The sequence below is a fragment of the Notamacropus eugenii genome, chromosome 2 (genome assembly GCF_028372415.1).
Source record: "Notamacropus eugenii isolate mMacEug1 chromosome 2, mMacEug1.pri_v2, whole genome shotgun sequence".
NCBI classification, from domain to species: domain Eukaryota; kingdom Metazoa; phylum Chordata; class Mammalia; order Diprotodontia; family Macropodidae; genus Notamacropus; species Notamacropus eugenii.
Window position 1 is genome coordinate 24039370 of NC_092873.1, and position 72089 is coordinate 24111458.

The 72089-nt window shown below is 40.5% G+C and overlaps 3 protein-coding genes and 2 pseudogenes across 3 annotated transcripts; all 5 read left to right on the forward strand.

Annotated features, from left to right (window-relative positions):
• Positions 1 to 25387: 25387 nt before the first annotated feature.
• On the forward strand, positions 25388 to 26336 carry LOC140522534 (mas-related G-protein coupled receptor member A6-like; annotated as a pseudogene).
• Positions 26337 to 36730: 10394 nt separating this feature from the next.
• LOC140522535 (mas-related G-protein coupled receptor member A6-like) lies at positions 36731 to 37696 on the forward strand. The gene has a single exon (XM_072637944.1). The coding sequence runs from the start codon at positions 36731 to 36733 to the stop codon at positions 37694 to 37696; it is 966 nt and encodes a 321-aa protein (XP_072494045.1).
• Positions 37697 to 46682: 8986 nt separating this feature from the next.
• On the forward strand, positions 46683 to 48599 carry LOC140523429 (polyadenylate-binding protein 1 pseudogene; annotated as a pseudogene).
• A 1080-nt stretch (positions 48600 to 49679) lies between these two features.
• LOC140522536 (mas-related G-protein coupled receptor member X1-like) lies at positions 49680 to 50633 on the forward strand. The gene has a single exon (XM_072637945.1). It carries the CDS (start codon positions 49680 to 49682, stop codon positions 50631 to 50633), a length of 954 nt encoding a protein of 317 aa, XP_072494046.1.
• A 16233-nt stretch (positions 50634 to 66866) lies between these two features.
• LOC140522537 (mas-related G-protein coupled receptor member X4-like) lies at positions 66867 to 67871 on the forward strand. The gene has a single exon (XM_072637946.1). It carries the CDS (start codon positions 66867 to 66869, stop codon positions 67869 to 67871), a length of 1005 nt encoding a protein of 334 aa, XP_072494047.1.
• The last annotated feature ends 4218 nt before the right edge of the window (positions 67872 to 72089 follow it).

A 72089-nucleotide genomic window follows, 5' to 3' on the forward strand; every position in this document is an offset into this window, starting at 1 on the left:
AGCCTCAACTTCCCTGCATTATCTAGTTTGGCCTGTTTAATCCTACTCATGGAAGATCCATAAGGTGTGATGGGGACCAGTTCTGCTTCCTGCCTAAGGAAACATATAAAATAGGTTTATAATGCTTGAAGGCAAGCTGGACATAAGGATGATGACCTGCCTTAAGCTGAATGTTTGACACTGAAGTTGATTAAAAACAAAAGGAGAGCAATGTGCTCTGATAGTCTCCAAAAGCATCTCAGATTGAGCACACAATGAGATTCCTTCAAGGGTTTTGAGGGGAGTCAGAGGGATAAAGGAGGCAATCCCCATCCCTTGTAACTCCTCATCTCTGGTAGGGAAGATGCAATTAGATGTGGAAGGAGGGTATTCCGTATGTAAACTCAATTCAGAAAACTGCTAGCTTTAGGACCCTGGGCAAGTCACTATCCTCCTCCCAGACTCAGTTTCTTCACCTTTGAATACAAAATAACTAGACCCACTGCATGCCTGGACTTCTCTGGCAATGAAGAAGAGAAAAGGAGCAAATCTCTGCACAGAGTTTAAAGGCCTCTGTAGAAGTCAACTATTGTTATTAGTAATATCATGAGTTTTCTTGGTCTCCTTTCTCACTGAGCACAAAAATGTTTCAGAAGTATCAAAAGAAATGTACCCCAAGACCCCAGGCTTAATGCTCCAAAACAGATTAAATAGTAATTGGGAAATGTTTACCAAAATAATGAAAAACACAACACAGCTAATGTTACATATTTGCTTTTCTAAGTCAGTATGTGACTCTATTTCTATTTGAGTAGGACAGGGCTGTGAGGACTCTAAGAGGCACTGGGGCATGTGGAGCCCATGGATGAGGAAAAGAGAGCCGTCAGGACCATTTGTGGATTCAAATACAAATCTTTTCTGTCCTCTGGGTTGTATCTGTTCTTGTTTCGTTTTGGATCATGTTAAGTAAAGCTTGTCCTGGGATCCCTGCATTGCTGGGTTCCCTCTTCTCATGGGGATTAAGTTCCCTTTACTTCATTAATACCAAAGATGATCTAGGTCAGTGGTTTCTAGAGGAAACCCTGGTTGGGGAACTCAGAAAAAAAAAATGTGGCAAATCACTAAGATTGAGTTGAATCCTTCTAGAGCTAGAAGAGTCATTTGTTCTGCGAAGTGCGTAATAGTTCTCTATACCTCTAAGTGGTGAATAAGGGCTTGCTTCAAGAAAGCCAGAGAAAGCTCTCATTAGCACTTAGTGGATACTTAGAGTTGAAAAATCTCCTCCCTATTATCCTAAGTCATCTGTAGGGTAATTACCTCCAGGAAAGGAACCTGTGGAGAGATATCTCCTTGGACAAGGCATTTTGTCATTTTTGTTAATTTTATTTTTAATTTATGGAACAAAGCAAGAATTTTCATAACATAGTACAATTTTTAAAAAAAGATGATCATACACGAAACTGCAAATATACTATTGTTGACCTGAAAACTTAATTAAAGAAAAGGCAACAGGCTAAATGCATACATTTTATGATTTAATTAATTAATTGATCAATTCCCTATTAAAGAAAACGGTAACATAATGCATTATGGAGCCAGAAATGTTCTGGCTACCGATACAAAGAATTGGGCAGCCTTAAATATGTTTTAGGACAAAGAAGTGTTCTGTGTCCTTCAGATTTAAGATCTCCATAAGTGACTAACTAGACCATTAGAAAGGAATTTCTTAATTGCATAGGTTGTAAATACAATAAGATAACAGAGTTTGACAAAGTTTCACATAGAAATTATGACCCAAGATGTCTATATTTTTTTACCATTAATATTAAGATATGGAAAACGTCCCATTATTCAAGATAGTATCTTAGGTTAAAGGTCTCCTAAGGAGTGTAGAGTCGGCCTTGGCTGGCTTTTGCTGACATAGGAAGAGGCACTCTCTGAGTTTACTTCAGAGAGAAAAAAGAGATTATTCCAAAATTTTATATTAAACATTATCACTATGTACAACATGCTATTCCTTCCAAATATACAACAAAATTTTTATGTCACTTTTTTCCTTTCCTTGCTCTTGACATAGAGATGCCTACCATTAGACAAAAATAGGTCTATGCACACACACACACATAAATATATATATATATGTAAAATTACACTACATACACTTTTGTTTATCAATTCTTTCTGTGGATGCAGAGAGCATCTTTCTTCACATGCTCTTTATAGTTAATTTCGGTGTTTATAGTTCTCAAAATAACTTATTCATTGAAAGTAGTTCTTAAAACAATATTGCCATTACTGTATGACATGTTCTCTTGTTTCTTCTCATTTCTCTCTCCATTATTTCGTGCAAATCTTTCCCTGTTTTTCCAAAATCATTGAGGTGATCATTTCTTATAGCACACGCAATCACACACGGTAATTTGTTCAGCCACTCCCCAGCTGATGTACATCCCTGCATTTTCAAGCTCTTTGCTACCAAAAAGACACCTGCTACCGACATTTTAAAACATTTCAGTTCTTTTCCTATTCTTTCCCTAATCATCTCTGGAAATAGGAAGTGGCCTTGCTGGGTCAAAGGGCACAGGTAGTTTAATAATTCTTTGGGCATAATTTCAGATTGCTCTTGACAAGGCATTTTATTAAAACAAAAGGGTTTCATTTATGTCCTTGGAAGAATAGAAGTGTTCCTACCCCTTGGTCTCATTATTTCTTGAAGGAAGATACTTTTTAGATCTATCCATCTATCTAAACAGCTAAGGGGTACAGTGGAGAAAGCGCTGGGACTGGAGCCAGAAAAACTTGAGTTCAAATATAATCACAGATTCTAGCTAGGTGGTTCGGGGCAATTCAATAAAATCTTCCTGCCTCAATTTACTCATAAAGAACAGTAATAATAATAATAGCACCACCCTCACAGGACTATGGTGAGGATCAAATAGAATAAGATTTGTAAGATCTTTAGCACACTACCTGAGATACAGTAAGCATTATATCAGTGCTTATTCTCTTACAGCAAGAGGCTGTCTGTCTGTCTGTCTCTCTCCCCTACTCTCTGTAAATATATATTATATATACACAAATATTATATATGTAAAGTGTATGTATGCATATACATACATATATGACAGAATTTTTAAAAAAGAATTTCCATCCTCACATTAAATAATTGCTCTTTAGTGTCCACCCTAAGAAAATGGTTCAGAGAGAAAGATGGGGGGAGAGGAGAGGAAGGGAGAATTAAAAAAACATTTATTATACATCTACTATGTACTACCCACTTTGCTAAGAATTTTATGTGTTATCTCATTTCATCCTCACAACAATCCTAGGAAGTAAATCATATTATACTCACCACTTTACAACTGAGGAAGCTGAGATAGAGATTAAGTGACTTGTGCAGGGTCAGCCAGGAAGTGTCTGAGACTCAGGCAGGTCTTCCTGAGTCCAGTCCCAGCACTCTACCCACCTGGATGCCACACCAGCAGTGTCACTTGAACAGTTTAATGTCAGTAACTCTGAGTCCTCTTGTCCATAGATAGCAATGTTAATATAAATCTTTGTCCTCATGTGTTGTGAAGCAACCTTATTTGCTACAGCTCTATTTAGTTCCAAATGCCTCGCCTGCTATGTACCATTTCTACTGCTGTTGGAATGTCCTGGCAATCTGAGGATGGCCCACTTCTAACTTTCTGAAGATTTGGACTTGACCTCAGGTCACGTCATATATTTCTGTAACTCGTAAATACTTATAACCTATGTATGCATTCTTCCAACCATACCATACATGTCTTCACTACTCCAAACTTTGTAGTAAGCTCTCAGAGTAGAGACTACTCTATGATTTGTCTCTTTATTTCCAGCAACTAGCAGAGTTCCTGCCTCTTAGTACGTGCTTTCCAAAATACTTCTTGATTCATAGATCTACATTTGACTGAAGAATACAGGGAGGCAAAGACAAGGAAAGAGACTTGCAGTGTTGAGGCAGGAGTCAAGCGAAATCTCTTCTGGGATTGAGCGTACTACTCTTTTAATCATGATGTGCCTTGTAAGCAGTTTTCCCAAGAATATAGGGTTATGGATCCCAAATGACTAGAAACATCTCTATCACTGTGGACCACTGCCTAAAGATGTGGTTGGAAAGGAAGGAAAGAAAAGGGCAAGACCTCAGACCCTAAAAGGACCAGTGTCTATTTCTGCTGCTATGACTTACCATGCATCCTTCTCTCTGCTTCCCTGCAGGAGAGATTGGAATAGGAGCAAGTACATAGGTACATGAATACATGTGTGCAGTGAGAAATATATGTGTGCATATGTGCAGCATGTACATAAAATATTACTAGAGATATGTGTGGATATTTGTACAGAAATATGCTTATGCATAGAAATACGTGTGAATCTGTCTTATGAACATTTTCTGCAGTCTAATGTTGCCTATGAATTCCTCTTCTTAAGAATGATTTCTTAATAATTGAAGGATATACTGGAATTCAGTTGGAGGTCAGTGAAAATAAAGACAATTGCCTCCCTGCAAGTTCACAGAACAAACATAAACTATTCATGGACCAGATTAAGAGTGTCTGGCATAAGCAGAAATATATATGTATATATGTGTGTGTGTGTGTGTGTGTGTACATGAGTATGTATGAATATATTTATTATATTGTAAGCCTACATGTGTGCCTTCCTATTTGTTCATATATGCAAATTATATGTGTATAGTTTGTAAATGAATAAGTATATACATGCACACATACATGTATATGACTTTATAAGTGTATATACTTTTGTCCTTATGAGATATTAAAATCCAAGACTCTTGTCAGTCCAAGCCTCACTCCAATACCCAACTGTAGTCTCTGGAAATCTGAAGTTCTTGGATCTCCATGGACAGAATACCCAATTTCACTTTCAGAAAAGTTCTGTGAGAACTAGAAAGGGAGCTAATGAATCAGATGTCCCCCAGAGCTTATTTGTTTCTGAAGTCCCTGAAGTACCTGAGAGGTACATGCTCCTATGACCCCTGTTTTACACTTGAGGAAACTGAGGCAGGCAGATGTTCAATGACTAAATCAGGGTCCCACAGCAAGCAAGTATCTGAAACTGGATTTGAATTCAGATCTTCCTGACTTCAGGACCAATGCTCTGTGCACTTTGGGGCCCCTTAGCTTTCTGGAGGCTACTCTCCTACAGAGCCAGGTCCAGGGTTTCATGTGTCACCAGCCCAGAGGAAGGCTACTCCACCAAATGACCACTGTCCCTGTCCTGAGGAGTAGAGGAAGAGGAAAGACGTCCTCTAAGGCCCTATGTCTCCCTGTCCTCTCCTTGTGAATCTGCAAATGAAGACAGAGTCAGGCATCAGACTCCTCAGGGTTCTATGAGCCATGCTCCCCCACCTTGTCTTCTCTCAGACTTGATCCACAAGGTCCCCTCAGGCCTCTTTCCCCTTCCTCTCCCTAAAAAGGGAAGATTCCAGCTCAGTCAGGTCCCCTCCATTCCCTGCTTGGGCTCCTTTCCCCTCCCCCCCTACTCCCATCATCGTTGTTCAGCCAAATACTTCTCTGTCTCTAAAGGTCAAGGCTGAGGCTCAGCTTCCCCTCTTGTTTCCACTCTGTTTCTCCAGAGCTCCATCTCTCTGCGTCTCTGTTTTTCTACGTTTCTGTTACTCTCTCGCTTCTTATCTTTCTCCCACTCTGCTTGACCCAGTTCCTGATGAGTATGGATATTGTAGTGGTGTTACAGGACAGAGCACACCCTAATGAGACCAAAGTTGGGGAAGCGGATACATATCACACATATACATTTCACACACACCATGAATATATGTCACACAACACACCTACTCATTACATATACATACCACAGCACATGCAGACACATACACATGAATGGAACAACAATCTTCTATGGAATATCCAGACTGTGAGAGATCATTCAGCCTCCACTTGGTTCGTCCACTGACAATGACCTTGCTCTTTCCTCAGTGGGTTGAGGTCCCGTATTTTATCTGGTCCCCACACAGACTGGTGTAAATGTCTGATTGTTAAAAATTTTTACTAATTGTTTAATCAATTATGTTTATAATTTTCCTTATTTTAAACTATCCCTGCATTCCTGCTATAAATCCCTCTTGGTCATAATCTTTATAGTGTATTGTTTTAATCTTTTAGCTATAACCTTGTCTATATCTGTAATTTTCTTCCTCTGTTTTCATTCTTTATGGTTTATGTACCAGTATCATATTTGTTTCATAAAAGGTCTTTTATAGGCTCCTTCCTTGACTATTATTCCAATTTTTTATATTAGAATGAGCTGACCTTCAAATTTTTGATAGAAATTACTTGTAAATCCAACTACTACTGCAACTTTTTCTTATGACCCTCAATTATGGCCTGTTTAAATTTTTTTTCTACAATTGTTTTTTTTAGATATTCTGTTTCCTCTTCATGTAATCTAGGCGATTTATATTTTGGTCAATATTATTGAATTTCACTTGAAGTGTTAAATTTCTTGGCATGTAATTGTGCAAAATAACTTCTTATGCTCAATTTAATTTCATCTTCTTTGGTGGTAGATTCACACTATTCCTTTTTAATTCTAGTGATTTTATTTTCTCCTCTCTTCTTAAATCAAATTAACCAATTGCACATCTCTATCATTTTTTTTTTTTTGTAAATCGCCTCCTGGTTTATTTATTAATTCATTGGATTTTTCTAACCAATTTTATTCATCTCATCTTTAGTTTTTAGAATTTCCAATTTAGTGTTTGGTTGGGGAGTTTTAGCTTGTGTTCTTTTTCTAGTTCTTTTCATTGCATACTTAATTGCATACCAGGGTCCCAAAACAAGCATCTGAGGATTTGAACTCAGATCTTCCTGACTCCAGGCCCAATGCTCTGTGCTCTTTGGAGCCCCATACCTTGCTGAAGGTTACTTTACATGGAGAGTGATGTCCAGGGTCTGCTGTTTCTCTATTTCATTGATGTAAGTACTTAGACGTGAATTTTCCTCTGATTCTTGGTTTTCCTGTACCCCATAGTTTCTGGTATATTGTCTCATTATTGACATTTTCTTTAATGATTTTTTAATTGTTTCTATGATTTGTCCTTTAACCAATTCATTCTTTCACATTAGGTTGTGTAATCTCTAACTAGTTTTTAATCTGTATTTCTGTGGTCCCTTATTAAATATTATTTTTATTGCATTATGATCTGAAAAGAATACTTTTAATACTCCTGTTTTCTGTTTTCAAATACAAAATTTCATATCCTACCATATGGACATTGTAACATTATCATAAACTACTAGGAGGTAAAAGGTTTATTTCTTCCCATTCCATTTACTTCTCTCCAGATAGCTATCATATCTAACTTATCCAAAATTTTGTTAACCACTTTCTCATTAATTTTGGTTAAATTTATCAAGTACTGAAAGGTAAAAATTACAGTTACCCAATATTATAATACTAATTCTACCTCTCGAATTTTCTTTAAAAAATGTAGATGCAGGGGGGGCGGAGCCAAGATGGCGGAGTAGAAAGACGCACATACACATAGCTCTGAACCCACAACCCATAGAATGGCTACAGGGAAGTAACTCACGGCGAATTCCGCACCCAGAGGCCACAGAACATTGGAGCAAGGGAGATTTCTGTTCCAGAGAGACCTGCAAACCTCTCCCGGGGGGGTCCTTCGCGCTGCGGACTGGGCGCCGGGACTGGGAGCTGAGTGCAGCCCTGCCGCGGCCGCGGCACCGAGAGGAAAAGATCCGAGCAGGCTTCACAGACAGGATCTCCAGCGGCCACGGGGGTCCCTCCACCCACAGAGGGATCTGCAAACCTCTCGCAAAAGGTCCGTCGCGCTGCAGACACAAAGCCCAGCCCAGACCTGCTGCGGCCACGGCTGCGGCACCGAGAGAAACAGATCCGAGCAGGCTTCAGGGACGGGATCTCCAGCGGCCGCACAAGTCCCTCCACCCACAGGTGACAGGGGTGGGTGAGAGAGTCTCTTTGGCGGGTCGAGAGGGGAGTGGGGTGCCCCCATAATTCAGGCCCCCCCCCGGGAGGTAGAAGCTGAGAGGCGGCTGCAGACAGGGGCTCCCCAAGCGGGCGGGAGCCTGAATCTGAATCTATTGCGGAAGGTCTGCGCATAAACCCCCTGAGGGAACTGAGCCTGAGAGGTGGCCCTGCCCCGATCTCAGCACCAGATCATAATCTCATACTGAATAGCAGCCCTGCCCCAGCCAAAAGCCCTGAGGCTGGAAGCAGCATTTGAATCTCAGACCACAAACACGGGCTGGGAGGATCAGGAGGTGAGGTGGGTGTGAGGAAAATATTCAGAGGTCAAGTCACTGGCTGGGAAAATGCCCAGAAAAGGGAAAAGAAATAAGACTATAGAAGGTTACTTTCTTGGCGAACAGGCATTTCCTCCCTTCCTTTCTGATGAGGAAGAACAATGCTTACCATCAGGCAAAGACACAGAAATCAAGGCTTCTGTGTCCCAGCCCACCCAATGGGCTCAGGCCATGGAAGAGCTCAAAAAGAATTTTGAAAATCAAGTTAGAGAGGTGGAGGAAAAGCTGGGAAGAGAAATGAGAGACATGAAGTCAAAGCATGAACAGCAGATCAGCTCCCTGCTAAGGGAGACCCAAAAAAATGTTGAAGAAATTAACACCTTAAAAACTAGCCTAACTCAATTGGCAAAAGAGGTTCAAAAAGCCAATGAGGAGAAGAATGCTTTCAAAAGCAGAATTAGCCAAATGGAAAAGGAGATTCAAAAGCTCACTGAAGAAAATAGTTCTTTCAAAATTAGAATGGCACAGATGGAGGCTAATGACTTTATGCAAAACCAAGAAATCACAGAACAAAGAGAGAAGAATGGAAAAATGGAAGATAATGTGAAATATCTCATTGGAAAAACAACAGACCTGGAAAATAGATCCAGGAGAGACAATTTAAAAATTATGGGACTACCTGAAAGCCATGATCAAAAGAAGAGCCTAGACATCATCCTTCATGAAATTATCAAGGAAAACTGCCCTGAGATTCTAGAACCAGAGGGCAAAATAAATATTCAAGGAATCCACAGAACACTGCCTGAAACAGATCCAAAAAGAGAAACTCCTAGGAACATTGTGGCCAAATTCCAGAGTTCCCAGGTCAAGGAGAAAATACTGCAGGCAGCTGGAAAGAAACAATTCAAGTATTGTGGAAATACAATCAGGATAACACAAGATCTAGCAGCCTCTACATTAAGGGATCGAAGGGCATGGAACAGTATATTCCAGAAGTCAAAGGAACTAGGACTAAAACCAAGAATCACCTACCCAGCAAAACTGACTATAATACTTCAGGGGAAAAAATGGTCTTTCAATGAAATAGAGGATTTTCAAGTATTCTTGATGAAAAGACCAGAGCTGAAAAGAAAATTTGACTTTCAAACACAAGAATGAAGAGAACCATGAAAAGGTGAACAGCAAAGTGAAGTCATAAGGGACTTACTAAAGCTGAACTGTTTACATTCCTACATGGAAAGACAATATTTGTAACTCTTGAAACATTTCAGTATCTGGGTACTGGGTGGGATTACACATGCACACACGCTCACATACATAGAGACAGAGTGCACAGAGTGAATTGAATAGGTTGGGATCATATCTTTAAAACAAAATGAAATCAAGCAGTGAGAGAGAAATATATTGGGAAGAGAAAGGGAGAAATTGAATGGTGCAAATTATCTCTCATAAAAGAGGCAATCAAAAGACTCATTAGTGGAGGGATAAAGAGGGGAGGTGAGAGAAAAACATGAAGTCTACTCTCATCACATTCCACTAAAGAAAAGAATAAAGTGCACACTCATTTTGGTAGGAAAACCTATCTCACAATACAGGAAAGTGGGGGATAAGGGGACAAGCAGGGTGGGGGGGATGATAGAAGGCAGGGCATGAGGAGGAGAGTGCAATTCGAGGTCGACACTCATGGGGAGGGATAGGATCAAAAGAGAATAGAAGTAATGGGGGACAGGATAGGATGGAGGGAAATATAGTTAGTCCTATACAACACAACTATTATGGAAGTCATTTGCAAAACTACACAGATATGGCCTATATTGAATTGCTTGCCTTCCAAAGGGAAGGGGTGGGGAGGGAGGGAGGAAGAGAAGTTGGAACTCAAAGTGTTAGGATCAACTGTCGAGTAATGTTCTTGCCACTAGGAAATAAGAAAAACAGGTAAAGGGGTATAGAAAGCTATCTGACCCTACAGGACAAAAGAGAAGATGGAGACAAGGGCAGAGAGGGATGATAGAAGAGAGAGCAGATTGGTCATAGGGGCAATTAGAATGCTTGGTGTTTGGGGGGGGAGGGGATAAAAGGGGAGAAAATTTGTAACCCAAAATTTTGTGAAAATGAATGTTAAAAGTTAAATAAATAAATTTAATAATAAAAAAAAAATGTAGATGCATCGTATTTGGTGCATAAAAGTTCAGTATTGTTATTCCTTCATGGTTGTTAGTATCTTTTATCAAAATATAATTACCCTATAATCTCTTTTAATTGGAGCTTTATTAGCCTTATTAACCTTGTCTGAGATCATGATTTCTACCCCTGCCGTTCTTGCCCCAGGTGAAGCATGACAAATTCTATACCAAACCTCCATTTTAATTCTGTGTATCTCCCATTTTTAAATGTATTCCTTGTAAACAACGAATTGCTGAATTCTGATTTTCAGTTCATTCTTATGTTTTCCATTTTGACTTACCCATCAAATTCAAGTGTAATCCTTAATTTTTAAATTAAACATTTAATGAACTTTCAGGTATTTGTGACTAAAAACACCAGAACTAAATGGAAAATTCAATATAGAAGATTCAGAAGAAACATGAGGAAAACATTAAACACCAATTTAAAGGACCGATTAAGTTCAAATCCTTTATTTCTTAGCTATGAAAATGCTATCAGTATTTTTAAGGCTGACACTATTACCAGGGTAGTTGGGAAAAGATTGGGTCTGAGTTAAGTGTGATGGAGTGAGACTAATAAACAAAGTTGGGGAGCAAAAAGTAAAAAAACAACAATTGTCTCATACAAATGTGTCATTAAAGGAAGAATTATTGCAGAGGACACAGGTGTGGGGTAAGTCTGGTAGTATTGGAACCTTGCTCTCATAGGATATGGGTTAAAGAGGGAAGAAACATCATATACATCTAAAAGGGTGTTTTTTTAAAAGACTTATAAACTTATAAAAAATAAGAGGATGAGGGGTATGGATAAAGGAGGGATTTTTAGAAGGGTGTGTAGATTAAAATTTTTGAAGGAAGGGTAGAGAATAAGTGGAGAAATCTTAGTGGGATGGGTAGAATAAAGATTTGGAGTACAATGGGAAAGGATAAGGTAACAGCAATAAGGTAAAAAGAGGGACTGAGGAGGACAATAATGAGAAAAAATAGGATGGAAGGAAATTCACAAATAGGAAAACTAATTCTGAATATTAAATAATTTATTTTCCTGTCAATGATGTATAACATGGAGGAGAGTAAGAAGTGAGATCCACATCTGGAACAAATCCATTCAGCATCACTTTGGCAATTCTGAGAGATGATCAATAAACTTCTGAAGTTACCAGCATTTCATACATGTCCTTTGGTGGTTCCATTTCCCCCAAGTAGGAAGGGAAACGCAGGAGTAATAAATATACTTAGAAATCTGTTCCAAAAGGGGGAATATTTGACTCAAGGTGAGAGGTCCAAGAGCAGCCAGCAGGAGGATTCTCTCTGACCAAAGAGGGGCTGGAAAATTACTCAGGGAGGTGTTTCTGCATAAACAAGGATTCTGGAAAGCAGTTTAGGGAAAGTTCTTAAATATTCTTTTTTTTTAGCATTTTATAATAATTGAAACTAACAAGAAGGTTTGTAAATAACTTTGCACAACTTGAAAATCGGTCAGTTCCTTAGATCATGCACAGTGTGCTCTATCTTGTGCAAATGCAGAACACTGACACCATCAAATAAAAAAGAAATTTCATCATTATATCAGAAGCCAAGAGGATCCACTCAAGGAATCCCTGCCCATGCTCTGAAGAGGGCAGAGAAAGGTTTTCAGCTCATCAAGCAAATCTAAAAGCAGCCTCATCAAGCCTCCAAAAGAGTTTTCACAAGATTGGACAGTTTCATCATTTTACCTAGAATGCAGGTGCTGCTGTTTTCCTCATACAAGACATGAGGAAACTCAGGCGCTTGGAAAAGCTGCATAAACTGCCTAGGGTTACCCATTCAATAAAAGGTAGAGTTTGAAACCAGATTTTCCTGACTCCAAGTCCAGGAATCTATTTATTATCGCAGAGTTCCTCTTATAATCCAAGGGAAACAATGCATTGGGATCAAGGCATGTGTACACAGAGCAGGCTTGCAAGAAAATTATGGGATTGTTCCTGGGCCTAAGAAAAGAGTAAGTGAAGTTTTTTATCTACATTATTATCAGGAAACTGACAAAGGAGAAAAGATAGTTTGTATGATTACTATTTACTCATTTTAAGTTGTCACTCAGTCTCCACATTGTCCACAAAACCATTACTACAGGCCTGCTAGTAAAATAAGCCAAAACTTATACTATTTTTGTGGTCATTATATATCTTCTTCTGGCTCTACATACTTTGATTTTCCTCCATTTCTCGCCTTTTCCATGCTTTGCTGAATCCTGTTGTTCTCATTTTTTAATAATTCAGTAGTATTTCTTAGGGAGACAGAGATCTCAGCTAAGAGATAGAGATGATAACAAAATATAGAAAGTAGTTTTGATTACAAGAATTTAAACAAGAAATGAGGCACATAGTAGGCACTTAATAAATGTTTCTTGATAATGCAGAGAAACATGAGAAAACTTAAACTGACATGAATTTAAATGAGGTGCATGAAGAAAACATGCATATTAACAGCAAAAATTCAAATAAAAGGAGAACCCAAGAAAGAATTAGAACACAATATTTTTACAATGGACAAGGAACTTGGTCCTGGAATAGAAAATAAACTTCCTTTTTTTCTTTCCAGAGCTAGGGAATTATGTCGTTTTTCATCTATTTTCAGCCATGCCTTTTTGTGATCTTGTTTGGATTTTTCTTGGCAGATACGGAAGAGTTTGACATTTCTTCCCCAGATCATTTCACAGATAATGAAATGGAGGCAAATAGGTCTCAGTGACTGAGCCAGGATCACACAGATAAGAAGTGTCTGAGGCCAGATTTGAACTCAGGAAGATGAATCTCCCTGGCTTCAGGTGGAATGCTCTATCCACTGCACCTCCTAAGTGTTGAGTAACTGAGTTGAACTATTTTTTTCTCTTTCTTGATGAAGACTGTCTTGCTAGTTAGGTGAAGGGCAGAGATATTAAATAAAGATATGAAAATAAAGGTGAAGTATAAAAAAATCAGAGGGGGGTGGAGCCAAGATGGCGGAGTAGAAAGACACACATACACTAGCTCCGAACCCACAGCCCATAAAATATCTGTAAAAAAGAACTCCCAACAAATTCTGGAGCGGCAGAAGCCACAGAACAACGGAGTGGACGAGATTTCTGTTCCAGAGAGCCTGAAAACCTCTTGCAAAAGGTCCATCGCGCTGCGACCCAGGGCCGAGCCCAGCCCAGAGGCCGAGAGGAGTGGATCCGAGCAGGCTTCAGGGATGGAATCTCCAGCGGCCGCTCGGGTCCCTCCACCTACAGGTGACTAGGGTTGGTGAGAGGGTCTCTTTGGCGGGTTGAGAGGGGAGGGGGTGCCCCTGAAGAGGTTTAGGGGGTGACTGGGGACCCCAAAATACTGACATCCGGGTCATGCTCAAATGAATTCGACTCAAGCCTTCTCAAAGCCAAAGAAAACAAAGTTTATTAAGGATTCACCTAACTGGGTTGCCTCTTAAGGAGCCTAAGCATTTGTAACGCTTGTATTCACAAGCGGGCCAGACACAATCCCAGCTAGGCACAGTCTGAGCTGGATTGCATCAGAGCACCTTCATGGAGGCAAGGTGGGACTTAATTACAGAAAAGAGTATAGGAGGGATCTGGGGGAGGAGGTGGTCTGGTAGTCCAAGGTGATGGGAGGAGGGGTTTGGGAAGGGTCTTGAGGAGTCCAAGGAGGGAATCCAAGGAGGGTCAAAGGCTGGAAATACCTGGAGGCTATCAGGAGATATCAGACAATGGAAGGTTTGGGTGGGAAGCAGGTGGGGCAATCCAGAGATCTTTATAGGGGCACTATGGGGAATGGGGTTTTGATGGGATCAAGGGTGGGGAGTGCAACACAGACCTGAAATGATAATGGAAAGCGCATGGGCTTCCTGAGACTGCTGGAACAAATGGGAAGATTAGATTTGAGTAAGAAAGATCAGATTAAGTGGGAAGATTCAAGGGGAGCTCAAGGAGGCTCCCAGAGTCTGAACCTCATCACCCCCATAACTCAGGCCCCCTCGGGAGGCAGCAGCGGAGGAGGGAGCAGGCCAGGGCTCCCCAAGCAGGCAGGAGTCCAGATCCATTGTCCAAGGTCTCTGCATAAACCCCCTGAGGGAACTGAGCCCGTGAGGAAGCCCTGCCCTGCCCTGAGCACCTGAACTTAATCTCACACTGAATAGCAGCCCTGCCCCTGCCCAAAGCCCTGAGGCTGTGAAGCAGCATTTGAATATCAGACCCCAAGTGCTGGCTGGGCAGATGTGGAGGTGAAGTGTGTGTGAAGAGAATATTCAGAAGTCAAGTCACTGGCTGGGAAAATGTCCAGAAAAGGGGGAAAAAATAAGACTAAAGAAGGTTACTTTCTTAGTAAACAGGTATTCCCTCCCTTCCTTTCTGATGAGAAATAACAATGCTTACCATCAGGGAAAGACACAGAAGTCAAGGCTTCTAATTCCCAGCCCACTCAATGGGCCCAGGCCATGGAAGAGCTCAAAAAGGATTTTGAAAATCAAGTTAGAGAGGTGGAGGAAAAACTGGGAAGAGCAATGAGAGACATGCAGACAAAGCATGAAAAACAAGTAAACATTCGGCTAAAGGAGACCCAAAAAAATGCTGAAGAAAATAACACTTTAAAAAATAGGCTAACTCAATTGGCAAAAGAGGTTCAAAAAGCCAATGAGGAGAAGAATGCTTTCAAAAGCAGAATTAGCCAAATGGAAAAGGAGGTTCAAAAGCTCACTGAAGAAAATAGTTCTTTCAAAATTAGAATGGAACAGATGGGGGCTAATGACTTTATGAGAAACCAAGAAATCACAAAACAAAACCAAAAGAATGAAAAAATGGAAGATAATATGAAATATCTCATTGGAAAAACAACTGACCTGGAAAATAGATCCAGGAGAGACAATTTAAAAATTATGGGCCTCTCTGAAAGCCATGATCAAAAAAAGAGCCTAGACATCATCTTTCATGAAATTATCAAGGAAAACTGCCCTCATATTCTAGAACAGGAGGGCAAAATAAGTATTCAAGGAATCCACAGATCACCACCTGAAAGAGATCCAAAAAGAGAAACTCCTAAGAACATTATGGCCAAATTGCAGAGTTCCCAGGTCAAGGAGAAAATATTGCAAGCAGCTAGAGAGAAACAATTCAAATATTGTGGAAATACAATCAGGATAACACAAGATCTAGCAGCTTCTACATTAAGGGATAGAAGGGCATGGAATAGGATATTCCAGAAGTCAAAGGAACTAGGACTAAAACCAAGAATCACCTACCCAGAAAAACTGAGTATAATACTTCAGGGGAAAAATTGGTCTTTCAATGAAATAGAAGACTTTCAAGCATTCTTGATGAAAAGACCAGAGCTGAAAAGAAAATTTGACTTTCAAACACAACAATGAAGAGAAGCATGAAAAAGTAAACAGCAAAGAGAAGTCATAAGGGACTTACTAAAGTTGAACTGTTTACATTCCTACATAGAAAGACAACATTTGTAACTCTTGAAACTATTCAACATCTGGGTACTGGGTGGAATTACACACACACACATGCATACGCACACGCACCCACACATAGAGACAGAGTGCACAGAGTGAATTGAAGAGGATGGGATCATATCTTAAAAAAATGAAATCAAGCAGTGAGAGAGAAATATATGGGAGGAGAAAGGGAGAAATGGAATGGGGCAAATTATCTCTCATAAAAGAGGCAAGCAAAAGACTTATTAGTGGAGGGAAAAAGAGGGGAGGTGAGAGAAAAACATGAAGTTTACTCTCATCACATTCCACTAAAGGAAGGAATCAAATGCACACTCATTTTGGTATGAAAACCTATCTTACAATACAGGAAAGTGGGGGATAAGGGGATAACCAGGGTGGGGGGGATGATGGAAGGTAGGGCATGGGGAGGAGGGAGCAATTTGAGGTTGACACTCATGGGGAGGGACAGGGTCAAGAGAGAATAGAAGTAATGGGAGGCAGGATAGGATGGAAGGAAATATCGTTACTCTTATACAACACGACCATTATGGAAGTCATTTGCAAAACTACACAGATTTGGCCTATATTGAATTGCTTGCCTTCCAAAGGGAAGGGGTGGGAGGGAGGGAGGGAGGAAAAGAAGTTGGAACTCAAAGTTTTAGGAACAACTGTCGAGTACTGTTCTTGCCACTAGGAAATAAGAAATACAGGTAAAAGGGTATAGAAAGTTATTTGGCCCTACAGGACAAAAGAGAAGATGGAGACAAGGGCAGAGAGGGATGATAGGAGAGAGCAGATTGGTGATAGGGGAAGTTAGAATGCTCGGTGTTTTGGGGTGGGGGGAGGGGACAAAAGGGGAGAAAATTTGGAACCCAAAATTTTGTTAAAATGAATGTTAAAAGTTAAATTAATTAATTAATTAATTAATTTTAAAAAAGTCAGACTGTTAGTGAAAATGTTTTGAGGAAAACTTAAATGTTATATTACTAATATAAGAAAAAAGAAAAATAACATTTCACAAATGAATTTGGAGTGATTGCCAAAAAAAAAAAAAAAACGAAAAGGAAAGAGAGGGAAAGTAACTTAAGTTTCCCCATTTCTCAATTTCTTCATCTAGAAAATCAATGTTTTGGAAATGATGTCCTCTTAGGTCACTTTCAGCTCTAAATCTATGTGCCTGTGATGCACTGGGGAAAGAATTCCTTAGGTTAACCCTAGTTCCTTTTCTAAGCTAGGATTTCAGACAAAGCTGGAGCTCAGGAAAAATTACTGGTGACTTACTCAAGCCCACTATACGGAAAAGTTGGATGGTAAAATATTCTCTGCAAACGGAGAACTTTAGCCTGAGTGGTCATGAAGGTTAGGGATGGACAGGTCACAAGGCATCAGAGGATGAGAAGGAGATGAACAGAGTCACTAGAGATGGTTAGATAAGTACCCTGAGGGAACATCATTTAACAGTCGCTGGATTCTGATTGGCCAGTGACTGCGCAGGAAATCATAGGACTGTCCACACTTCTGATAAGGCTTGTTCTGTCTCCAAGTCTCATCAGAGTGACCTGACAGCAAGTCCATAGTCAGAGGAGAAAAGACTATCCCCAGATCAATCAACCTAGGGAAGTGAAATTTGGTGAGTGACTCTTGACCCTAAGCCTTTATTACTTGCCTTTTGGAATATGGTATTTAGTGGTCTCCACTCATCTTAGCAGAAAGTACAAATCATATTTGATCCTGACTGTGGGTCTTTGGTCTCTGAATGCTTTCTGACTATTTGGAGCACATAATTCTACTGAGGCAGGAAGGGCTCTTTCCTCCTGGCTCCTCTCTTCTATGGAAGCCTGAATTTAAACGACTCACAAATACATTAAATACATTAGCATCCTGTCACATTATAGTCTATGTCAGGTGACCTGGGGAGTGGGGAGGGTAGAACGAATCCCAACTATGTGGAATTTCAGAAGGACCAACCAGAAAAAGTTTCATTTGACTTCTAATACTTGATAGTGTTCCTGTAACTCCTAAATTTTCTCTCATCCAGGAAAAACAACCACAATTTCTTCCAATAATCCTGATATATCAAGATCCAAGACCCCTCAGCATTCTCATCATCCTCCTGTGTGGCAATGACAAAGCTTAAGAAATCATTTCCCATATCCTGGATGCCTAGCATTGGAGAGACAGGGCAACTCTTCATTGCTAATGTCCCTTTGTTAAAGAGCAATTGTGTTTCTTTTTTTCGCCAAGGAGTCAAAAATCTCCTATGTAACATTAGAAAAATGACTGAAAATCTCTGGATCTCCATTTATTCAACTATAAAATGAAAATGTTGTCTAGAGATTCTCTAAATCTCTAATTCTCTAAATCAGAAAGAAAACCCTTCTCACATCAGATCTTGGTTAAAGAGAGAATAATATATATGTTTAGAAAAGAATAAGAGTATATATACATATAAATACACATATGTGAGTATCATGCTCAATTGTAGCCTTCTTGGGGGAGAAAAGAGAAATGGGGAAAAAGTACAACATAAAACGTGAAAAGTAGAGAACCAAAGAAAACCTACATGGAAGCAAAGAAAAGATGAACAGTTCTGAACACAATGTAATATTTATTATATAGTCTTTCTTGGAAAGGAGATGTATTGGTTTATATCTTGAATGCTCTCATGTTCTGTCATGCACTTTAAAATAATTTGTTCTTTTCTTATTTTATATTGAGGTTTTAGTACTTAAGTTTAACAGAAATCAATAAAAGAAAGATATTTCTCTGGTTATATAAGATCGCTTTCTATCAGAAGTATAGAATCCGCTATTCCTAAACTTCATTTCATCATTTACAAAATGGACACAAATAGAGCATATAACAAGACACAACATTAATCAGGCCTGAACTTCTCCTAAGTTTTTCTCTAGGAGATTTTGAAGTCAAGTTCTTACCGATCTCCTCTAAGTATAGAACTTATGACCATCTTGTGGCTAGAGTCCTTCTGTCAGCCTAAGATAATTCTTCTGTTTCCTAATTATGTTAGTGCTTTTAGAGTCATCAGTAAATATGCAATTTAGCAAGAATACAAATTGCACTAATCTAATTTGCTGATTGGATTCACGCATTTAAAGTACACTTTGTATTTGGAACAAATTCTTACTCGATAGAAGAGCTGGTCAAAGGTCCATTCCTCTAGGCTTTTTTACCAAAGTATAACCACGGCAAGAAAAACTGAGACTGATGAAGGACCTAGCAATATCAACAGTTGATTTACTCTAAGTTGATTTGGAGAGGTTACACAAGAAAATTCCTTAACTTTCAAAGTAATCAAAAGTTCCATACTTTAGCCAAAACAATCCCTAAACCTTTTTTATTCTCAAACCAGACTTTACACAGTTTAACAGCGCTTTCTTTAGTCATCCCCTGGCAAGAAGTCTGCCCTTGGCCTAGTGGGGATCCTGCAAGATGCATTTCTCCTCTTATGTCTGACTCCATCTCTCCTGGGCACATCCCTGACCAGGAGTGGCACTCGTAGAGGGAACTTCCCCTTCAAGAATTGGACTAGATTCCTGAGAAACCCACCTTCCAGCTTATACTGTCTGAGAATTTCCCCAACTCAGGGCACTAAGAATGAGACCCCTTTGGTTATGAATCAAGGGAGATAATCTACCTAACTGAATTCCACCTATATGGGTGTCCTTCCTACAGCTAATACTGTAATATTCAGGGATTTGTTTTGCAATATTCTCCAATACTTCCCATTCTTAATTTCTGAGCTTTAACATCTAGGGTCCTAAGTCAACTAGGGCCTAAGGGGCTCTTATAGGTGAATATTCAGCAAAATTTATGCCTACTTTTCTTTAAAATTTCTGAACATTTCGCTCTGTCAAAAAATACCTGGCTTAATCTTAAGCAAATGGAAATGAAAATAACCTTTGCCTTTCCTCATCTCTGTAAAACTAAAATGAGCCTTCTTCTCAGGTCAAAAGAGGGTGGGATTGCTCTCAGGATGGTCACAGCCTTCACAATTCACCACTGAGGTGGGGAATCTCTCCCCTGTGACTATTGGGTCTGACCTGAAGTATTGCTTCCTCAAATGGTACCAGAACACTCAGTGGGGAATCATTCCCCCAAGCCCTACCTATCCAGGGACTAGGCATAGCATCTTCTAGATGGATTCTTCACCCTGCTATGAGACACTGCACGTTCCCCTTCAACCAATTTAAGAGATTTTTCTACTGATGAAGAAAATGATTTAATTACATCTTGTTAAATGAATTTAAAATCAAAAAATTCTATTTTAATCCTGCCAACCAGTTTTTTAATTAGCTAGATGGCTAGGTGGCTAAAAAGAGAACTTGGCAATTTGACAATTGAATCTCCAATCTTAGCAAAATGAAAGTAAGAAAAACAGAGGAAAAAACAGTAATCTCTGTAGAAAAAGTTAAAAATTATGGCTATACAAGTTTTTAAGATGAAATTTAAGTACTCCAAAACTCATATATTTAGACAGATAAGTCACAAATTCAAATAGTCCCTTTTAACCCAATAAAGGGGCCTTCTTAAAGAAAACAAATTTAGGGTAAATGAAACTAGATTCACTAGTATTGAAAAAACTTAACTCAGGCTCAAAGAATGTGGGTGCAGACAGGGAGAGGAGTTCAACATCCCAGGGCCAGTGTCCATGACAGAGTTATCAGGAAAAATTCAACTCAGTGAACACCTCCTTACTGGATCTCTTACGGGGGCCAGCCCAAAGAGGTTGAGGTTCACATACCACATTCCCATCACAATCCCCTGTTAATGTGGGGATTAAAACTGTCCAACCTACAATGAGAGAATGAGGCAGAGCTCTGAGCCAATGGCACTTTATTAAAGTGTCCATGGTCCCCTCTAATGCAGTGGACCTCAGATCTTCTTCCTGATATTAGATGCCCCCTTTTTTCAGGACCTCGTATTTATAGAATTTGATACCCAAATATGCAAAAGAGGTAGGATAAAATACAAAATCTCATTGGTTGATGTATGAGACATAATCGAAAATGAACAAAAATGATGTGTCAGTAGGGTCACAGTTTGGATGAAGCAAGGACTATCTCCACTGACCAGGTGGTCACAAGATGGTCACTTGCTGTTAGACAACACAGAGGAGTCTGGAGGTACAAAAATAAATTCGAGGGCTTTCCAGGTAATTGAGTCACTGGGCTTAGACACCAAGACAAGGAAAAACAAGGGTGTAGAGCCTCTAGTGAACTTTCTATGATTAAGCAACTGAATTTTCAATCTGCAGCTCACAGCTCTGGGCCCTAATATGCAGAGCATATAATCACTAATACCATGGAATCACTCCAAATTCATTAATATTGATTGGAATTGAGGAGGGGACCAACATAATTATTTCTTGCACTCAAATGACTGGGCAACAGGCACCCTGTCTCTGTGTCACTAGAGATTCCTGCCTAAAGATGATGTTGTAAAAGAAGGAAAGGAAAGGAAAGGACAAGACCTGAGACCCTAAAGGGAGTAAGAGGAACAATGTCAGTTTATGCTATTGGTGATGACTGACTGAGTATCATTATCTCTGCTTGCCTGCAGAAGAAATTGTTAAAGAGAGAAATACATACGTAGGCTAGTGCACATATTCAGTAATATGTATATCTACACGTGTGCAGCATGTATAGAAATGATATTACTATAGTAATATGTGCATATATGTACATAAACATACTTTCACATGAATATGCATGTATATATTTGTATTACGAATATTTTCTGTATACTAAAGATGCCCATGGCTCCTCCTCTTAATAATAATTTCTTCATGATTGAAGGAAATTTATTTAGAGGTTAGTGAAGTTAAAAATAATTTCCCTCCTTCCAAGTTCACAAACATTCAAAAACTATTCATGAACCTTTGGATAAGAGTGCCTGGCATGAACTGAAATATATATATTATGTAAGTGGATGTCAATATGAATATTATATCATATGCATATGTGTGTATTACTATATGTATATTGTGTGTGGGTTTGAATGAATAAATGTATTGTGTGTACATGTGTGTATGTGTGTCTTCATAAGTGTTAATTTTTTCACTATTAGAACTTTGAAATGCAGGGCTCTTGCAAATCTAAGCCTCATACTAATTCTCATCTGAAGTCTAGGGAAATCTGAGGCACTTGGTTCTCCATGGACAGCTGAGCCAACAGAAGAATACCCAACTTCACTTTCAGAAAAGTTCTGTGAGAGATAGAAAGGGAGGAGATGAACCAGGTGGTGTACAGGGGATATTTCTTCCATAAATTGTAGGAACCATGACTCAAGGATATTGGGAAAGACCAGTGGATTGAGCCTGATGGGCCACACCAATCCAACATTAATTTCATTGATTTCCTAGTATACAAACATGTGTTTAAAGAGATTCAAACCATTATTAGAGAAACAACATTTTGAAAGCTCCATCTAGATTTGAAGGTTTAGGGAGCACATGTCCTGAAGCCAATTTTTAGGAAATCCACACTCTTGGTGCTGAAAGCAAATATAAATTATTTTTCCTAGACATGTAATTTAGAGAAGAAGGACGGTAACATAGGGTAACATAGTTTTTTTTAAGGGCCTATTATGTACCAGGCACAGTCTTAAAACCCTTTACAAATATTGTCTCATTTGATTCTCTGAAGATCCCTGTGAGGTTGGTTCTATTATTGGCCTCGTTTTACACTTGAGCAACATAAGGGAGACAGAAGTTGAGTGACTTGTCTAGGGTCACACATCTAATGTAACTAATGAAAAGTCCCAGAAACACAATTTCTGGGTAATTGATGATGATAATGTCCCATCACTCCATCCCCAAGGGTCTGGCCAAAATGTTCCTGAGGACAGGCATAGCACCAACTGTAGGATCAGGCACAGGAACCATTTGGAACCTGGAAAGGAAAAAGAGAACTTCTCCATCTAGGGTCTTTCCTTATAATTCTTTGTCTTCCTTGAATCTACTCAAGTTTTCTCTGTGAGTTTAATCCTTTCTTTATACATTTATATTGATCCCCTCAAGGTGTGCAGCTAGAAAACTGGTCAGTTCGGGAAACAGGAGGCTGCAGATATTTCTGCTGCTGTGTTCTGATGTTTTCTTCTTCCCTTGGAGGCAGGAGCAGCCTCCAACTTTCAAACACTTTTTTCATATACCCCAGCAGGGAAGGAGAATTTTCTTTGGAGTGCTTCAGAAGACCCTACAGCTAGAGGGTGTGAAAGTTCTTGCTCCTCTTCTTCCAGGTCCAGGCTCTGGTTCTCTTTTATTTTCTCCTAAGTTAGTCATGTTCTAAGCTGGTCACTTACCTAGCTTGGAATGAGGTGGGCAACTGGTGCTGCATCCGCCTCCCCTCTGCTCACTCTCAGTACAATATCACCAACGTCAGAGCAGGGACAGTTTCACTGTCCTAGGCACCAACCCTAAGAGTGAAAATTATTCTGGGTCCAGAATGTTCAAAGAATCAGTATTGATAGGTGTTTGTTGCCATTTGGCACAGAAAGTTAATAAAAAGATTCTTGAATTTCCTTCCCTCCTTTCCAGAGGTGAGTGACGATGGATATGGAATAGTGTGCAGAATACTGTGAGATTCAATTCATATGATGGTCAGTTGTGCTTAAAAATGTTTTCTCTTCTTTCCTTATTTTTGATTAAAAAACTAACTGTGTAGGAGACAGTATATACAACAATAAAATTATGTAAACGGAAAGGTTATTGATAGAAGGTTTAAAATATAAATAAATATAAGAATGAATTTAGGAATTAATAAAAGAAGAAATGAAGAAATAAATGATTTTGTTAGCATTAAAGGAATAAATAAAAGTATGTTGCATTGAACTGAGTGGTTCATTCTACCCTTAGGCCTGTCCACAGAAGTGGTAAAAGGAAGCCAAACCCCACATATAAAGAAAGAACAGGAGAGAGAGGAAAAAGAAAGAAGAGTTGGACTGTGTTCAGAGAAGAAAGCAGAGATGGGTGTACCCCCAATCTTCTCCAGAAGACTCCTTTCTGTACTTCACTGTCACATCACGACAGGAGAAAGGGGGAAAGGGGAAAATAGAGCAAACTTTTTTAAAGTGCCTGCTATGTACCAGGCACAGTCTTAGAACAGTTTGCAAATATTACCTCATTTGATCCTCCGAAGACCCCTGTGAGGTTTGTGCTGTTATTGGCTACACTTGAGCAAGATAAGGGAGACAGAAGTTAAGTGACTTGTCTAGGGTCACACATCTAATGTGACTAATGAAAAGTCCAAGAAACATAATTTCTGGGTAATTGATAAAGAATTTATTAACTGTGGCTGGCAAATAAGAGACTGAAGTCAGTGGCTCCCTGAAAGTCAAAGATGCCACTTGAAGAGCATCAAATGCTGAAAAAGTCTTCGAAAATGGGGGTATGCCTGAGGGTAGAAATGAACTCTGATTGGTTAATTATCAGTGAGCGATTGGACAAGGAGGTGGGCTGAAAGCCAGTCTATGAACAATGAATGAACAACAGTGGGATAAGAATAATTGATAGATGCTGCTGCTCTTTGTCCTTCATTATCAAAAAGGATCATGACATCTGGGAGATGCTGCCATGACATGCTACTGAATTGAATTTAAGAGAAGGGGGGATGTGCGAGGTCACCAACCTCATATTCTCCTCCAGAACCATCTAGGTCCAGTGGCCAGATATGGATCAGAACAACTGGAGATGGCCCAGAATTCAGTGGGGGATCTTGGCCATTTTAAACTTTGGCAGGTCTAAGTTTGACTCAGGCAATAGCCATTGGTAGATAAAGGTTTAATAAGAAATAAGACAAAGAATGGCTGCTTTGAAAAAAAAATAGATCTGGGATAGGAAAACCTTCAGTGTTCCCAGGTGAAAACAGAAACAATTGTTATTTACTTTGCTTCTGAGCCAATCAGGGGCCAAACAATGACCAAGATGGGCTTCACCTGGAACCTATTGTTGGCCAATCAATGAGAGCCAGAGTGATTCGAGGGTAAGGCTGGGTTTTAAGAGAAAAAAGAAACAAGAGAAAAAGAGATACATAAGATTATTTTTGTAAGACCTTCTAGTTGGGTAGGGTCCCACCCATGATGGAAAAGCATATACCTGGAGAATTTGGGCAATCCCATCCAACAACAATGTGCTTCAGAGACTGACTGAATCATCTATAGGGGATGGGTTTCTAAATGAGGAAAGAGAAGGAGAAATTATTAATCGTAACTGAATATTGGTTATTACTAGGAGTGAAATAATTGTTTCCCTCACTAGTATTTGATAGTAGATTTTAACTCATTTCGACCTGTAAACCGATACCTCTGGGCACTGTGACACCATCTAGTTGCCCCCAGGGAGAGGGAGTGGGAAAGAAGAGCCTCTAACATTTGAAGGTAGAGATGGGAGGAAATCTCAGGTAAAATTTCTGATGCCCTTCTGTGCCTTTATGTCTCCAGCATGTCTGAGAGGAGCTGGGCTTCGTGGCGCTGGGGCCAACCACCATGACTGTGTCCCCTTCATCTGGGAAGCAGGAATATGTTCCTGACAAGACACAGGAAAGAAGGGCAAATGAAAGTTCAGTGCTTGTGGAACTTGGACATTTTTATTTAGATGACTGGATGCAGATCCTCACTATGTTTTGCTCCACTTGGATTGGTGGGGAACAGCACAGTCCTGTGGCTCCTAGACTTCCGCATCCAAACGAACCCGTTCTCCATCTACATCCTCAACCTGGCTGGGGCCGACGCCCTTTTCCTTTGCTGCTCCTTTCTGACCACTGTAGCTGAATTTGTTACCTATTTGCATAATTCTTTCATGTATAACGCAGTGAGGCACCTCAAACACATGGCCTACACCGTGGGCCTGAGCCTCCTGGCTGCGATCAGCATCGAGCGCTGTCTCTCTGTGCTCTTCCCCATCTGGTACTGATGTCACCGCCCCAAGCGCACGTCTGCTGCTGTGTGCACTCTCCTCTGGGCTCTGACGAGCCTGCTTGAGGTAGCATATATTGTCAGTTGTTTTTATAAGTATGCTCACCATTTCTGTCTCGACTTGTCCATCATTGAGCTCGTGTGGTTCATCCTCCTCACTTCTGTGCTGTGTGTTTCCAGCCTGACTCTGCTCATGAGGGTCCAGTGCAGCTCCCAGAGCTGTCAGCCCCCCAGGCTCTACCTTCTGGTCCTGCTCACTGTCCTCGTGTTCCTGCTCTGTGGCTTGCCCCTGCAGATAGGATATTACATACATCCCTTGGATATACTTTTCATGCCTTATTGGTTCTGTCAACCACTAGCCTGTGTGAACAGCAGTGTGAACCCTTTCATTCACTTCTTTCTGGGGAGCCAAAGGCATAAAAGGAGGGAGCCCCTCAGGATGATGCTCCAGAGGGCCCTGGGGGATGAGCAGGAGGTGGAAGGAGAGACAAAGGATACCCCACACATCAACGCCCCGTAGACCTCCTTCTGAGGCTAAGAACAAGATGACTCAAGAGCCCTTGAAATGAGGCCCTGCCCCAGGCCCAGCTACAGCCTCTTCCCACTTCCCTAACGGGACACCAGGATTTCCCTTCCATCCCTAATGTTGGTGCCCAGGGTTTGAACACTAAGTGATGAGTGATGATGTATTAGGTACCTGCTCTATGTTAGGCAGTTGGGCAGTGCAGGGGATAGATCTGCAGGGCCTGGAATGGGAACTGTGGTCAGATCTGGCCTGACACACTTACCATATGTATGACCCTGGGCAAGTCTTAACCATTTGCCTCCATTTCCTTATCTGCACAATCAGCCAGCAAAAGAAATAGCCAACTACTCCAAGATCTTTCTCAAGAAAACCCCATATGGGGGTAACAAAGAATCACATGACTGAACAATAAGACTGTATCAGACACTGTATGAAATGCGTTACAGATGTCTAATTTACCCTTCTCAATACACCTGGGAGGTAGGTGCTCACATGACCCCCATTGTACACCTGAGGAAACTGAGGTAGGCAGAGGTTTAGTGACTAGACCAGAGTCCCAAAGCAAGTAACTGTCTGAGACTGGATTTGAACTCAGACCTTCCTGACTTCTGGCCCAATGCTCTGTGCTGTTTGGAGTGCCCTAGCTTTCTGGAGGCTACTTTACCTACCAAGTCAGGTCCAGGGACTCATGTGTCACCAGCCCAGAGGAAGGCTGCTCCACCAAATGGCCACTGTCTCTGTCCTGAAGAGTAGAGGAAGAGGAAAGATGTCTTCTAACACCCCATGTCTCCCCATTCTCTCCTTATGAATCTCTAAGTGAAGGCATAGAGGCAGGGATCAGACACCTTCTCCTCCTTTCTCAGGCTTGATATACAAGGTCCCCTCAGTCTTCGTTCCCGATATTCCCCCAAAAAGTGGAGATTCGAGCTCAGCCAGGTTCCTTCCATTCATTGCTTGTGCTCCTTTCTCTTCCCCCTCCCACACATCAGTCAAATACTTCTCTCCCTCAAAGGTCAAGACTGAGGCTCAGTTACCTCTCTTGTTTCCAGTCTGTGTCTCCATCTCTCTGAGATTCTGTGTTTCCATATTTCTGTGACTCTCTCTATTTCAATCTCCCTTTGCTTTTGCATGACCCAATACCTGATGAAGGCAGATATTGTAAGTGTGTTATATGACAGGACTTACCTTAATGAGACCAAAGCAAGGGAAGGGGACATATCATCTCACACACATATATGTCACACATACCACACATGTCACATAACATGCACACTCAGCACACATACACCACAAACACACATGCACATACATACCCACGAAAACACTTATGAATTGAACACCAATGTCCTATGGAACATCCCAACTGTGAGAGATCATTCTGTCTCTACTTGTCTCCTCCAATGACAAAGACCTTACTCTTTCCTCAGGAATTTCAGGTCCCATATTTTACCTGATCCAGGCACAAACTGGTGTAATCATGTGGGGTTTTTTTTAACTTTTATTATTTATATAATCAATTATATTAATAGTTTTCCTTCTCTTAAACTGTTCCTGCAATCCTGGCATGAATCCCGCTGAGTCATAATGTATAATTTTTGCAATATATTCCTGTAATCTTTTAGTTAGTATTTTATTTAGGATTTTGCCTCCATATTCATTAATGAAATTGGTGTATTATTTTTTCCTCTGTTTGTACACTTCCCGGTTTGGGTATCAATATTGTAGTCATTTCATAAGAAGAGTTTGTTAGGATCCCTTCTCTGCCTGCTGTTCCAAATAATTGTTTTAATATTGGAAATAGTTCATTTTTAAATGTTTCATAAGATTCCCTTGTAAATTCATGTAATCTGGGTGCTTTTTTTCTTAGGAAGCTTATTAGTGCCCTGTTCCATTTCTCTTTCTAAGATAGATCTGTTTAGATTTTCTAATTCCTCTTCTTCTAATCAAGGCAATTTGTATTTTGGTGAATATGCTACCATTTCATTTATATTGTTGTATTTATTGGCATATAACTGGGAAAAATTACTCCTTAATTTCATCTTCATAAGCAGTAGATTCACACATTTCATTTTAATTACTAGTAATTTAACTTTTCTCTCTTTTAAATCAAATTAATAATCTAATTATTTTTTCTTCAAATCAGTTAAATTTTTTATTAATTCAATCTCTTTTTACAGTTAATTTTATTAATGTTATCTCTAATTTTTAGGAATTGCAATTTAGTGTTTACTTGGGGATATCCACTTTATTCTTTTTTCTAATTTTTTTAAGTGCATACCCAATTCACTAGTCTGTTCTTTCTCTCTCGTACTGATGTAAGTATTCAGAGATACAAATTTTCCTCTGATTTTCACTTTTGATATATCCCATAGGTTTGGGTATGTGGTCTCATTATAGGCATCTTCTGTAATGAAATTATTGATTGTTCCTATGAATTATCCTTTAACTCATTCATTATTTAAGGTTCTGTTGTTTAATTTCCAATAAGTTTTTAATCTATGTTTCTGTAATTCCTTATTAAAGTAATTTTATTACATTGTGATCTGAAAAGAACACTTTCAACATTTCTACTTTTCTGCTTTTAACTATAAATATTTATTTCCTAATATTTGGTCAATCTTTCAGGAAAATGAAGGTGTATTTCTCTCTATTCCCCTTCAATTCACTCCACATCTAGTTTATCTAGAATTGTATTCATTCATTGACTTTTTATGTATGTTTAGTTAGATTTGTCAAGTTCTGAAAGGGGAAGATTAAAGTCCTCTACTATTATAGTACTATTATCTATCTCTATCTGTAATTCATTTAACTCTTCTTATAACACCTTAGATGATTTTGTATTTGATGTCTATAAGTTCAGTATTGTTATTGCTTCATTGCTAATAGTATCTTTTATCAAAATATAGTTACCCAGTTATCTCTTTTAATTAAAGTAATTTCAGCCTTAACTTTGCCTGAGATTGCATTTGCTACCCCAGTCTTTTTTGCATCATGTTAAGTACAATAAATTCTATGTCAAACAACCCTTCATTTTACCTCTATGTATTTCCCATTTTTAAGTATGTTTCTTTTAAACAACCTATTGGTGGATCCCGGTTTTCAATTCTTTTTACCAACTATTTTCTATTTTAACTTACCCAGTAAAGTTGAGTGTACTCAGGGGGCAGAGCCAAGATGATAGAGTAGAAAGACAGACCTGGAGAAACTTCCCCCCATAGCTCATAAAATACTTGTAAAAAATAACTCCAAAGAAATTCTAGAGCAGCAGAAGCTACAAAAAAACAGATTGAAAGAGATTTCCAGCCGAAGACAGCCCAGAAGGCCGAGAGGAAAGGTCTATCACACCAGACATGGAGTGGAGTGCAACACAGTATGGGCCTAGGAGTGGCAGGTACAAGACCAGAAGAGGCTTCATGGTGCCAACAGCAGCAGCACTTCCCAGATTATTCCACCTACAAATGCTAAAGACAGCTTCAAAGGTCAGTGAGAAAGCTATTTCACTTGGGTAAGAAGGGAAAGTAGTCTGGACCCTCCAGCAGTAGCCACTACAGTGGCAAGGTCCATTCTTGGAGCTCTCCACTTAAGGGAAATTGAGTGGCTGATCTGTATCTCAGCCATGAGTGACTCTCCTGAGGTGCAGAAGAGTGCTGTGGGTGGAGCTGGGGGTGGCTCTGGAGAGGGAACCCTGCTGGCAAATCCTGGGCAGAATAGAGTGTTTCTGATTGCTCCCTGACCACAGAGCAGGCCAGAAGAGAAGTAAACTCCTCTCCCTTGGTTGTCCCACCTTGGAGGAACTGAGAACTGAGAACTTACAGGTCCCCAGAGCATATCTTCCTCTTGACAAAGGACTCAAAAGTCAAGTAACTGACTGGGAAAATGCTCAAAAAGGGGGAAAAAATAAGATTCTAGAAGACTACATTTTTGGTGAACAAGTCTTTTCTTCGATCCTTTTGGATGAGGAAGAACAATGCATATCATCAGAAGAAGACCTAAAAGTCAAAGCTTCTCCATCCAAAACGTCCAAAATAAATACATAATGGTCTCAGGCCATGGAAGAGCTCCAAAAGGATTTTGAAAATCAAGTAAGAGAGGTGGAGGAAAAGTTAGGAAGAGAAAGGAGAGGGATGCAAGAAAATCGTGAAAAGTGAGTCAACAGCTTGCTAAAGGAGACCCAAAAAATTGCTGAAGAAAATAACACCTTTAAAAATACGGTACCTCAATTTGCAAAAGACGTCCAAAAAGGAGGTTCAAAAGTTTACTGAAGAAAGGAGCTCTTTAAAAATTAGAATGCAGCAGATGGAAGCTAATGACTTTATGAGAAACGAAGAAATTACAAAACAAAACCAAAGGAATGAAAAAATAGAAGATAATGTGGAAAGTATCACTGGAAAAACAACTGACGTGGAAAATAGATTTAGGAAAGACAATTTAAAAATTATGAGACTACCTGAAAGTCATGATCAAAAAAAGAGGTTAGACATCATCTTTCATGAAATTACTAAGGAAAACTGCTCTGATATTTTAGAACCAGAGGGCAAAATAAATATTGAAAGAATCCAGCGATCACCTCCTAATATAGATCCAAAAAGAGAAACTTCTAGGAATATTGTAGCCAACTTCCAGAGTTCCCAGGTCAAGGAGAAAATACTGCAAGCAGCTAAAACGAAACAATTCCAATGTTATGGAAATACAATCACGGTACCACAATATCAAGTAACTTCTACATTCAGGGATAGAAGGACATGGAATATGATATTCCAGAAGTCAAAGGAACTAGGATTAAAACCAAGAATCACCTACCCAGCAAAACCGAGCATAATACTTCAGGGGGAAAAACAATTTTTCAATTAAATAGAGGACTTTCAAGCACTCTTAATCAAAAGACCAGAAGTGAATAGAAAATTTGACTTTCAAACACAAGAATCAAGAGAAGCAGGAAAAGATAAACAGGAAAGAGAAATCATAAGGGACTTTCTAAAGTCGAACTGCTTACATTCCCACATGGAAAGATACTATTTGTAACTCTTGAAATCTTTCTCAATATTTGGGTTGTTGGAATGATAATACACTCACATGCACACACACATATGTGTATATGTATATATACGTATATATCTATGTGTGTGTGAGTATATATATACTGAGGCTTCAGGTTATATATATACACAGAGAGCACAGGGTGAGTTCAGTAAGAAGGGATGATATCTAAAAAATTAAAATCAACGGGTGAGAGAGGAATATATTGGGAGCAGGAAGGGAGAAATGGAATGAGGCAAATTAGCTCTCATAAAAGAGAGAAGAAATAACTTTTTCAATGGAGGAGTGCAGGGAACAGGTGAGAGTGAAAAAGTGGAGTTTGCTCTCATCACATTTTTCTTGAAGAGGGAATAATACGCTCACTAAAAAAAAGTGGAGTACAAGGTCAGCCAGGAAGTGTCTGAGGCTAGATTTGAAATCAGGTCTTCCTGAGTCGAGGTCCAGCACTCTACCCACAGTAGCACCTAGCTGCCACACCAGCAGAGTCACCTGACCAGCTGAGTGTCAACATCTCTGACTTCGTTCTCTCATGCATGGAAAAACAATGTTAAAATACATCTTTGTCCTCCAAAAATAGCTATTAAAAGTCACTTGTGAGTGGGAAGGTAAGAAGAAAGTCTCACCCAATATAGTAAATTGATACAACTAAGAGGAGAGAAAACTCTAAAGTGAATTATGGCTTCAGAGTCCAGCGTTTCTGAGGCAACAAGGGGAGGCAGGAAACCAAGAAGAAGTCAAGCATTAGGAAGAAACGCAGCATATGCTGTCAGGCCTGGACTAGGAATGACCAGACAGAAATCTCAGGGCCATCTTGGACTCTTCATTCTCACTTACTCTGCATTTTCAAACTATTTCCAAGCCTTGTTGTTTCCTATCTCCATCGTATCACTAATTTATATTCCATCTCTCCCCTCAAAGAGGGATAATCAGAAGTCAGGCCCCCAGCACCCACATGTGATTTTCTACAAGACAAATCTGCACACATCACTCTCTAATTTCAGTAAACTCCACTGGATCCCTCTCCTAACCAGGATCCAATAGGAATTCCCCCCTTTGGAATTATGCCAGAACATGCTTTCTCAGTCACCCCTCCTCTTTCCACTCACAGTAGCACAGCCAGAATTGCTTCCGTTGGTTGTCGTCATGTCCAGAACTTCTGTCACATCTGTGCATTTGTGATGACCCTAAGCCTGGAATGCACTCCTTCCTCAGCTCCATCCCTCAGAACGCCTCATGCCTTCCTCCAGTTCCTACTGCCTTCTACCCCATTATTGCTCTTGCCTAGTCTCAACATAAGAAAATACCATTAAGTGGCAACCCAAAAGATAGGCCTCTGATGTGTACTATGTGCTCTATATTGAATGAGAAATCTGACCCTCAATTGATGAGAGAATGGTGACCAAGATGTTCCAAACCTACCCTAAGCGATTGACTTGAAGTAATAGGACTCCCTGCCTTGTCTGGCCGTCTGAGCCTACTCTAGCAGTAAAGGCACTAAGAATTATTAAGTTATTAATTATTAGTTATGAAGTTTGTCTTCTCTTGGCACATTGATAATAAGGGGCTCTGGGTCTTCATAAAATTTTTCTTTGACCTCATCAGGTTCATAATAGTAGGAGCATAGGCACTGATGATGTCAGCGTGACATTTTCTTGCAAGCGACAATCACATCGTCATGAGCCTGTCATTCACTCCTTTTGGCAGGCATACAAGCTTGTTGACTAGATTAATTTTGATTGCAAAACCTACACCAGCCTCACAGCACTCCCCTTCGCTGTGGCCACTCCAGAAAAACCTGTATCCATCTCCGACTTCAGTAAGTTGGCCTTCATTTCCAACTTTGTTCCACTAAGGTCTGCTATTGGATTCAATTAACCTTCTGAGTACTCTTGCAACAAGACCTGTTCATCTTTCAGGCCTACTGAATTTTGATTTTATCTCTAAATGTGTGCAAATTCCATGTGCCAATGGTGAGTGGAATCATCTTTGCAGACGTTTTTGTACATTTTTTGTGTTTAGACCACAGGGTAGGTTGCCCACCTGCCCTGGTAATCAGGCCAGGGTTCTGTAAGCAGAGAATTTTAGGGAGCCTCTTCTAGCCCCTTCCTCACACCAGCAGGTGAGCAGTACAATTCTTAAAATGTTGCTCAGACACCCAGGGAGCTGCTGAATGCCACTGCTGCTTCCACTGAAAAGAAAACCCTATGGCCTGGGCCACCTGTGTGCAGGTTTGTGACTCCAGCTCCCGGTGTATCTGCACCCGCTCCTTCATCGCTCAGTTGTCACCACAGGACTTTGAGACAGGTTAAATGGCAAAATATATGTATAAGTGTGTGTGTGTGTGTGTGTGTGTGTGTGTGTGTGTGTAAGTGTGTGTGTGTGTGTATATATATATATAAATACATTAACGTGTCTGTCTTCATACGTGTATATACTTTTTTCCTTATTACAACCTTAAAATCCAGGGTTCTTGTCTTCCAAGTCTCACTCCAATACCCACCCCTTCTCTATGGAAATCTGAAGCCCTGTATCATCATGGACAGCTTGTATCATCATGGACAGCTAAGCCAACAAGAGAAAATTCAATTTAACTTTCAGAAAAGTTCTGTGAGAGCTGGAAACTGAGCTAATGAAGCAGGTGACATACAAAAGATATTTATTCCCTAGTTTATTGGGACCACAACTGAAAACTATGCAAGGATAACGGAGACATCGATAGAGTGGTGATGATGGGCCACACCAATCCAGCAGTAATTCCCCTAATGCCCTTGTATACAGTTTGGTGTTTAGATAAAATGAAAGTCTTTACCAGAGAAACAGCACTTATAAGCTTTCTCTAGACTTGAAGGCTTTAAGGAATTCATCTGTTGGAGCCACTCCTTGGGAATTCCCCACCCTTGGTGCCTGAAAGCAAATAGAAAATCACTTTTCCTAGGCCTGCTTGATTGGGAGAAGAGGGAGGGGAATATAAGGGTAGGAGAGGAGCTGTCCTCAATCCTGCCCCTGTTCCACCCCTCATGCCCCAGGGTCTGGCCCGGAGATTCCCGAAAAGGACAGTTACAGGACTATAGGACCAGGCATAGAAGTCACCAGCTACTTGAAGAAGAAAAAGGGAAGTTCTCCATCTGGGGCCTTTCTTCGTCAATATTTGTCATCTTTGGATCAACTGAAGATTTCTCTGTGAGTTTAATCTTGTCTTTATACAGTTATATTGATCCCTTCAAAGTGCACAGCTGGAAAAGTGGTTACTCTGGGAAATGGGAGGTGGGCAACAAAGAAATTCCTGTTGCTGTGTTCTGAGGTTTTCTTCTTCCCTTGGAAGCAGGAGCAGCCCCCAACTTTAAGACACTTTTTTTCATATGGCCCCAGAAGGAAGGGAGAGTTTTGTTTGAAGTGCTTCAGAAGACCCTCCAGCCCCAAAATGTGAAAGTTCCTGTTCCTAATCCTCTAGGTGCAGGCTCCAGGTCAGGGTAGGTAGACCAGACAATGTGCTGATTTTCTCCTCTTTTCAGTCTGGATGAACAGACCCACCCTTTCTCAGACATTTGGCCCTAAAGCACATGATTTCTCAATAAATAGAAGATGAAGCTCCAGCAATCGAGGAACCTGAGACCTTCAGTTAGTCAGGTGCTGGCCAATTACCTGGTTGGGCAGGAGATGAGGACCTGCTGCTGCTGCTGCTTCATCCTCCTCCCCTTTGCCCTCTCAGTACAATAGTAGCCACTTCAGGGAAGTTAAATTGTTTTTGTATTCCCAGCACCAAGCCCAGTGCTGAAAATGATTCTAGGCCCAGGATCTCAAAAGAGTAAGTACTGAGCAAGAGTTTACTGCAGTTTGGCACAGAAAACCAATGAACAGATAATTGCACTCCCTTCCCTCCTTTTCACCAGTGAGGGACTAAGGATATGAAACACTGTGTAATACATTGTTGGACTTACTTCATATGATGGCTAGTTGTTCCGAAATATTTTTCTCTTTTTTTATCTTTTTATTTTAAAAAATTGATTTTGTGTAGGGGACAGTAGATAGAATGATAAAATTATGTAAAAGGAAAAATTATTGGTAGAAATTTTAAAATATAAATAAATAAATGGATGAATGAATTTATGATGTTAAAAATAATAAATTTATAGATAAGTGTATGCATACATACATTGAATGAATAAACAAATGTCTGTTGCATTGAATTAAGTGATTCAACCCACCTGTCCACATAGGTTGTGGAAAGAAGCCAGATCCCCATGTACTAAAGAAAGAGCAGAAGAGAGGAAAATGAAGGGTGAATTGGAGTGTGGTCAAAGAAAAAAGGAGAAATGAATGTACCCCAATCTTCTCCAGAAGGCTCATATCTATAGTTCACTGTCACATCATGAGAAGAAAAAGGGGTAAAAAGAAATGAGTTTTCAAAAGGACTACTGTGTGTCAGGCACAGTCTTAAACACTACATATATTGTCTCATTTGATCCTCTGGAGAACCCTGTGAACTTGGTGCCATTATTGACCTCATTTTCCAGTTGAGGAACCTGAGGGAGACAGATGTTACGTGATTTTCCAGGGTCACACAGCTAAAATGACTAATGAAAACTTTGAGAAACATAATTTCTGGATAAATAATAATCAGTTTATTTACTACGGCCAGCAAGTAAGAGATTGAAGTAGTTGTCCCCCTGAAGAGCTTTGAATGTTTCAAAAGTCTTTGGGAAAGGAGGTGCGGCAGAGGGTAGAAATGAGTTCTAATTGGTTAACAATCAGTGAGGGGGTGGACACAGAGATGGACAGAAAGACTTAGGCTCCCACTGCTGAGGGCAAGATGAGGTCCAGTTGCCTCCTGGTATCTGGACAAAGGCATTCATCTCTCCCCAGTCAATATACAATGAAGAGTGATGGGGTTAGAATAACACGTATGTTAGATTCTGTTTGTAAGGTCTTCTAGTGTGGCATCCCATCCGTGATCAAAAAGCAGGTACTGGAGGATTTCAACATCCTCGTCATCGCCAATGTCCTTCAGAGACTGAACAGCTGACAAAGCAATGGTTTCTTAATGAGGATATAGGAAGGATTAGTCTTAATCCTAATTAAGTAATTGGTTAGTAATATAAGAGAAATAACTATATCTCTCATTACTAAGTGTCTGAGACTAGATTTTAACCCACTTCTTTCTCTAGGCCGAGCACTCTGGTCACTGTGGCCCCACCTAGCTGTACCCTAGAGAGAGGGAGTGGGGAAGAGGAGGCTCTAACTCTTGTAGGTAAAGATGACAGCAAATCTCTAGAAAAGTCCCTGATGCCCTTCCTTGTCTTTGTGTACCCAGGTCCTCTGAGAGGGGATTCATCGGGCTGGCATCAACAACCATGGCTGTGTCCCCCACACCTGGACAGCTGGAATATACCCATGACAATGCAACAGAGAGAAGTGTAAATATGAGTTTTGTTCTTCAGGAACCAGAAAGATTTGACTCGTATTTCTGGATGGGGATCCTCACTCTGCTCATTGTCATACTTGGGCTGGTGGGGAATAGCATCGTCCTGTGGCTCCTGGGCTTTCGCATCCAGAGGAACCCCTTCTCCGTGTACATCCTCAACCTAGCCGGGGCCGACGCCCTATTCCTGTGTTCCTCCTTTCTGAACTACATGAATTACGTTTTTGAATTTAGTTCTTCGAGGTTAATACATGTAGCAGAGTCATTCCTCCTATACGTGTTCTTCATTACAAGCATGAACCTCCTGGCTGCCATCAGCATCGAGCGCTGCCTCTCCGTGCTCTTCCCCATTTGGTACCTATGTCACCGCCCCAAGCACACGTCTGCCACCCTGTGCACTGTCCTCTGGGCTCTGGTCATCCTGTTCGGTGCACTATATTGCAAACTCTGTTGGGGCAAGTTTTCTGACCCTATCTGTAGAAATACCATCAACATCTTACTGTTCGTGTGGTCCATCGTCCTCACCTGCATGTTGTGTGTGTCCAATCTGACTCTACTTCTGAGGGTCCAGTGCAGCCCCCAGCACCAGCAGCCCCCCAGGCTCTACCTCCTGGTCCTGCTCACGGTCCTCGTGTTCCTGCTCTGTCTCCTGCCCATCGGGATCAGTGATTTCATAGGATTTAAGACAAACATATACTACCTGCCATATTGGCTCCGCTCGATGCTGGCCTGTGTGAACAGCAGTGCAAACCCCATCATTTACTTCTTCCTGGGCAACCAAAGGTGTCGAAGGAGGGAGCCCCTCAGGGTGATCCTCCAGAGGGCCTTGGGGAATGAGGAGGTGAGAGGTGGGACGACGGGCACTCCTCACACCAACGCCCCAGAGACATCCTTCTGAGGGTAAGAACAAGATGCTCAGACTCCAGAGCATTTGACTTGAGTCCCTGCCCCAGACCCAGCTGCAGCCTCTTCCCACCTCCCTGGCAAGGAAACCAAGATTCCCCTTCCATCCCTTATGTTGGTGCCCAGGCTTTGAACTCTAAGTGATGAAGAAACATTTATAAGGTGCCTGCTCTATGTTAGTCAGGTGGGCAATGCAGGGGATCGAGCTGCACAGTCTGGAATGGGAACTGTGCTCAGGTCTGGCCTGAGACACTTAGCAACAGTCTGACCTTCCGCAAGTCACTTCACTTTGCCTAAGTTTCCTTATCTGTAAAATGAGCTAGCAAAAGAAATGTAAACCATTCCAGTGTCTTTGCCAAGAAAACCTCAGACGGGGGTAACAAAGAATCGTATGAGTGAACAGCAGGACTCTTGCAGGTACTGTACTAAATGCTTTACAAATATCTCATTTAACCCTCTCAATATACCTGATGTATATTGAGGTACATGCTCCTATGACCCCCGTTTTACACATGAGGAAACTGAGGCAGGCAGAGCTTCAGTGACTAAATCAGGGTCCCAAAGCAAGCAAGTATCTGAAACTGGATTTGAACTCAGATCTTCCTGATTTCTGGCCCAATGCTCTGTGCACTTTGGAGCCCCCTAGTTTTCTGGAGGCTACTTTACCTGCAGAGTTAGGTCCAGGGTTTCATGTGTCACCAGCCCAGAGGAAGGCTACTTCACCAAATGGACACTGTCCCTGTCCTGAGGAGTAGAGGAAGAGGAAAGATGACCTTTAAGGCCCCACGTCTCCCTGTCCTCTTCTTGTGAATCTCTGTCAATGAAGGCAGAGTCAGGGTTCAGACTCCTCAGGGTTCTGTGGGCCATGCTCCCCCACCTTGTCTTCTCTCACACTTGATCCACAGGGTCCCCTCAGGCCTCGTTCCCCCTCCTCTCCCTAACAAGGGAAAATTCCAGCTCAGCCAGGTCCCCTCCATTCCCTACTTGTGCTCCTTTCCCCTCACCCCCCCCCCCAATCCCATCATCGTTGTTCAGCTAAATACTTCTGTCTCTAAAGGTCAAGGCTGAGGCTCAGCTTCCCCTCTTGTTTCCAGTCTGTTTCTCCAGGGATCCATCTCTCTGAGTCTCTGTTTTCCTATGTTTCTGTGACTCTCTCTAATCTGATCTTTCTTTCACTCTGCATGACCCAGTTCCTGACGAGTATGGATATTGTAGTGGTGTTACAGGACAGGGTACACCCTCATGAAACCAAAGTTGGGGAAGGGGATACATATCACACATATACATATCACACACACACCATGTATATATATATATATATCACACAGCACACCTACTTATTGCCTATACATGCCACATAGCACATGCACACACACACACACACACACACACATGCATGGAGCAACAATCTCCTATGGAATATCCAGACTATGAGAGATCATTCAGCCTCCATATGATTCCTCCACTGGCAATGACCTTGCTCTCTCCTCAGTGGTTTCAGGTCCCGTATTTTTTCTGGTCCCCACACAGACTGGTGTAAATGTCTGATTGTTAAAAATTTTTACTACTTGTTTAATCGATTATGTTTATAATTTTCCTTCTTTTAAACTATCCCTGCATTGCTGCTATAAATCCCACTTGGTCATAATCTTTGTAGTATATTGTTTTAATCTTTTAGCTATAGCCTTATCTATATCTATAATTTTCTTCCTCTGTTTTCGTTCTTTATGGTTTATGTATCAGTATCATATTTCCTTCATAAAAGGACTTTCATAGGCCCCTTCCTTCACTATTATTCTAATTTTTTATATTAGAATTAGTTGATCTTCAAATTTTTGATACAATTCACTTGTGAATCCAACTAGCACTGAAACTTTTTTCTTAGGAATCTCATTTTTGGCCTGTTCAATTTTTTTTTCAAAAATAGGTCTTTTTAAATATTCTGTTTCCTCTTTGGCTAATCCAGGCAATTTATATTTTTTTTCAATAATCTTGAATTTCACTTAAAGTGTTAAATTTCTTGCCATGAAATCGTTCAAAATAACTCCTTATCTTCAATTTAATTTCACCTTCATTAGTAGTAGATTCACACTATTCATTTTTAATACCAGTGATTTGATTTTCTTCTCTCTTCTTAAATCAAATTAACCAATTCTATATCTCTATAATTTTTTTAAAATCAGCTCCTGGATTATTTATTAATTCAATGGATTTTTCTAATCAATTTTATTCATCTCATCTTTAGTTTTTAGGATTTCAAATTTAGTGTTTGATTGGGGATTTTTAGTTTGTTCTCTTTTTCTAGTTCTTTTCATTGCATACTTAATTGCATACCAGGGTCCCAAAGCAATCAACTGAGGATTTGAACTCAGATCTTCCTGACTCCAGGTCCAGTGCTCTGGGCTCTTTGGAACCCCATAGCTTGCAGGAGGCTACTTTACCTGAAGAGTGAGGTCCGGGGTCTGCTGTTTCTCTATTTCATTGATGTAAGTACTTAGACATAAATTTTCCTCTGATTCTTGGTTTTCCTGTATCCTATAGGTTCTGATATGTTGTCTCATTATTGACATTTTCTTCAATGAATTTTTAATTGTTTGTATGATTTATGCATTAACCCATTCATTCTTTAGCATTAGCTTGTTTAATCTCTAACTAGTTTTTAACCTATGTTTCTGTGGTCCCTTATTAAACATTATTTTATAGCATTGTAATCTGAAAAGAATGCTTTTAATATTTCTGTTTTCAAATATAAAACTTCATATCCTAACGTGTGGACACTCACTGTAACATTATCATAAACTACTAGGAGGGAAAACGTGTATTTCTTTCCATTTCCATTTACTTCTCTCCAGATTGCTATCATATTCAACTTTTCTAAAATTTTGTTAACTACTTTCTCATTTATTTTTGCTTAGATTTATCTAGTACTGAAAGGTGAAAATTACAGGTACCACTATTATAATACAACTTCTTCCTCTCAAATTTTCTTTAAAAAATGTAGATGCATTGTATTTGGTGCATATAAGTTCAGTATTGTTATTGCTTCATGGCTTTTGGTATCTTTTATCAAAATATAATTACCCTGTACTCTCTTTTAATTAGAGCTTTATTAACCTTGTTAACCTTGCATGAGATCATGATTGCTACCCCTGCTTTTTTTGCATCAGATGAAGCATATTAAATTCTATGCCAAACCTCCATTTTAATTCTGTGTATCTCCCATTTTTAAATGTATTACTTGTAAACAACATCTTGTTGAATTCTGATTTTCAATTCATTCCGTTGTTTTCCATTTTGACTTACCTGTCAAATTCAAGTATCAGCCTTAATTTTTAAATTAAACATTTAAAAACTTAATGAATTTAATGAACAAGGGTGTAGGGCCTCTAGTGAATTTTCTATGATTAAGCAACTGAACTTACAATCTGCAGCTCACAGCTCTGGGCCCTAATACGCAGAGCTTATAATCACTAACACCACGGAATCATACCAAATTCACTAATATTGATTGGAATTCAGGAGGGGACCAACATAATTATTTCTTACACTCAGAGGACTGGGCAACAGACTCCCTGTCTCTCTGTCACTAGAGATTCCTGCGTAAAAATGATGTTGTGAAAGAAGGAAAGGAAAGGACCAAACCTGAGACCCTAAAGAAAGTGACAGGACAAGTGTCAGTTTGTGCTGTTGGTGATGACTGACTGAGCATCATTATCTCTGCTTGCCTGCGGAAGAAATTGTTATAGAGAGAAGTACATATGTAGATGAGTGCACATATTCAGTAATATATATGTGTACACATATGTGCAGCATGTATACAAATGATATTATCACAGTTATATGTGCATATATGTACATAAACATACTTTCACATGTATATGCATATATATATCTTTGTATTATGAATATTTTCTGTATACTAAAGATACCCACGGCTCCTCCTCTTAATAATAATTTCTTTATAATTGAAGGAAATTTATTTACAGGTTAGTGAAGATAAAAATAATTTCCTTCCCTTCAAGTTCACAGAACATTCAAAAACTATTCATGAACCTTTGGATAAGAGTACATGGCATGAACTTAAATATATATATATATTCATATATATATATGTATATTATGTAAGTGGATGTCAATATAAATATTATATGATTTGCTTATGTGTGTATTGCTATATGTACACATATGTACATTGTGTGAGTTTGAATGAATAAATGCATTGTGTGTACATGTGTGTATGTGTGTCTTCACAAGTGTATATTTTTTTTCACTATTAGAACCTTGAAATGCAGGACTCCAACAAATCTAAGCCTCATCCAACACTTATCTGAAGTCTGGGGAAATCTTAGGGCCTTGGTTGCCCATGAACAGCTGAACCAACAGAAGAATATCCAACTTCACTTTCAGAAAAGTTCTGTGAGAGCTAGAAAGGGAGGAGATGAACCAGGTGGCATAAAAGGGGATATTTCTTCCATAAATTGTAGGAACCATTACTCAAGGACAATGGGAAAGACCAGTGGACTGGGCATAATGCACCACACCAATCCAACAGTAATGTCATTGATTTCCTAGTATACAGACCATTATCAGAGAAACAACATTTTGGGAGCCTCATCTGAACTTGAAGATTTAGGGAGTTCATCTCTTGAAACTAGTTTTTGGGAAATCCACAGTCTTGGTGCTGAAAACAAATAGAAATGATTTTTCCTAGACTTATGTAATTTAGAGAAGAGGGAGGGTAACACAGGGTAACATAGCTTTTTTTAAGGGCCTACTACGTGCCAGGTACAGTCTTAAAACCCTTTACAAATATTGTCTCATTTGATCCTCTGAAGATCCCTGTGAGGTTGGTGTTATTATTGGCCTCATTTTACACTTGAGCAACATAAGGGAGACAGAAGTTAAGTGACTTGTCTAGGGTCACACATCTAATGTAACTAATGAAAAGTCCAAGAAACATAATTTCTGGGTAATTGATGATGATAATGTCCCATCACTCCATCCCCAAGGGTCTGGCCAAAATGTTCCTGAGGACAGGCATAGCACCAACTGTAGGATCAGGCACAGGAACCATTTGGAACCTGGAGAGGAAAAAGAGAACTTCTCCATCTAGGGTCTTTCCTTATAATTCTTTGTCTTCCTTGAATCTACTCAAGTTTTCTCTGTGAGTTTAATCCTTTCTTTATACATTTATATTGATCCCCTCAAGGTGTGCAGCTAGAAAACTGGTCAGTTCGGGAAACAGGAGGCTGCAGATATTTCTTTTTTTTTTTTAACTTAATGTTTTTTTTATTTTTTAATGTTTAACAATCACTGCCATACAATTGAGATTTTATCCCCCCCACACCTACCCCCCACTACGCCCCTCCCTCCCCACGACTGCATACAATTCTGTATAGGTTCTACATATACTTTCCTATTGAGTATATTTTCACTATACTCATGCTATGTAGTCAGACTAAAATGAAAGAAATCATATAACAAGTCAAAACATGATACACAAAAACATACACATACACAAACATGATCTGCTACATTTTGCGAATGACTTCCATATTTCTTTCTCTGAGTGTGGAAGGCATTTTGCCTTGAGAACCACCATTGGGATTTTTTTTTAAGAAGTTCTTGCGTTATTACAAAATTCCACGTCTACCAGAAAAAACTCTTGCACACTGTGGTCGTTGCTGTGCACAGAGTTCTCCTGGTTCTGCTCCTTTCACTCAGCATCAGGTCATATAAGTCCTTCCAGGCCTCTCTGAAGTCTTCTTGTTCATCATTTCTTATGGCACAATAGTACTCCATTACATTCATATACCATAATTTATTCAGCCATTCCCCAATTGATGGACATCCCCTTGACTTCCAGTTTTTGGCAACTACGAAGAGTGCTACTATAAATATTTTTGTACATGTGGGACCCTCTCCCATTTTTATGATCTCTTGGGGATACAGTACTAGTAGCGATATTGCTGGGTCAAAGGGTATGCACATTTTTGTAGCCATTTGGGCATAGTTCCAAATTGCTCTCCAGAATGGTTGGATGCGCTCGCAGCTCCACCAACAATGAATTAGTGTTCCAACTCTCCCACATCCTTTCCAGCATTTATCATTTTCTTGTTCTGTCATGTTTGCCAATCTTATAGGTATGATGTGGTACCTCAGAGCTGTTTTGATTTGCATCTCTCTAATCAATAGTGATTTAGAGCATTTTTTCATATGATTATAGATATCTTTAATTTCTTCCGAAAATTGCCTGTTCATATCCTTTGACCATTTATCAATTGGGGAATGACTTGTATGATTATACATTTGAGTCAGTTCTCTATATATTCTAGAAATGAGGCCTTTATCCCCAAGCTTAGCTGTAAAAATTCTTTCCCAATTTACTACATCCCTCCGGATTTTGGTTGCTTTGGGTTTGGTTGTGCAAAAACTTCTCAGTTTAATGTAATCAAAGTTATCCATTTTGCATTTCATAATGCTTTCTGTCTCTTCTTTAGTAAAAAATTCTTCCCTTCTCCATAAATCTGATAAATACACTATTCCTTGCTTCTCCAGTTTATTCATGGTATCAATCTTTATACCTAAATCATGTACCCATTTGGACTTTATTCTTGTGTACAGTGTCAGGTATGGGTCTATGCCTAATTTCTGCCACACTGTTATCCAGTTTTCCCAGCAATTTTTGTCAAACAGTGAGTTGCTGCAGATATTTCTGCTGCTGTGTTGTGATGTTTTCTTCTTCCCTTGGAGGCAGGAGCAGCCTCCAACTTTCACACACTTTTTTCATATACCCCAGCAGGGAAGGAGAATTTTCTTTGGAGTCCTTCAGAACACCCTACAGCTGGAGGGTATGAGAGTTCTTGTTCCTCTTCCTCCAGGTCCAGGTTCTGGTTCAGGGGGAACCTACATCTCCATTATTTTCTCCTGAAGTTAGTCATGCTCTAAGCTGATCACTTACCTGGCTTGGCATGAGGTGGGCAGCTGGTGCTGCATCCGCCTCCCCTCTGCTCACTCTCAGTACAATATCAGCTACTTCAGAGCAGGGACAGTTTCATTGTTCTAGGAGTGAAAATTATAGTGGGTCCAGAAAGTTCAAAGAAACAGTATTGATGTGTTTGTTACCATCTGGCACAGAAGGCTAATAAAAAGATTCTTGTATTTCCTTCCCTCCTTTCCAGAGGTGAGTGGCGATGGATATGAAATAGTGTGTAGTATACTGTGAGACTTAATTCATATGATGGTCAATTGTGCTTAAAAATGTTTTCTCTTCTTTCTTTATTTTTCATTAAGAAAAATAACTGTGTGGGAGACAGTATACACAATAATAAAAATTATGTAAATGTAGAAGTGATAGAAGCTTTAAAATATAAATAAATATAAGAATGAATTTAGGAATTAATGAAAGAAGAAATGAAGAAATAAATGCATGCATTAAATGAATAAATAAAAGTATGTTGCATTGAACTGAGTGGTTCAGTCTACCCTTAGGCCTGTCCACAGAGGTGGCAGAAGGAAGCCAAACCCCACATACTAAAGAAAGAACAGAAGAGAGAAGAAAAGGAAAGGTGAGTTGGACTGTGATCAGAGAAGAAACCGGAGATGGTGTACCACCAATCTTCTCCAGAAGACTCCTTTCTGTACTTCGCTGTCACATCATGACAGGAGAAAGGGGGAAAGGGGAAAATGGAGCAAGCTTTTTTTAAGGGCCTGCTTTGTGCCAGGCACAGTCTTAGAACACTTTACAAATATTATCTCATTTGATCCTCCGAAGATCCCTGTGAGGTTGATGTTATTACTGGCCACATTTTACACTTGAGCAACATAAGGGAGACAGACGTTAGGTGACTTGTCTAGGGTCACACATCTAATGTGACTAATGAAAAGTCCAAGAAATATAATTTCTGGGTAATTGATAATGAATTTATTAACTGTAGCTGGCAAATAAGAGACTGAGATCAGTGGCTCCCTGCAAGTCAAAGACGCCCCTAGAAGAGCATCGAATGCTGCAAAAGTCTTTGGAAATGGGGGTATGCCTGAGGGTAGAAATGAACTCTGATTGGTTAGCAATCAATGAGTGATTGGACAAGGAGGTGGACTGAAAGCCAGTCAATAAACAATGAATGAACAGTGGGATAAGAATAATTGATAGATGCTGCTGCTCTTAGTCCTTCATTCTCAAAAAGGATCATGACATCTGGGAGATGTTGCCATGACATGCAAGTAAATTGAATTTAAATGAAGGAGGGATGTGCAAGGTCACCAACCTCACTTTCTCCTCCAGAAACATCTAGGTCCAGTAGCCAGATAGAGATCAGAACAACTGGAGATGGCCCAGAATGCAGTGGGGGATCTTGGCCATTTTAAACTTTGGAAGGTCTTAGTTTGACTCAGGCAATAGCCATTGGAAGATTAAGGTTTAATAAGAAATAAGATAAAGAATGGCCTCTTTTAAAAAAAAAATAGATCTGGGATAGAAAGACCCTCAGGGTTCCCAGATCAAAACAGAAACAATTGCCCTTCTCCCCAGCGGTTAGTGCTGTGAGTGCCGAGTGTATGCTCTGGGCAGGAACGCACATTTATTATTCAAAAAATACAAAAAAAAAATCTTTTTAAAAGACCCCCCAAAAAATCATAAAAAACCCACGTCTTCCCCGCCGGAGACTTTTATTTTTTTCCTCTCTTATAAAATAACCCTTTGAAGAAGCCGAGACCGACGTGCCTCCCGCGGCCCCGCAGCAGCTCCGAGAAGGAAGGAAGAGACAAGCCTTCCCCGCCGCCAGGACCACAGACATCTCCCGAGCCAGCCCCTGAGCAAGCATCGCTGGCAGCCGGGGGCGGATCGTACCCGTTCCGTGGCCGTTGAGTAGTTTTCGATTCCGCTTGATTTTTCTCCCTTCGCTCTTGGCCTCTCTCCCCTCCCTCCCAGACCCTCAGCTCCAGACCCTGGCTCCCCACACTCCCCTACCTCTTCCTCTGACATGAACCCCAGCGCCCCCATCTACCCTATGGCTTCGCTCTACGTGGGGAATCTGCACCCCGATGTGACCCAGGCGATGCCCTACGAGAAGTTCAGCCCCGCCGGGCCCATCCTCTCCGGCGGGGTGTGCAGGGACACGATCACCCGCCCCTCCCTGGGCTACGCCTATGTCAACTTACAGCAGGCAGCAGACGCTGAATGGGCATTATATAAAATGAATTTTGATGTCATTAAGGGTAAGCCAGCCCGTATCATGTGGACTCAACGTGATCCATCACTACGTAAAAGTGGTGTGGGCAATATATTCATCAAAAATTTGGATGAATCCATTGATAATAAAGCATTGCATGATACATTTTCTGCTTTTGGAAACATCCTTTCTTGTAAGGTGGTGTGCGATGAAAATGGGTCAAAGGGTTATGGATTTGTACATTTTGAGACACAAGACGCTGCTGAAAGAGCTATTGAAAAAATGAATGGAATGCTTCTTAATGATCGAAAAGTCTTTGTTGGTCCATTTAAATCCCGTAAATAGAGAGAAGCCAAACTTGGAGCTACAACAAAAGAGTTCACCAATGTTTACGTCAAAAATTTTGGTGAAGACATGGATGATCAAAGACTTAAGGAGCTCTTTGGCAAGTTTGGACCTGCTTTAAGTATAAAAGTAATGACTGATGAAAGTGGAAAATCCAAAGGTTTTGACTTTGTGAACTTTGAAATATGTAAAGATGCACAAAAAGCTGTAGATGAGATGAATGGAAAAGAACTGAATGGAAAATAAATTTATGTTGGCCGAACTCAGAAAAAAAGTGGAAAGACAGACGGAACTCAAGTGCAAATTTGAACAACTGAAGCAGGATAGGATCACCAGATACCAGGGTGTTAACCTGTATGTGAAAAATCTTGAAGATGGTATTAATGATGAACATTTGTGAAAGGAGTTCTCACCATTTGCTACAATCACTAGTGCAAACGTGATGATGGAAGGTGGCTGCAGCAAAGGGTTTGGGTTTGTATGTTTCTCTTCGCCAGAGGAAGCCACCAAAGCAGTCATAGAAATGAATGGCAGGATTTTTGCCACTAAGCCATTGTATGTAGCTTTAGCCCAGTGCAAAGAGGAGCAGCAGGCTCACCTCACAAACCAGTATATGCAGACAATAGCAAGCGTCAGAGCTGTGCCCAACCCTGTGATCAACCCCTATCAGCCTCCTTCAGGTTACTTCATAGCTATTCCTCAGACTCAGAACCGTACTGCATATTATCCTCCTAGCCAAATTGCTCAACTCAGACCAAGTCCTCGCTGGACTGCTCAGGGTGCCAGACCTCATCCATTCCAGAACATGCCTGGTGCTATGTGCCTAGCAGCTCCTAGGCCACCATTTAGTACAATGAGACCAGCTTCTTCACAGGTTCCACGAGTCATGTCAACACAGCATGTTGCCAATACATCAACTCAGACAATGGGTCCACGTCCTGCAGCAGTTACTGCAGCAGCTATTCCTGCTGTCCACAGAGTTCCACAGTATAAGTATGCTTCAGGTGTTCCAAATCCTCAACAGCATCTTAAAACGCAACCACAGGTTACCATGCAGCAGTTGCTGTCCATGTCCAAGGTCAAGAACCTTTAACTGCTTCCATGTTGGCATCCGCCCCTCCTCAAGAGCAAAAGCAGATGTTGGGTGAAAGGCTGTTTCCACTCATTCAGGCCATGCATCCTACCCTGGCTGGGAAAATCACTGGCATGTTGCTAGAAATTGACAACTCTGAGTTTCCTCATATGCTTGAGTCTCCTGAGTCTCTTTGCTCTAAGGCTGATGAAGCTGTAGCCATACTGCAAGCTCACCAAGCTAAAGAAGCTACCCAGAAAGCAGTTAACTGTGCCACTGGTGTTCCAACTGTTTAGAAGAAAAGATCAGAGACCATGAAAAGGAACCTCTGCTTCACCAAAGAAAAATATCTAAACATTGAAAAACTTAAATATTGTGAAAAGACATTGCAAAATATAAAATAAATAAAAAAGGGAAAAGAAACTTTGAACATTATGTACCGAGCAAATGCCAGGTCCAGCAAACTTAATGCTAGTCCTAGATTACTTAGTGATTTAAAAACAAAAAACAAGAAAAAAACAAAAAACCCCCCAAAATAGTAAAATACATAAAAACAAATTAATGCTTTACAGACCAGGGGGGAAAAGAATTTTCAGCACAATACAAAAATTTAAAGCATTCTTTTCTTTAATTTTGGAATTCTTTACAGTAGAAAAGCTCAGAATATCACTACCATTTTAGATAACAGAATTGATAACTGAGTAAGGAAATGTAATTTGGATTATAAAATTCTTACTTTAATAAAAATTCCTTAAAGAGTGGGGAAAAAAAAACAGAAACCATTGTTATTTATTTTCCCTCTGAGCCAATCAGGGCCCAAACAATGACCAAGATGGGCTTGACCTGGAACTTATTGTTGGCCAATAATGAGAACCAGAGTGATTTGAGGGTAAGGCTGGGTTTTAAGAGAAAAAACAAATGAGAGAAAAAGAGACACATAAGAATATTTTTGTGAGACCTTCTAGTTGGGTAGGGTCCCACCCATGATGGGAAAGCATATACCTGGAGAATTTGGGCAATCCCATCAACCAAAAATGTGCTTGAGACACTGACTGAATAATCTACAGGGGATGGGTTTCTGAATGAGGAAACAGAAGGAGAAAATCTTAATCCTAACTGAATATTGGTTATTAATAGAAGTGAAATAATTATTTACCTCACTAGTATTTGAGACTAGATTGTAACTGATTTCTACCTGTAAACCGATACCTCTGGGCACTGTGACACCACCTAGTTGCCCCCAGAGAGAGGGAGTGGGAAAGAAGAGCCTCTGATACTTGAAGGTAGAGATGGGATGAAATCTCAGGTAAAATTTCTGATGCTCTTCTGAGCCTTTATGTTTCCAGAACGTCTGAGAGGAGCTGGGCTTCGTGGCGCTTGGGCCAACCACCATGACTGTGTCTCCCTCATCTGGCCAGCAGGAATATGTTCATGACAACACACGGGAAAGAAGTGCAAATGAAAGTTCAGTGCTTGTGGAACCTGGACATTTTTATTTAGATGACTGGATGCAGATCCTCACTATACTCATTGCCCCAGTTGGGTTGGTGGGGAACAGAGCTGTCCTGTTGCTCCTGGGCTTCTGCATCCAGAGGAACCAGTTCCCCTTCTACATCCTCAACCTGGCTGGGGCCAATGCCCTTTTCTTTTGGTGCTCCTTTCTGACACCTGTAGCTGAATTTGTTCCCTATTTGTATAATTCTTTCACTTATATCGCAATGAGGGACCTCAGAAACATGGCCTACACCGTGGGCCTGAGCCTCCTGGCTGCTATCAGCACTGAGGGCTGTCTCTCTGTGCTCTTCCCCTTCTGGTACAGATGTCACCACCCGAAGCGCACGTCTGCTGCTGTGTGCACTCTCCTCTGGGCTCTGACAAGCCTACTTGAGGTAGCATATATTGTCAGTTGTTTTTATAAGTATGCTCACCATTTCTGTCTCGACTCGTTCATCATCGAGCTCGTGCAGTTCATCCTCCTCACTTCTGTGTTGTGTGTTTGCAGCCTGACTCTGCTGATGAGGGTCCAGTGCTGCTCCCAGCGCCATCAGCCCCCCAGGCTCTACCTTCTGGTCCTGCTCACAGTCCTGGTGTTCCTGCTCTGCGTCTTGCCCCTCCACATGGGACATTACATACATCCTTTTGGTATACTTTTCATGCCTTATTGGTTCCGTCAACCACTAGCTTGTGTGAACAGCAGTGTGAACCCCTTCATTTACTTCTTTCTGGGGAGCCAAAGGCATAAAAGAAGGAGGGAGACCCTCAGGATGATACTCCAGAGAGCCATGGTGGATGAGCAGAAGGTGGAAGGAGAGACAAGGGACACCCCACACATCAGTGCCCCATAGACGTCATTCTGAGGTTAAGAACAAGATGACTCAAGAGCCCATGAAATGAGCCCCTGCCCCAGGCCCAGCTGCAACCACTTCCCACCTCCCTAGAGGGACACCAGGATTTCCCTTCCATCCCTAATGTTGGTGCCCAGGGTTTGAACACTAAGTGATGAGTGATGCTGTATTAGGTACCTGCTCTATGTTAAGCAGTTGGGCAGTGCAGGGGATATAGCTGCAGGGCTTGGAATGGGAACTGTGGTCAGATTTGACCTGACACACTTACTAAATGTATGACCCTGGGCAAGTCTTAACCATTTGCCTCCATTGGCTTATCTGCACAATCAGCAAGCAAAAGAAATAGCCAACCACTCCAAGATCTTTGTCAAGAAAACCCTAGATGGGGGTGACAAAGAATCACATGACTGAACAGTAAGACTGTATCAGACACTGTAGCAAGTGCATTACAAATATCTCATTTAACCTTCTCAATACACCTGGGAGGTAGGTGCTCACATGACCTCCATTGTACACCTGAGGAAACTGAGGTAGGCCCAGGTTTAGTGACTAGACCAGAGTCCCAAAGCAAGTAACTAAGACTGGATAAGAACTCAGACTTTCCTGACTCCAGGCCCAATGCTCTGTGCTCTTTGAAGCACCTTAGCTTTCTGGAGGCTGCTTTACCTACAGAGTCAGGTCCAGGGCCTCACGTGTCACCAGCCCAGAGGAAGGCTACTCCACCAAATGGCCACTGTCCCTGTCCTGAAGAGAAGAGGAAGAGAAAGGACATCCTCTAAGGCCCTATGTCTCTCCATTCTCTCCTTGTGAATCTCTAAGTAAAGGCATAGAGTCAGGGGTCAGACACTTTGTCCTCTTCTCTCAGGCTTGATGCACAAGGTCCCCTCAGGCCTCATTCCCCATATTCCCCCCAAAAGTAGAGATTCCAGCTCAGCCAGGTCCCTTCCATTCGCTGCTTGTGCTCCTTTCTCCTCCCCCACCCACAGTTCAGCAAAATACTTCTCTCCCTCAAAGGTCAATACTGAGGCTCAGCTTCCTCTCTTGTTTCCAGTCTGTGCCTCCATCTCTCTGAGTCTCCGTGTTTCTATGCTTCTGTGACTCTCTGTTTCAATGTCCCTTTGCTTCTGCATGACCCAATTCCTGATGAGGGCTGGTGTTGTAAGTGTGTTATATGACAGGACCTACCCTAAAGAGAGCAAAGCAAGGAAAGGGGACATATCATCTCACACATATGTGTCACAAATACCACACATGTCACACAACATGTACACTCAGCACAGATACATCACAAACACACATACATGTACATACACACGAAAACACTTATGCATTGAATACCAATCTCAAGAGGCCACGCTGGGCAAGCAGCAGCAGTTCTCAGGGCATTTCCTACATCACCCCACATACATTGTTGGATCTTAAAACCCCTGGGGGCACTGAGGGAGCTGGCCTTTGTCTCACACTGAGTGGCGGCCCTGCCCATCCAGCTTGTCTAAAGATCAGCCCCCAGTGCTGACTTGGAGGAATTGGAGGGCAGGTGATTTTGGAGAGGTAACTGCTAGGATTCTGGACTCAAAAATCTCTCCCTGCTTCCAGATCACGCTGGATTGTGCCACCTTGGAAGAGCTGAGATATTATAGCTTCACAGAGTATACCCTAATCTTGACAGGGGAGCCAAAAGTCAAGTAACTGGTTGGGAAAATGCCCAGGAAAATGGGAAAAAAACAATAAGACGCTAGAATGTTACTTTCTTGGTGAACAGATATCTCCTCCCATCCTTTCGGATGAGGAAGAACAATGCTTACCATCAGGGAAAGACATAAAAGTCAAGGATTCTGTATCCCAAACATCCAAAATAAATATTCAATGGGCTCAGGCCACAAAAGAGCTCCAAAAGCGTTTTGAAAATCAAGTTACAGGGGGCAGAGCCAAGATGGAGGAGTAGAAAGACGCACATACACATAGCTCCGAACCCACAACCCATAGAACATCTGTAAAAAGAAACTCACGGCAAATTCTGGAACAGCAGAGGCCACGGAACAGTGGAGTGAAGGAGATTTCTGTTCCAGAGGGACCTGCAAACCTCTCGCAAAAGGTCCTTCACTCCGCAGACTGGGAGCCCAGCACAGCCCTGCTGTGGGCATGGCACCAAGAGGAGCAGATCTGAGCGGGCTTCAGGTATGGGATCTCCAGCAGCCGCGCAGGTCCCTCCACCCACTGGTGACAAGGGTCGGTGAGAGGGTCTCTTTGGCGGGTCAAGAGGGGAGTGGGCAGCCCCCATGACTCAGGCCCCCTCGGGAGGCACCAACAGAGGTGGGAGCAGACCGGGGCTCCCCAAGCAGGCAGGAGCCTGGATCCATTGATGAAGGTCTCTGCATAAACCCCCTTAGGGAACTGAGCCTGTGAGGCGGCCCTGCCCCCACCCGGGCAGCTGAACTTGATATCACACTGAATAGCAACCCTGCCCCCACCCAAAGCCCTGAGGCTGGGAAGGAGCATTTGAGTCTCAGACCCCAAGCGCTGGCTGGGAGGATCTGGAGATGAGGTGGGTGTGAGGAGAATATTCAGAAGTCAAGGCACTGGCTGGGAAAATGCCCAGAAAAGGGACAAAAGCCAAGACTATAGAGGGTTACTTTCTTGGTGAACAGGTTTCTCCTCCCCTCCTTTCTGATGAGGAAAAGTGGTGCTCACCATCAGGGAAAGACATGGAAGTCAGGGCTCCTGCATCCCAGACCACTCAATGGGCTCAGACCATGGAAAAGTTCAAAAAGAGCTCAGAAAATTTTGAAAATTATATTGGAGAGATGGAGGAAAAATTGGGAAGAGCAATGAAAGACATGCAAGCAAAATATGATCAGCAGATCAGCACCCTGCTAAAGGAGACCCAAAAAAATGCTGAAGAAAATAACACCTTGAAAAATAGGCTAACTCAATTGGCAAAGGAGGTTCAAGAAGCCAATGAGGAGAAGAATGCTTTCAATAGCAGAATTAGCCAAATGGAAAAGGAGATTCAAAAGCTCACTGAAGAAAACAGTTCTTTCAAAATTAGAATGGAACAGATGGAGGCTAATGACTTTATGGGAAACCAAGAAATCACAAAACAAAACCAAAAGAATGAAAAAATGGAAGATAATGTGAAATATCTCATTGGAAAAACAACTGACCTGGAAAATAGATCCAGGAGAGACAATTTAAAAATTATTGGGCTACCTGAAAGCCATGATCAAAAAAAGAGCCTAGACATCATCTTTCATGAAATTATCAAGGAAAACTGCCCTGAGTTTCTAGAACCAGAGGGCAAAATAAATATTGAAAGAATCCACCAATCACCACCTGAAAAAGGTCCAAAAAGAGAAACTCCTAGGAAGATTGTGGCCAAATTCCAGAGTTCCCAGGTCAAGGAGAAAATATTGCAAGCAGCTAGAAAGAAACAATTCAAGTTTTGTGAAAATACAATCCGGATAACACTAGATCTAGCAGCTTCTACATTAAGGGATTGAAGGGTGTGGAATAGGGTATTCGAGAAGTCAAAGGAACTAGGACTAAAACCAAGAATCACCTACCCAGCAAAACTGAGTATAATACTTCAGGGGAAAAATTAGTTTTTCAATGAAATAGAGGACTTTCAAGCATTCTTGATGAAAAGACCAGAGCTAAAAAGAAAATTTGACTTTCAAACACAAGAATGAAGAGAACGATGAAAAGGTAAACAGCAAAGGGAATTCATAAGGGACTTATAAAAGTTGAACTGTTTACATTCCTACATGGAAAGACAATATTTGTAACTCTTGAAACTATTCAGCACCTGGGTACTGGGTGGGATTACACACACACACATGCACATGCACACACACATAGAGACAGAGTGCACAGAGTGAATTGAATAGGATGGGATCATATCTTAAAAAAAAATGAAATCAAGCAGTGAGAGAGAAATATATGGGAGGAGAAAGGGAGAAATGCAATGGGGCAAATTATCTCTCATAAAAGAGGCAAGCAAAAGACTTTTTTAGTTTGGGGAAAAAGAGGGGAGGTGAGAGAAAAACATGAAGTTTACTCTCATCACATTCCACTAAAGCAAGGAATAAAATGCACAGTCATTTTGGTATGAAAACCTATCTTACAATACAAGAAAGTGGGGGATAAGGGGATAAACAGGGTGGGGAGGAAGATGGAAGGGAGGGCATGGGGAGGAGGGTGCAATTTGAGGTCGACACTCACGGGGAGGGACAGGATCAAAAGAGAGATTAGAAGTTATTGGGGGCAGGATAGGATGGAGGGAAATATAGTTAGTCCTATACAACACGACCATTATGGAAGTCATTTGCAAAACTACACAGATTTGGCCTCTATTGAATTGCTTACCTTCCAAAGGGAAGGGGTGGGGAGGGAGGGAGGAAAAGAAGTTGAAACTCAAAGTTTTAGGAACAACTGTCAAGTACTGTTCTTGCCACTAGGAAATAAGAAATACAGGTAAAGGGGTATAGAAAGTTATCTGGCTCTACAGGACGAAAGAGAAGATGGGGACAAGGGAAGTGAGGGGTGATAGAAGAGAGGGCAGATTGGTGATAGGGGCAATCAGAATGCTCGGTGGTTTGGGGTGGGGGAAGGGGACAAATGAGGAGAAAATTTGGAACCCAAAACTTTGTGAAAATGAATGTTAAAAGTTAAATAAATAAATTTAAAAAAACAAAAAAACCCGAAAGATAATATTTGTAACTCTTGAAACTTTTCAGTATCTGGGTACTTGGTGGGATTACACACACATACACAGGGAGAGAGAGAGAGAGATACAGAGAGACAGAGACAGAGACACAGAGAGAGAGAAAAAGAGACAGAGAGCACAGAGTGAATTGAATAGGGTGGGATCATATCTTTAAAAAATGCAATTAAGCGGTGAGAGAGAAATATATTGGGAGGAGAAAGGGAGAAATGGAAAGGGGCAAACTATCTCTCATGAAAGAGGCAAGAAAAAGACTTTTTACTGGAGGGAAAAAGAGGGGAGGTGAGAAAAAAACATGAAGTTTACTCTCATCATATTCGACTAACGGAAGGAATAAAATGCACACTCATTTTGGTATGAAAACCTATCTTACAATACATTAAAATGGGCGAGAAGGGGATAAGCAGGGTGGGGGATGATGGAAGGGAGGGCAATAGGAGGAGGGAGCAATTTGAAGTCAACACTCTTGGGGAAGGACAGGATCAAAAGAGCGAATAGAAGCAATGGGGGGCAGGATAGGATGGAGGGAAATATAGTTAGTCTTACATAAGACGACTATTATGGAAGTCATTTGCAAAACTACACAGATATGGCCTATATTGAATTGCTTGCCTACCCAAAGGGAATGGGAGGGGAGGTAAAGATGAAGAGAAGTTGGAATTCAAAGTTTTAGGAACAGCTGTCTAGCACTGTTCTTGCTCCTAGGAAATAAGAAGTACAGGTAATGTGGTACAGAAATTTATCTCGCCCTACAAGACAAAAGAGAAGATGGAGACAAGGGAAGGGAGGGATGATAAAAGAGAGGGTAGATTGGTCATAGGGGCAATTAGAATGCTCGATGTTTTGGGGTGGGGGGGAGGGGACAAATGAGGAGAAAATCTGGAAGCCAAAATTTTGTGAAAATGAATGTTAAAAGTTAAATAAATTTAAAAATAAATAAATAAAAATAAAATGCTGTCGAGAAACAGAGAACATTAGCCTGAGTGGCCATAAAGGTTAGGGATGGGCAGATCACAAGACATCAGAGGAAGAGGAGGAAATGAACAGAATCAGTAGAGATGGTGAGATAAGTACCCTGAGAGGACCTCATTTAACAATCACTGGAGTCTGATTGGCCAGTGACGTTGCGCAGGAAATCACAGGATTGTACACACTTTTGATAAGGCTTGTTCTGTCTGCAAGTCTCATCAGAGAGACCTGAAAGCAAACTCATTAGTCAGAGGATAGAACACTACCTCCAGATCAGTCAGCCCAGAGAGACTTTCTCCTTTGGCTTTTGGAATAGGGCATTTAAAGCTCTTCATACCATCTTAGTAGTAATTACTAAATCGTGTTTGATCCTGAATATGGCTCCCAAAGGGGAAGATCTGAAGGCACACCTGCTGCGAAACCCCAGCTCCATCTCCATGCCCTTGCAGCAGAGATCAAGCACCACAGAAAAAAGTTCATTGTCCATCAATATCTAGAGCCCAGCTGAAGGAGAACTATCAGCTAATGTGCATTGTGAGGGACCTGACTGCACAGCTCTCCCTGACAATTGAGTGACAGACAAGATGATGCCCACTCACCTTCAAGTGCTTATGATGGAGAAGGAACAATAATGACTGACTTCATTCCCTCAGTCAACCCCAACCAGGAAAGGAACTGCTGAGTAAACAGTATTGGCTTTTTCTCTTGACCAAGCAAGAGGTCCTTGACTTAACTAAATTTGTCCCTTGGAAATATTGTAGGAGACTGAGGGAGTACATCCGCTGATATTAGGGTCAGGCAGAATTAGGGAGTAAATCTGATACAGGAGTAAATGTCAGGATCAAATGAGACTTGACAGTCTTAGTGTAGTAGGGGATGAAACAAAGATTCTGTTCTGGGACACTCTTCACCTTGGTCCCTTAACTACCTGCCTCTCTAAAAGCTCATTTTTTTTTTTTGGTCAAGAAAGGAGGCCTTCTTCATTCTTCCTCTCTTGAAAGTCAGTTAAACTATTTTCATTATCTTTTCAGGAATAATTTGGTATTTCATCACTCTTTTTCAAGGATGCTAGTATCACTTAATATGTCATTTCATGACATATTTGTTGATCATCTTTACAGCTGAGAATTTTCACTGTAGATCATGTGTACTATGGACTCATCAAATATTTCTCTCTGACACAAGCTCATGTGCCTATTTACTGGAGATCATCTCACCAAGAATTCCAGTGATCATGGCCTACAAGAGAACAATAGAATTGGGAGGTGGCAGCCTCATTAATAGAAAAAAATTAGATGATGTGAGTCCAGTTTTTTTTCATATAAGCCTCATCATCCCTGCTTTATCTAGTAAGGGCTGTTTAATCCTACTCAGGGAAGGTCCATGAGGTGTGATGGGGACCAGTTCTACTTCCTGCCTAAGGAAACAAAGAAAATGGGTTTATAGTGCTTGAAGGCAAGCAGGACAGAAGGATGATGACCTGCCTTAAGCTGAACATTAAACATTGTAGTGAATTAACAACAAAGAAGAGCAATGTGCTCCGATAGTCTCCAAAATCATCTCAGATTGAGCACACAATGAGATTCCTTCAAGGATTTTGAGGGGAGTCAGAGGGATAAATGAGGCAATCCCCATCCCCTGTAACTCCTCATCTCTGGTAGGGAAGAGGCAATTATATGTGGAAGGAGGGTGATCTGTATGTAAACTCAATTCAGAAAATGGCTAGCTTTGGGACCCTGGGCAAGTCACTATCCTCCTCCCAGACTCAATTTCTTCACCTTTGAGTAGAAAATCACTAGACCCACTGCATGCCCGGACTTCTCTGGCAATTAGGAAGAGAAAAGGAGCAAATCTCTACACAGAGTTTAAAGGCCTCTCTAGAAGTCAACTATTGTTATTAGTAATATCATGAGTTTTCTTGGTCTCCTTTCTCACTGAGCACAAAAATGTTTCAGAAGTATCAAAAAAAATGTAGCCCCAAGACCTCAGGCTTAATGCTCCAAAACAGATTAAATTGTAATTGGGAACTGTTTGCCAAAATAATGAAAAACACGGCACAACAGAGATAATGTTACATATTTGTTTTTCTAAACCAATATGTGACTCTCTATTTGAGTTGGACAGGGCTGTGAGGACTGTAAGAGGCACTGGGCCATGTGGAGCCCATGGATAAGGAAAAGGGAGCTGTCAGGACCATTTGTGGATTCAAATACAAATCTTTTCTGTCCTCTAGGTTGTATCTGTTCTCGTTTCGTTTGGGATCATGTTAAGTAAAACTTGTCCTGGGATCCATGCATTGCTGGGCTCCCTCTTCTCATAGGGATTAAGTCCCCTTTACTTCATTAACACCAAAGACGATCTAGGTCAGTGGTTTCTAGAGGAAACCGTAGTTGGGGAACTCACACAATAAAATACTGCAAATCACAAAGATTGAGTTGGATCCTTCTAGAGCCAGAAGAGTCATTTGTTCTGGGAAGTGGGTGATAGTTCTCTATACCTCTAAGTGGTGAATAAAGGCTTAGTTCAAGAAAGCCAGAGAAGGCTCTCATTAGCACTTAGTGGATACCTAGAGTTGAAAAATATTCTCCCTATTATCCTGTCATCTGTAAGGTAATTACCTCCAGGAAAGGAACCTGTGGAGAGATATCTCCTTGGACAAGGCATTTTGTCATTTTTGTTAATTTTATTATTAATTTGTGGAACAAAGCAAGAATTTTCATAACATTGTATAATTTTTAAAAAGATGATCATACATGAAAATGCAAATATACTATGTACAACATGCTATTCCTTTCAAATATTCAACAAAATAATTATATCATTTTTTTTCTTTTCTTTCCTCTTGACCTAGAGATGGCTACCATTAGACAAAAATAGGTGTATGCACACACACACACATAAATGTATGTGTAAAATTATACTACATACACTTTTGTTTATCAGTTCTTACTGTGGATGCAGAGAGCATCTTTCTTCACATGTTCTTTATAGTTAATCTGGGTGTTTATAATAGTCAAAATAACTTACTCATTCAAAGTAGTTCTTAAAACAATATTGCCTTTACTGTATGACATGTTCTCTTGTTTCTTCTCTTTTCTTTCTCCATTATTTCGTGCAAATCTTTCCATATTTTTCCAAAATCATTGAGGTGCTCATTTCTTATACCACACAAAATCACGCACCATAATTTGTTCAGCCATTCCCCAGGGGATGTACATCCCTGCAGTTTCAAGCTCTTTGCTACCAAAAAGAGAGCTGCTACCAACATTTTAGAACATGTCAGTTATTTTCCTCTTCTTTCTCTAATAATCTCTTGAAATAGAAATTGGCGTTGCTGAGTCAAAGGGCAGAGGCAGTTTGATAATTCTTTGGGCATAATTCCAGATTGCTCTTGACAACGCATTTTATTAAAACAAAAGGTCTTCGTTTGTGTCCTTGGGAGAATAGAAGGGTTCCTACCCCTTGGTCTCATTATTTCTTGAAAGAAGATAGTTTTTAAATCTATCCATTTATCTAAACAGCTGAGGGGTACAGTGGATAAAGCACTGGGCCTGGAATCAGAAAAACTTGAGTTCAAGTATAATCACAGATTCCAGCTAGGTGGTTCTGAGCAATTCACTAAAATCTTCCTGTCTCAATTTACTTAACTATAAAATAGTAAAAATACTAGCACCTCCCTCACAGGACTATGGTGAGGATCAAAGATAGTAATATTAGTAAGATTATTAGCACAATACCTGAGACACAGTAAGCATTACATCAGTGCTTATTCTTTTGCAGCAAGTGTCTGTATGTCTGTCTGTCTCTCTCTCCTACTCTATGTAAATATATATGCATATATATACAAATATTATATATGTAACGTGTATGTATGCATATACACACATATATAACAGAATTTTTAAAAAAGAGTATTTTCCTCCTCACATTAAATAATAGCTATTTAGTGTCCACTCTAAGAGAATGGTTCAGAAAGAAAGAGGAGGGGAGGGGAGAGGAAGGGACAATGGAAAAAAACATTTATTTTACACCTACTATGTACTACCCACTTTGCTAAGGATTTTATAAGTGTTATCTCATTTCATCCTCACAACAATCCTAGGAAGTAAATCATATTATACTCCCCACTTTACAAATGAGGAAACTGAGATAGAGATTAAGTGACTTGTGGAAGGTCGGCCAGGAAATATCTGAGACTGGGTTGAAACTCAGGCAGGACTTCCTGAGTCCAGGCCCAGCACTCTACCCACCTGGATGCCACACCAGGAGTGTCACTTGAACAGTTTAATGTCAGTATCTCTGAGTCCTCTTGTCCATAGAAAAGCAATGTTAAATTAAGTCTTTGTCCTCCTGTGTTGTGAAGCAACCTTGTTTACTACAGATCAATTTAGTTCCAAATGCCTTGCCTGCTATGTACCATTTCTATTCCTCTTTGAATGTCCTGGCGGTCTGAGGATGGCCCACTTCCGACTTTCTGAAGATGTGGACTTGACCTTAGATCACGTTGTATATTTCTGTAATTGACACATATTTATAATCTATATGTGCATTTTTCTAAACATACCATACATGTTTTCACTACTCCAAACTTTTTAGTAGGCTCTCAGAGTAGAGACTACTCTAGGTTTTGTCTCTTTATCCCCAGCAGCTAGCAGAGTTCCTGCCTCTTAGTAGGTGCTTTGCAAAATACTTCTTGATTCATGGATCTACATTTGACTGAAGAATACAGTGAGGCAAAGACAAGGAATGTGACTTGCAGTGTTGAGGCAGGAGACAAGCAAAATCTCTTCTGGGATTGAGCATACTACTCTGCTACTTACATCATAATGTGCCTTGTAAGCAGTTTTCCCAAGAATATAGTCTTATGGATCCCAAATGACTAGGAACATCTCTATCACTGTGGACCACCGCCTAAAGATGAGGTTGTAAAGGAAGGAAAGAAAAGAGCAAGACCTGAGACCCTAAAAGCTCCAGTGTCTGTTTCTGCTGCTATGACTGACCAAGCATCCTTCTCTCTGCTTCCCAGCAGAAGAGATTGTGATAGGAGCAAGTACATAGATACATGAATACACGTGTGCAGTGAGAAATATATGTGTACATATGTGCAGCATGTACATAAAATATTACTAGAGATATGTGTTGATATATGTACACAAATATGGTTACGTCTAGATATACATGAGAATCTGTCTCATGAATATTTTCTGTAGTCTAATGATGCCTATGAATTCCTCTTCTTACGACTACTTTCTTAATAATTGAAGGAAATACTGGAACTCAGTTGGAGGTTAGTGAAAATAAAGATAATTTCCCACCCTCCAGTTTCACAGGACAACCCTATACTATTCATGGACCAGATTAAGAGTGTCTGACATAAGCAGAAATATATATACATATATGTACATGAGTATGTATGAATATATTTATTATATTGTAAGCAAATACGTGTGCCTTCCTATTTGTTCATCTATGCATACAGTATGTGTATAGTTTGTAAATGAATACGTACATACATGCACACATATATGTATATGACTTTATAAGTGTATACACTTTTGTCCTGATGAAATATTAAAATCCAGAAGTCCTGTCAGTCCAAACCTCACTCCAATATCCAAATGTAATCTCTGAAAATCTGAAGTTCTTGGATCTCCATGGACAGTTGAGCCAATTTCACTTTCAGAAAATTTCTGTGAGAACTAGAAAGGGAGCTAATGAATCAGATGTCCCCCTGAGTTTATTTGTTCCTGAAGTTACATGAGGAACGAAGACTGATAAGTACCCAAGGATAATGGGAAGGACCAGGGGATTGGGGACGATGGGGATAATAGACTAGACCAATCCAGAAGTAATCCTTCCAATGCCCTTCTGTACAGGTTGGTGTTGAGAGAGAATCAAAGTCTTTACCAGAGAAACACCATTGATAAGCTTTATCTGAACCTGAAGGCCTTGGAGAGTTCATCTCCCGAGGCCAGCATTTGGGAAATCCCCACCCTTGGTGCCTGAAAGCAAATACAAAATCTTTTTGCTAGGCTTACATGATTGGGGGAAGAGGGAGGGGAATATATGGGTAAGAGAGGAGCTGTCCTCAATCCTGCCACTGTTCCATCTCTCATGGCCCAGGGTCTGGCCAGGAGATTCCTAAAAAGGACAGTTACAGGACCACAGGACCAGGCATAAGAGTCACCAGCTACTTGAAGAAGAAAAAGGGAAGTTCTCCATCTGGGGCCTTTCCTTGTAAATATTTGTCATCTTAGAATCAACTGAAGATTTCTCTGAGTTTAACCTTTTCTTTATACAATTACACTGATTCCTTCAAAGTGCACACCTGGAAAACTGGTCACTCGGATATGGGGGGTTGGCAGGGAAGGAATTCCTGCTGCTGTGTTCTGAGGTTTTCTTCTTCCTTTGGAAGCAGGAGCACCCATAACTTTAAGACACTTTTTTCATATGGCCCCAGAAGGAAGGGAGAGTTTTGTTTGGAGTGCTTCAGAAGCCCCTACAGCCCCAAAATGTGAAAGTTCCTGTTTCTCATCCTCTACGTGCAGGCTCCAGGTCAGGGTAGGTGGGGCAAATAATGTGTTGATTTTTCTCCTCTTCTCAGTCTGGATGAACAGACCCACCATTCTTCAGACATTTGACCCTAAAGCCCATAATTTGTCAATAAAGAGAAGATGAAGCTACAGCAGTCGACAAACCTGAGACCTCAGTTAGTCAGGTGTTGGTCAATTACCTGGTCTGGCAGGAGAGGAGGACCTGCTGCTGCTGCTGCTTCATCCTCCTCACCTCTGCCCACTCTCAGAACAATAGTAGCTACTTCAGCGAAGTTTCAGTATCTTTGTGTTCCCAGCACCAAACCCAGTGGTGAAAATGATTCTGGGACCAGGATCTCAAAAGAGGAAGTATTGAGGAAGAGTTTATTGCAGTTCGGCACAGAAAACCAATAAAGAGATAATTGCACTCCTTTCCCTCCTTTATACCGGTGAGCAATTAAGGACGTGAAACACTGTGTAATGCACTGTTGGACTTAGTTCATATGATGGTTAGTTTTTCTGAAATACTTTTTCTGTTTTTTTTTGTTTTGAAAAATTGATTTTGTGTAGGTGAGAGTAGATACAGTGATAAAAATTATGTAAAAGGAAAAATTATTGGTAGAAATTTTAAAATATAAATAAATAAATGAATGAATGAATTTATGAATTAATAAAATAATAAATTTATAGATAAATGTATGCATACATACATTGAATGAACAAAGAAACATCTGTTGCATTGAATTAAGTGGTTCAACCCACCTGTCCACATAAGTTGTAGAAGGAAGCCAGATCACCATGTACTAAAGAAAGAGCAGAAGAGAGGAAAATGAAGGGTGAGTTGGAGTGTGGTCAAAGAAGAAAGGAGAAATGAATGTATCCCAGTCTTCTCCAGAAGGCTCATTTCTGTACTTCACAGTCACATCATGACAAGAGAAAGGGGTAAAAAGAAATGAGTTTTTAAAAGGACTACTGTGTGCCAGGCACAGTCTTAAACACTACATATATTGTCTCATTTGATCCTCTGGAGAACCCTGTGAACTTGGTGCCATTATTGACCTCATTTTCCAGTTGAGGAACCTGAGGGAGACAGATGTTAAGTGATTTGTCCAGGGTCACACAGCTAATGTGACTACTGAAAACTTTGAGCAACATAATTTCTGGATAAATAATAATCAATTTATTAACTATGGGTAGCAAGTAAGAGATTGAAGTTGTTGTCCCCCTGAAGAGCTTTGAATGTTTCAAAAGTCTTTGGGAAAGGAGGTGCGGCAGAGGGTAGAATTCAAATCTACTTGGTTAACAATCAGTGAGGGGGTGGACACAGAGATGGGCAGAAAGACTTCAGCTCCCCCTGCTGAGGGCAGGATGAGGTTCAGTTGCCTCCTGGTATCTGGACAAAGGCATCCATCTCTCCCTAGTCAATAAACGATGAACAATGGTGGGGTAAAAAATAACACGTTTATAAGATTCTGTTTGTAACCTCTTCTAGTGTGGCATCCCATCCATGATTAAAAGCAGGGACTGGAGGATTTGACCATCCTCGTCATCACCAATGTCCTTCAGAGACTAAACAGCTGACAAAGCGATGGTTTCTTAATGAGGATATAGGAAAGGTTAGTCTTAATCCTAATTAATTGGTTACTAATATAAGAGAAATACCTATATCTCTCATTACTAAGTGTCTGAGACTAGATTTTTTTGATTTTTTTTATTTGTTTTCAACATTCATTTTCAAAAAATTTTTGGGATCCAAATTTTCTCCCATTTCTCCCCTCTCTCCACCCCAAAACGCCGAGCATTCTAATTACTCCTATTACCAATCTGCCCTCCTTTCTATCATCCCTCCCTTCCCTTATCCCCATCTTCTCTTTTGTCCTGTATGGCAAGATAACTTTCTATACCCCATTACCTGTATTTCTTGTTTCCTAGTTGCAAGAAAAATACTCAACAGTTGTTCCTAAAACTTTGATTTCCAACTTCTCTTCATCCCTCCCTCCCCACCCATTACCTTTGCGAAGGCAAGAAATTCAATATAGGCCATATCTGTGAAGTTTTGCAAATGACTTCCATAGTAGTCGTGTTGTTGAAGACTAGCTATATTTTCCTCCATCCTATCCTGCCCCCCATTTATTCTATTCTCTCTTTTGATACTATCTCTCCCCAAGAGTGTTGACTTCTAATTCCTCCCTGCTCCCATTGCCCTCCCTTTCATCATCCCCCCTACCCTGTTTATCCCCTTTCCCCCCACTTTCCTGTATTGAAAAATAGGTTTTCATACCAAAATGAGTGCATTTTATTCCTTCCTTTAGTCGAACGTGATGAGAGTAGGCTTCAGGTTTTTTTCTCTCACCTCCCTACTTTGTCATTCCTCTGAAAAGTCATTTAGTTGCCTCTTTTATGAGAGATAATTTGCCCCCTTCCATTTCTCCCTTTCTGCTCCCAATATATTTCTCTCTCACAACTTAATTTCATTTTTCTTAAGAAAAGATCCCATCCTATCCTATTCACCCCGTGCTCTCTATCTGTGTGTGTGTGTGTGTGTGTGTGTGTGTGTAATCCCACCAACTACCCAGATAATGAAAAAAGTTTTCAAGAGTTACAATATTGTGTTTCCATGTAGGAATGTAAATAGTTCAACTATAGTAAGTCCTTCATGATTTCCCTCTTCTGTTTAAACTCTCATGCTTCTCTTCATTCTTGTGTTTGAAAGTCAAACTGTTTTTCAGCTCTGATCTTTTCTTCAAGAATGCTTGAAAGTCCTCTATTTCATTGAAAGACCATTTTTCCCCCTGAAGTATCATACTCAGTTTTTCTGGGTAGGTGATTCTTGGTTTTAGTCCTAGTTCCTTTGACTTCTGAAATATAATATTCCACCCCCTTTCATCCCTTAATGTAGAAGCTGCTAGATCTTGTGTTATCCTGATTGTATTTCCACAATACTTGAATTGTTTCTTTCTAGCTGCTTACAATATTTTCTCCTTGACCTGGGAACTCTGGAATTTGGCCACAACGTTCTTCGGATTTTCTGTTTTTGGATCTCTTTCAGGAGGTGATCAGTGGATTTTTTCAATATTTATTTTGCCCCCTGGTTCTAGAATATCAGGGCAGTTTTCCTTGATAATTTCATAAAAGATGATGTCTAGGCTCTTTTTTTGATCATGGCTTTCAGGTAACCCCATAACTTTAAATTGTCTCTCCTGGATCTATTTTCCAGATCAGTTGTTTTTCCAATGAAATATTTCACATTATCTTCCATCTTTCATTCTTTTGGTTTTGTTTTGTGATTTCTTGGTTTCTCATATAATCATTAGCCTCCATCTGTTCCATTCTAATTTTTAAAGAACTATTTCCTTCAGTGAGGTTTTGAATCTTCTTTTCCATTTGGCTAATTCTGCTTTTGAAAGCATTCTTCTCCTCACTGGCTTTTTGAACTTCTTTTGTCAATTGAGTTAGCCTATTTTACAAGGTGTTATTTTCTTCAGCATTTTGGGGGTCTCCTTTAGCAGGGTGTTAACCTGCTTTTCATGCTTTTCTTGCATGTCTCTCATTTCTCTTCCCAATTTTTCCTCCACATCTCTTACTTGATTTTCAAAGTCCTTTTTAAGCTCTTCCATGGCCTCAGCCCATTGAATATTTATTTTGGATGTTTGGAATACAGAGGTCTTGACTTTTATGTCTCTCTCTGATGGTAAACTTTGTTCTTCCTCATCTGAAAGGATGGGAGAAGATATCTGTTCACCAAGAAAGTAACCCTCTATAGTCTTATTTTCTTCCCCTTTTCTGAGCATTTTCCCAGCCAGTTGCTTGACTTTTGGGTTTCTTGTCAACAGTAGGGTATACTCTGTGAATGTGTAATATCACAGTTCCTCCAAGGTGTCACAGTCCAACGTGATCTGGAAGCAGGAAGAGATTTTTCTGTCCAGAATCCTAGCAGTTACCTCTCCACAGCCAAATGGCCTCCAGTTCCTCCAAGTCAGCACTGGGGGCTGACGTTCAAATAAGTTAATGGGCAGGGATGCCACTCAGTGTGAGACAAAGACCATCTCCCAGTCCACACCTGGACAACTTGAATATCCTCACGACAATGCAACAGAGCGAAGTGTAAATGCGAGTTTAGTTCATCTGGAACCAGAAAGATTTTACTGCCATTTCTGGATATTGATCCTCACTGTGCTCATTGCCATACTTGGGCTATTGGGACACAGTATCGTCCTGTGGCTCCTGGGCTATCGCATCCAGAGGAATCCCTTCTCTGTGTACATCCTCAATCTAGCCAGGGCTGACACCCTCTTCCTCTGTTTCTCCTTTCTGAACTACATGAATGAACTTTTGAGATTTATTTCTTCTCACGTAATAGTCGAAGTAGGATTTTGCCTCCAATACATGTTCTTTGTTATAATCCTAAGCCTTCTAGCTGTGATCAGCACCGAGTGCTTCCTCTCCGTGCTCTTCCCTATCTGGTACCGATATCACCGCCCCAAGAACATGTCTGCCACCCTGTGCACTGTCCTCTGGGCAATGGTCATCCTGCTCAGTGCAGTAGGTTATGCGTTTTGTTTGCACACGTTTTCTGACCCTGTCTGTGACAAGACCATCATCATCTTCCTGTTCGTGTGGTTCATCGTCCTCACCTGCACGCTGTGTGTTTCCAGTCTGACTCTGCTTCTGAGGGTCCAGTGCAGCTCCCAGTGCCAGCAGCTCCTCAGGCTCTACTTCCTTGTCCTGCTCACGGTCCTCGTGTTCCTGCTCTGTGGCCTGCCCATAGGGATCAGTAATTTCACAGAAATTGAGACTCTCTCACCTTTCCTGCCATATTGGTTCCCTCCTATAATGACCTGTGTGAACAGCAGTGTAAACCCCATCATTTACTTCTTCCTGGGCAACCAAAAGTGTCGAAGGAGGGAGCCCCTCAGGGAGGTCCTCCAGAGGGCCTTGGGGGATGAGGAGGTGGGAGGTGGGACAAGGGGCACTCCTCACATCAACACCCCGGAGACATCCTTCTCAGGCTAAGAACAAGACGCTCAGATGAAAGAACCTTTGACATGAGCCACTGTCCCAGACCCAGATGCAGCCTCTTCCCACCTCCCTGACAGGGAAACCAGGATTTCCCTTCCATCCCTTACGTTGGGGCCCAGACTTTCAACTCTAAGTGATGAAGAAACATTTATAAGGTGCCTGCTATGTGTTAGGCAGATGGGCAAGGCAGGGGATGGAGCTGCACAGCCTGGAGTGGGAACTGTGGTCAGGTCTGGCCTGAGACACTTAGCACCTGTATGACCCTCTGCAAATCAGTTAACTTTGCCTCAGTTTTCTTATCTGTAAAATGAGCTAGCAAAATAAATGTAAATCAGTCCAGGGTCTTTGCCAAGAAAACCTGAGATGGGGGTAACAAAGAATCACATGACTGAACAGCAGGGCTATTCCAGGTTCTGCACTAAATGCTTTACAAATATCTATTTTAACCCTCTCAATATACTTGAGAGGTACGTGCTCCTATGACCCCCGTTTTACACTTGAGGAAACTGAGACAGGCAGAGCTTCAGTGACTACATCAAGGTCCCAAAACAAGCAAGTATCTGAAACTGGATTTGAACTCGGATCTTCCTGACATCTGGCCCAATGCTCTGTGCACTTTGGATCCCCCTAGTTTTCTGGAGGCTACTCTACCAGCAGAGTCAGGTCCAGAGTTTCATGTGTCACCAGCCCAGAGGAAGGCTACTCCACCAAATGACCACTGTCCCTGTCCAGAGGAGTAGAAGAAGAGGAAAGACGTCTTCTAAGGGCCTATGTCTCCCTGTCCTCTCCTTGTGAATCTGTGAATGAAGGCAGAGTCAAGGGTCAGACTCCTCAGGGTTCTATGAGCCATGCTCCCCCACCTTGTCTTCTCTCAGACTTGATCCACAAGATCCCCTCCGGCCTCGTTCACCCTCCTCTCTCTAAAAAGGAAAGATTCCAGCTCAGCCAGGTCCCTTCCATTCCCTGCATGTGCTCTTTCCCCTCTCCCCCCCACTCCCATCATCATTGTTCAACAAAGTACTTTTCTGTCTCTAAAGGTCAAGGCTAAGACTCAGCTGCCCTTCTTGCTTCCAGTCTGTTTCTCCAGGGCTCCATCTCTCTGAGTCTCTGTTCTTCTGTGGTTCTGTGACTCTCTCTATTCTGATCTTTCTTTAAGTCTGAATGACCCAGTTCCTGATGAGGGTGGATATTGTAGTGGTGTTACAGGACAGGGTACACCCTAATGAGACCAAAGTTGGGGAAGGGATAAATATCATATATATATGTATATGTATACATATATATATATATCACACCACCTATATGTGTCACACAACACACCTACTCATTACATAAACATGCCACATAGCACATGCACACACATACACATGCATGGAGCAACCACCTCCTATGAAATATCCAGACTGTGAGAGATCATTCAGCCTCCATTTGATCCCTCTACTGACAATGACCTTGCTCTTTCCTCAGTGGTTTCAAGTACTGTGTTTTTTCTGGTCCCCACACAGATGGGTGTAAATGTCTGATTGTTAAAAATTTTTACTATTTGTTTAATCAATTATGTTTATAATTTTCCTTATTTTAAACTATCCCAACATTTCTGCTGTAAATCCCACTTGGTCATTACCTTTGTAGTATACTGTTTTAATCATTTAGCTATAACTTTATCTATATCCATAATTTTCTTCCTCTGTTTTCATTCTTTATGGTTTATGTATCAATATCATATTTGTTTCATAAAAAGACTTTCATAGGCTCCTTCCTTGACTATTATTCCATTTTTTTAATATTATAATTACTTGATCCTCAAATTTTTGATACAATTTTCTTGTAAATCCAACTAGTACTGGAACTTTTTTCTTGGGAATCTCATTTTTGGCCTGTTCAATTTTTTTTCTAAAGTAGATCTATTTAAATATTCTATTTCCTCTTTGGGTAATCTAGGCAATTTATATTTTTGTGAATATTCTTAAATTTCACTTGAAGTGTTAAATTTCTTGGCATGTAATTGTGCAAAATACCTCCTTATCCTCAATTTAATTTCATCTTCATTAGTGGTAGATTCACACTGTTCATTTTAAATACCAGTGATTTGATTTTCTTCTCTCTTCTTAAATCAAATTAACCAATTGCACATGACTGTTATTTTTTATGATAAAATCCTAGTTTATTTATTAATTCATTGTATTTTTCTAATCAATTTTGTCCATCTCCTCTTTAGTTTTTAGGATTTCCAATTTAGTGCTTGATTGAGAATTTTTAGTTTGTTCCCTTTTTCTAGTTCTTTTCATTCCATACTTAACTGCACACCAGAGTCCCAAAGCAAGCATCTGAGGATTTGAACTCAGATCTTCCTGACTCCAGGTCCAATGCTCTGTTCTCTTTGGAGCCCCCTAGATTACTAGAGGCTTCTTTACCTGGAGAGTGAGGTCCACGGTCTGCTGTTCCTCTATTTAATTTATAGAAGTACTTAGACATAAATTTCCTTCTAACTCTTGATTTTTCTGTATCCCATAGGTTCTGGTATGTTGTCTCATTATTCACAATCTTTTAATGAATTTTTAATTGTTTCTATGATTTGTCCTTTAATCCATTCATTCTTTAACATTAGGTTGTTTAACCTCTAACTAGTTTTTAACCTATGTGTCTGTGGTCCCTTATTAAATATTATTTTTATTGCGCAGTGATCTGAAAAGAATACTTTTAATATTTCTGTTTTCTGTTCTCAAATATAAAATGTCATATCCTAACATAAGGACAGTCATTATAACATTATCATAAACTACTACGGGGGGAAAGGTGTATTTCTTCCCATTTCCATTTATTTCTCTCCAGACAGCTATCATGTATAACTTATCTAAAATTTTGTTAACTACTTTCTCATTTATTTTTCATGAAATTGATCAATTACTGAAAGGTGAAAATTACAGTTACCCATTATTATAATACTACTTCGACCTCTCAAATTTTCTTTAAAAAATGTAGATGCATTGTATTTGGGGCGTATAAGCTCAGTATTTTTATTGCTTCATGGTTACTTTTGGTATCTTTTATCAAAATATAATTACCCTGTAATCTCTTTTAATTAGAGCTTTATTAGCCTTACTAATCTTGTCCGAGATCATGATTGCTACCCCTGCCTTTTTTGCACCTGGTGAAGCATAATAAATTCTATGCCAACCTCCATTTTAATTCTGTGTATCTCCCATTTTTAAATGTATTACTTGTAAACAACATATTCTAGAATTCTGATTTTCGGTTCCTTCTACTGTTTTCCATTTTGACTTACCCATCAAATTCAAGTATAATCCTTAATTTTTAAATTAAACATTTAATGAACTTTTAGGTGTTTCTGACTGAAAACACTGGAACTAAATTCAAAATTCGATATAGAAGATTCAGAAGTAATATGAGGAAAAAAAATAGAGACTAATTTAAGGGACCCACTAAGTTAAAATAGTTTACTTCTTAGCTATGACAATGCTATCAGTATTTTTAAGGCTGACATCATTACCAAGGTAGTTGGGAAAAAAGACTGCGGCTGAATTAAGTCTGATGGAGTGAGACTAATAAACAAAATTGGGGAGTAAAAAGTAAAAAAAGAGCAATTGTCTGATACAAATGTGTCATGAAAGGAAGAATTGTTGCAGAGGACACAGATGTGGGGTAAGTATGGTAGTACTGGAACCTTGCTCTCATAGGATATGGGTTAAAAAGGGAAGAAACATCATATATATCTAACAGCGTGCTTTCTAAAAGGCTTGTAAACTTATAAAAAATAAGAGGATGAGGGGACTGAATAAGGGAGGGATTTTTATAAGGGGGTGTAGATTAAAATTTAGGAAGGAAAGGGAGAGAACAAGTGGGGGAATATTTGTGGCATGGGTAGAATGAAGATTAAGAGCTTAATGGGAAAGGATAAGGTAACAGTAGTAAGGTAAAAAGAGGGACTGAGAAGGACAATATAGAGAAAAATAGGATGGAGGGAAATTCACAGATAGGAACTATAACTTTAAATATAAAATAATCTATTTTCATGTCAGTGATGTGTAACATAGAGGAGAGTAAGACGTGAGCTCCACATTTGAAACAAATCCCTTCAGCATTCCTTTGGCAGTTCTGAGAGATGATCAATAAACTTCTGAAGTTACCAGCATTTCATGTGTATTCTTTTGGGTTTCCATTTCCCCAAGTAGGAAGGGAAACACAGGAGCA

Bases quoted from the DNA above. Each gene is read 5' to 3' on its own strand.
- LOC140522536 (XM_072637945.1), top strand. From the start codon at position 49,680: ATGACTGTGTCTCCCTCATCTGGCCAGCAGGAATATGTTCATGACAAC.
- LOC140522535 (XM_072637944.1), top strand. From the start codon at position 36,731: ATGGCTGTGTCCCCCACACCTGGACAGCTGGAATATACCCATGACAAT.
- LOC140522537 (XM_072637946.1), top strand. From the start codon at position 66,867: ATGGGCAGGGATGCCACTCAGTGTGAGACAAAGACCATCTCCCAGTCC.